The sequence below is a fragment of the Dermacentor silvarum genome, chromosome 6 (assembly GCF_013339745.2).
Source record: "Dermacentor silvarum isolate Dsil-2018 chromosome 6, BIME_Dsil_1.4, whole genome shotgun sequence".
NCBI classification, from domain to species: Eukaryota; Metazoa; Arthropoda; class Arachnida; order Ixodida; family Ixodidae; genus Dermacentor; species Dermacentor silvarum.
In genome coordinates, this window is record NC_051159.1 from 27,347,573 (window position 1) to 27,419,475 (window position 71,903).

A 71,903-nucleotide genomic window follows, 5' to 3' on the forward strand; every position below is an offset into this window, starting at 1 on the left:
CCCCACTATGGCATGCCTCATAATCAGGTCATGTTTATGGCACATAAAAGCCCATAATTTTTTTCCTGATTTGACCACTGAGTGTGACGCCTTTTTTCGTCAAGTGAAGTTCCTGTCCACGACAGGACCAGTCCTTCAGCATTTTGACCCAGCTGCCCCGACACAGATCCACGCCGATGCCAGAGGCATGGGCATCGGTGCAGTCCTCGTTCAACAATGCGACCGGGAAGAGCACTTTATTGCCTGTGCAAGTCACACGTTAAGCAAGCCCGGACATAATTACACCGTCACTGAATAAAAATACCTAGCAGTCATTTTTACTATGCATAGTGTCCGCTCGTATTATTGCGATAGCAATTATATGGACACTTCAACCGGATTTCTGCCGTCGGCGTCGCCGTCGTCGTCGCCGTCGCCGTCAGGTTCCCTATAGATAAAATCTTCACCGCGCGCCGTATGCCCGAGCGGAAGCGTGCGGGGACGCGCGTTATCACGGAGAGCGCACGCACTCATCTCCCACGCGCAAGCAAGGAAGCAGGAAGCCAGCGCCGGAGGGAGCGGGGGGGACTCTGCCAACAACTGCGCTCGTCGCTCGTCCGCACCGTCTCTTATCTCCACACGGCTCTGTACCTTTATGCGCCGTGCATTCGCCGCTCAGTTTCCGTTGAAGCGATAGACCGCACGTACCTTCGCCCGCGGCGGCGTATGCGCTCGCTGCCAGCGTTTTGACAGTCGTTGTCTGCAGTCATTCAGTGTGATCTATTCGTGTTTGTTTGTGCGCGCTCACACCACGCTTGTTCATTCAGTTAGTAATAGTCGGGCCACATTTTCCAACGCACGCTACACATGCAATGCTGCCCGGATCGGCAGTGCAGCGCTACAGGTGTGTCCCTTCGCACGCGCTGCCCACGGGAAGCGCTTCTCATCTACACCACCGTTTCACAAGCGCCTTCTCGTGGTCATCGAGTCTCTCTTCATGTCGGTCTACTTACGGCGCAGCACACCTGCTTACTTAATCAGCTCATGTTTACTACAATTCACATTGCTACCAAAGCCGCTCACCTTACTTCGTATGACATTGCTGTGTTGCTATCGCATTCATTGCTTCGCCCTTAGGGCGAAACTGTGACATTTTTTTGTATCCCCGTTCAATCACAATGGCCGCGGATCATCATTCCTTGCCATCGTGTACAGCATCAGTTTCATACAAGAGTGGACGCCGGCACGCTGATGCAGGCTGCCTTTCGCGAATGCCGCTAAACCCGATGGTTTATGATGGGGATAACTTTAACAAACTTATTGCTTCTTTGGCGCCAGTGTTTCCTGACAAGGCGATCTTCGAGAAGCAGCAGCGAGAGGACCTCAACTTCGAGCCGCTTTTGAACACGGCGCTTGACTCCACAGCACCTGGGCGTATTTGTGTTCGTGATGGGCTCCTCTACAAAAGTAATTTCGCAACGACTGGCGCCCGCTTCCTACTTGCAGTTCCGCATCCATTCTGCAGGTCATGTACGATGATCCAACCTCTAGGCATCCTCTAGGCACTAGAGCCACGCGTACGCTACATCATGCCCAAGAACAGAAGAAACTTTCCCCACAAATCACCCATAGCATAGCTCCAGTTTCCACCGAGGGCAAACTTCTTTCTGGGATTTTACGTGCTAAAACCAGTTCTGATTATGAGGCACGCCGTAGTGGAGGGATCTGGATTAGTTTTGACCACCTGGGGTTCTTTAACGTGCACTACAACGAAAGCACACGGGCGTTTTTGCATTTCGCATCCATCGAAATGCAGCCGCCGCGGCCGGGATTTGACCCCGCGACCTCGTGCTCAGCAGCGCAACGCCTTAACTGACTGAGCCACCCCGGCGGGAGAGGGCAAACTCGGTGTCACGTCTCTAGGACTTAGAAAAACATTGCTGATGACGACGGTACAATGCTTTTGAGCACTCGCTTAGAATGAATATTATGCAAAGTCGGTAATCAACTGGCCAAGCCCTCTATTTCCTAGAAATATGGATTTTGTCAGACGTAGAGCTTTTTTCGGGACATTAACCAAACTTCCTACTCCGTTCTTGAAAAAAAAAAGGTTTTGACGCTCTTAAACGTCTGCATTAGTAATTTTCTACAAAGGCTCTATTTAGCCTACTAACTTTAAACATTAATCGTACGTCACCTACAAACATTACCCCTGTTTCAATCAAATACAAACAAAGCACCTCGTATATTTAGTCACGGAGACCCAGAAAACCTAGTGTCTATCTATACGCACGTCGCATAGTGCACAAAAGTAGGGATATGGTAATAAAACACACACTTCAAACTTCTGACTTCAAACTGCTGCACATCACCCATCACGTGGTCTGCCATCTCTACAAATAGAAAAGAATAAAGGCAGACATCCTTGATGACTAGTTATGTCAAGCGTAGCAATTCGGAAAAGTGTACACGAAGCAAATGTGTGCAAAGAGTGCCGACGATCGTGTAACGATGATGGCGTGACGATGATTACAGGCCGGACAACCTTGGAATAACGACGCCAGAGTGATGACGCTGGTTCGAACGGTGTCACTGGCTCGCACAGCATGACAGCGACGGTTAGAAGACGGCGTGATGACGACGATATGACAAGGCAGCAGCAGAGTAAAAATGGCGGAAAGATGACGGTGACATGACCAAAAAAGAATGATCACAGTGTCATGAAGGCAGTGAAATGACGACGCCTGCATGACAGCGACGGCATCTTGGTGTTGGAGCTCGCTTCTGCGCTCACGTGCATCACGGGCCGCCTTAATTCGCACAATATCCGGTATTGGATTCCTCTATGTCCGGTACCAGCCAGTCGGGCTGCCTTAATTCTCATCGAAACTGTTCGAGGCAACAAGGCAGATATAGTGAGCCTATTCACGCCACAGGCGGTTGAAATTTCTCGCAATCAATGTGCTCCTGTAATAAATAAAGCCTTCGTCACAGTCTTTGCCATCCTACCTACTACTCAGCAACCGTTCTTGCTATAACTAACTACTTGCCGATGGATCCGATTATTGTTAACTGAGATGGATGCCGCAGCTTAATCGAGAAACTGAGCATTTCTTCGCCGTGCAGACGCGACGACATAAGTATAAAGTCCCTAAAAACACTACTGGATATTCTTCTATTATCTTGCAACTTATACCCGCGCAGCCACTTTAAAATTTTTCCCTCCCCACGACTTACTTACAGGTAAAATCATCACTATCCATAAATCTGGAGCAGCACGTGATCCACAGAATTTCCGCCCCATGTCGCTTACTTTACTCACGTAAAATATTAGAATATATCATATTTACCCACCTCATCACGTTTCTTGGTGACAATTTTTTACACCAGCGCAACATGGGTTTCGGAAATTTTATTCCTGTGAGACAGGACTAGTCACCATCGTCGTCGTCGTAGTCGCCGTGAGGTTCGGTATAAAGACCAACGGCAATAAAATCGTCGCCGCGCGCCGTGCGTGCGAGTGTCAGCGTGCGAGGGTGAGCCGGCAACCGCAGCCTTATCTCGCGCACGCGAGAGAGGAAGGCGGCCTGATTCGCGCGCGAGGCATGGGGAGGAGGCGACGGAGAGGTGTGGAGGGAGGGGGGCGTTCTGCTCTTGCGGCTGCTTCTCAGGGAGCTGCCGCGCCGGCGCCTATCTTGAAAGTAGAGTGTACTAGAATATGGCCTAGTACACTCTACTTGAAAGCGATCTGCGATGTGGCCGAAGTGTGCGCCCGCGGGGCCTCATCTTCAAAGTGATCTGCCATGGCACAAAGTGCATTCGCCGAGTGCCGGTAGCTTCGTATGCGCTGCGCTTTAGACGTTTCGTTCGCGTTGAAGCGAGAGCCAGCGCGAAGGTCAATCTGCTCGCTGCCGCTGGCGCGCTTTCTAACTCCACCGTTTTGACGAGCTCCCGCGGTCATCGAGCGAGATGTGTTCATGTTTACCTGTGCACGCGTGACACCGTGCTTGTTTATTTAGTTAGTAAGCGAATATTTAGAACTTTATAAGGCCGATGAAGTTATTGTCCTTATTTTTTCACCAACGACTAATACTTGTCCCTTCACACCAGGTCTGCCATGGACGGATCTTTCTCGACATTGCTAAAGCCTTTGAGAAAGTTAGCCACAGGATATTACTTTACAAACTAAGCTTCCTTAGCATTGATTCACTTGTTTCCTAATTGTATTCGGCCTTTCCTTACTAACCACATGCAATTGCTCTCTGCTAGCGATTATGACTCAGCTGTAGTACCAGTGCTGTCAGCGCCACCATAGGGCTCCGTACTTCGGCCCTTATTGTTTCTGATTTATATGAATGACCTAATAATATTGCATCAAACATATGCTTATTCCCGGACGATTGTGTCATATATCACGTAGTATAAGTAATCATAACGAAGTTTCTGACCTGCAAGAAGACACGCATACAATTTTTAACTTGTTCGACAAAATGCAAGTAGCTCTAAATATATTAAAGTGTAAATGCACGCCCATGCCTCGCAAATTCGTCAACATGGTCTTACTTCACTGTCGATAATACCCCCACTTTCCTCTGTTTCATGAAATAAATACCTGGGTGTTATCATTACCAGTAACGTACGCAACCTGGAGGCATCATAAAAATTATATTACAGCAAACGCTAACCGAAAGTTAGGCTACATGAAACGAAAGTTCTTTTTGTCACCCCTCCCGTTAAAAAAGTGGCTCAATACTACGTATATTCGCCCGCTTATTGAATACACTTCAACAATGTGGGACTGGGTATCATTTTTAAGTAACCAGCTGTTTTCACATTATCCGACTACAACCTCACGTCTAGAGGATCGTTCATGAAGTCAGGACTTCATCTACTCTTACTCGCCATACGCCGGCAGTTATCTCGCCACTGTTTGTTTCACAAAACATTTGACCATAAGCCCTGCCTTCAATCGGTTTTGGTAAAAACACAGTTATACATTTCCTCACGCGTCGACCATGGGCAGAAGGTTGATGAACTAAGATGGACAACCAGAACACATTCTGAACATCTTCTGCCGAAAACATGTATTCATTTGAATCACCTACCTCAAAACAATGTTTTTGTAACTGATCCCTCCCGTTTTCAAAATGACACTAGTTGATTTTAGCTGCGAGAAACGGATGTTCTTGTTCTTGCATCGTACTACTTTTGCTGCTATGTGCAGCTATATCTGTACTTCTTTGTATATTTCTTTCGTTGTTTTCAATTTCGTTCCTTTAGCTTATTTTTGTATTTCTCCCATGTCTGATTCCCTCTGTAACGCTGTCAAGCACTGAGGGCATTAAGTGAATTAAAATGAACTATCCGGTGTTTGCTTTCACTAAGTCCGGTGGCTTTTCGAGCTGCGCAATCTCCGGGATCGGCCCACATTTTTCGGGGAAAAAAAATTGGCGCACCCTTGAGCATGACCTTGCTCTGACCTTGGCTCCGATTAGACAAAAAAATGCTTTGCAGTTAAAATTGCCGCCAGCGTTTATTCTCCCAGAGCAGCGGAGAAACTTTGTAAACGTTTCATATAACACCTCTCTACAGGTCAAAATGATCATTTAGCAATTTTCATATGGCCTGTAATTAACCCACGCGCTTTAAAAATTTGCCCGCACATCAGCTTAACATGCCGCCATTTACCTCCGAGTATAAACTCGGTGGATGATCTAGTTCTCTCAGGACCCCATCAGAACACGATTATAACGTTCTCGAGCGCTGCTGGTCGCACTTAGACCTTCGCTGTAAAACGTATACAAAGATTCGCACGGTGGAAGTGAAAACTAACGCGCTCTATTCAGTTCAATTAAGTTTTCATACGAAAGCATCAAATGGCTCATTGACTGAAAAAGCCAGCGTCTGTAGCAGCGAAACGGCACCTAAATGCCCATTAGCTGCGACGATTCGTCACGCGCGTGCCTCGACGGAGCAGAGCGGGCGAAAGGGCACACTTGCTTCATCCATGGCGCGCCAGGTGTTGCGTGAGGGGAGAGGGCATCGTCGCTACGCCACGTCACGCTCTCTTACGGAAGCCTGTGTTATCCGCGCGTTCAATGTCCTCACAAGCGCTCGCCTGCGCTCCCACTTCGCCTCGATAATCGCTATAAAGATATTAACGTATAAAAGAACAGAATAAATTCAAAAGGAAAAACGTTTGCGGTAGCCAGTTTCGAGTCTACGACCCCACACTCAGAAGCCGAGCGACTTACCCGCTGGGCTAAACCAGCGCCTCCTAGATAGCAGGTTTCTGCACTCTACTTATGACATCGTGCTACTCGGACCGAAATTTCCATTGCCAAGCCCGGCGTCACGAAAGCGGTGACGTCAAAATCGCCGCGGCTTACTCGGGAGCGTCCCCATTAGATTCCATGGCAGTCGGGCTTGGTAGCATGACATCATGGATGGTAGTGCACCGGCCTTGTGCTATCTTGGAGGCGTTGGCCGAGCGTCTCAACGCACTCGCTTGCCCGCGAGAAGTTCATACATCGAAGGACCACCCAACGGTGTTCAACTGGGCATTGACGCTTTCACATTCACAACTCATAAGGGCTTAGGTGTCCTCGGATTTTTTTTCCCCCACATACATAATTTCAAAAGAGGCCGACACCAGCATGATGGGGCCGATGAGCCCCTGATGAGCTATTGGTTACAAGGATTAACAAAAATATTGTGGTGATGAAGTTTCATGTAATAAAATGCGTTTGAAACAGCGGATTGCAATTATTTCCTAGAATAACATTACTACGAAACAATGTGCGACCATGAAGTTTAATAGTTCTGTGTATTGACTGTGCGCATCCCGAAAACATTTGATTATGAGAAAGCATGTAAATATTCGAGTTAGATGAGGAAAGGATAATGAATACACGCAACGTTTTAGAGAATGTGTGAGTACAAATTTAGTGAACACTACCAACCCGAAAATCAATGATGTGAACATATTCATTTGAAAGTTTAAAACATGTTATAGAGGAACATATCTCGAAAGGTGATGTATGATAGAAAGTATAGTATATATCGAAGGTGGTATGTGTTGAAAGGGTCGCAGCCTACAGCAACATATGCTAGCGGTTTATAGAGCGGAACTGTAACATTTATTTGGCGCAAATTGTAGTTATAGGAACGCATGCCATGACCCTCTGATGTGTAGCTTTATTACTATAGCGCTTTAGCGCTGTGAAGCCGAATAAAACGTGTGCGTAACGGCAGTAGCCCGGACGTCGTTGTTATATGACTAAGGGGACGTCGGCGAGAGTATCCCGGTGGGAGAGGCGATGGCAGGGCCTTTTCCTGCGGAGGTCGGCTCCTGGTGGTCGGCGTGCTGTTTCTCGGGGTTAACTATGCTCGGGTCCACGTTGGGGGAACCAGGTTGGTTCCCGAGGTCAATATTCGCGGACCCAATGTCAATGGAAGGACGGCCGATCATGTGGTTGTACACTGGCGACGGCTTCCACTCGCCCTCTGACGGAGACCTTGCCCTGCGCCAGTTCGAGCGACATCGAACCGATTTCGTATGAGTCAAATCGATGATGCTCAGAACAAAAGTCATGCGATTGATAGCTTCGGGAACGCGAAACAGCCCAAGTTTTGAGAAATTTAGTTAGCTAGAACGGCCAAAAACAAAAGATAATTGATGGAAATCTGTGGCGTCATACCACCGTACCATCGCTGGGACACGACAAGAAAAAAGGACGAAAACACATTCACCTGGTTTATTTTCGCTTCCTAGCCTGCCGTGAAAGTAATTAAAATAACGTTTCTTGAGTGACGCGCTATTTTTCGTCACGGCCCCTTTAAGAAATAAGCGCCAAAATTCACCGAAAATGTGTTTCTTGTGCCTCAACGCCCAATATAGTACACCAAGTGGCTTGCTCGAAGTAATTTACAGATGGCGTAAACATGCCCCCTCCCTTCCCGCTCACCTCATCTATGGTTGCGCTAACTCGCTCTGTAAGCTCGGGCAATGTTCGTTCTTTACTGCGTCTTTTTAGATTCCCGCTCACCTCATCTATGGTTGCGCTAACTCGCTCTGTAAGCTCGGGCAATGTTCGTTCTTTACTGCGTCTTTTTAGATTAATGCATTGGGAGTGTCAAAGTGGGGAAAAGCGGTAAGTGTGTGGTAAGCCTGCCACGTGGTAGAGGTTGAGATGAGATGGGCAAGCTTTCAAAAGCGTCTATATATATAGACGCCCCGCTCACCTCATCTATGGTTGCGCTAACGCGCTCTGTAAGCTCGGGCGATGTTCGTTCTTTACTGCGTCTTTTTAGATTAATGCATTGGGAGTGTCAAAGTGGGGAAAAGCGGTAAGTGTGTGGTAAGCCTGCCACGTTGAGATGAGATGGGCAAGCTTTCAAAAGCGTCTATATATATATATATATATATATATATATATATATATATATATATATGCTTTCGACAAATACTGCGATTTCGTTAGTAGGAGAAAGATGAGGCCTTGAAAATTTCGACGATGGCGCATTTCTTGCCTCGGGAACTGCGGCTATCAGTTTTCCTCCTGACCAGCGCTGGAACGGCGAAGCATGGGTGAAATGGCACGGCGGCGAGGAGAAGGAGACCGACGAGAGTTGAAGGCGGCGCGACGAGAATACGAGTCCGATGGATCAAGGATAGAACGATGCGATGGCTCTTGGGGAAGGTAGCCGAGGTTCGGCGCGTCACGACGGAAATAAAGTCCACGGCGGCGACAGAAACGCGCAACATGTCCCGGAATACCGCATGCGTAACAGATAGGGCGGTTGTCCGGAGTACGCCAAGGGTTAAGAGAAGGTCCGGAAGGCGATAAGGGCACGTGAACCGGGCGTACCGGAAGTGGCGACGAGTAGAAACTAGCGGCGGGTCTGGAGGTAGTAGGCATCGGTCGCGGAGGAGGTCGGTTGAGAGCGGCAGCGTAAGTCAGAGGTGCAGCCACAGGCGGCGGTGGAGAGGGAGTTGGGAGCGCCTCAGAAACTTGTGCTTGGATCACACGACGGAGCGACGGTTCTAGTGAGGAAGCAGGCTCAGCAACACACGCCACAAGAGATAGCTGGTGAGCCACTTCTTCCCGAATGTATTGCTGAATCTGCGACAGCAAGCCGAAGTGATCAGCGCTAACGCATCCAGGCTCTAAGGGCGAGAGGTCCGCGGATTGCAAACTGGTGCGACGGGTGGAAAGGCGCTGCTTGCGCAGCTCGTCGAAGCTTTTACAGAGCTCAATTACTTGTGCAACTGTCATAGGGCTCATTGGCCACGAGCATATGGAAGGCATCGTCGTCTATGCCTTTCATAATATGCCTTATCTTATCGGCTTCGGTCATGGACGCATTCACGCGCTTACATAGGTCGATGACGTCCTGAATGTAGCTCGTGAAGGTTTCACCGCTTTGTTGAGCGCGACCACGCAAACAGTGATCAGCACGGAGTCTGCGCACAGCGGGACGGCCGAAGACCGAAGTGAGGGTCTCGGTGAAAGCTGATCAGGTTGTAAACTCGGCTTCGTGGTTTCTAAACCACAGATTTGCCACATCAGTCAGATAAAAGATGGTGTTAGTCAGCTTGTCGCGGTCAGCCCACTTGTTATGCGCGCTAACGCGGTCATACTCTGCAAGCCAGTCCTCCACGTTGTGATCGTCGGTGCCGCTGAAGATGGCAGATGGCACGTACCGTACCAGAACACACGACAGCCGGGGGGGCGGGAGAGGATTGCGAAGGGCCGGCGTCTTCGGTCATTGTGGCCGCAGATGGCAACGTGCGGCTGCGGAGCTCCAGGTCGGGGAAGACGGGTACACCTAGACGGGAAGCACCTAGACCAAATGTCACGGGATGTTTTTGTAAGTCCACAGGGCGTCTGACCGAAGTATGAGAAGACGGAGCAGTCTCAGCTGGACACCGATCGAGAGCGCACTACTAGTTCGTCGACTTCATCTTTCACGCTTCACCGTGCCGGCACCAATAATCTCCAGTACAATATATATATATATATATATATATATATATATATATATATATATATATATAATATATAATGTGTGGGGGGGTGTCCATCAGTGAAGCATTGAATCACAGGATTTGGCACAGAAATCGATCAAAGAACAGAAGCACGTAGGCAAAATAACAGGTCTTTACTAACCGCTCGGCCGAGGTCCGCCCTTCATCAAGAGCCCTGATGAAGAGCCTGGATATATATACAGGGTGTTCATTTTTAAGTTCTTAGGAAGTTTTAGTCATCCTAGAAATTCATTTTAAGTGGATGCGTCTGGCAAACTCACCAGCTACAATTCGTCAATTATAATATGTGTCGTAAAATAATTAACTAAGAAGTTCATTAGTAAATTTTATTGCGATAGCAGTTATATGGGCACTCCAAGCGTGTCCCTGCCTTCGCCGTGAGGTTCCGTATGAAGTCCAACGGCGATAAGCTCGTCGCTACGCAGCGTATGCTACATGTGCGAGTGAAAGCGCGCGAGGGACGCACGCTTTCACGGAGAGCGAACGCACGGCGGAGAGCAAACACGACGTCTCCGGTCGTTGGGGGGGGGGGGGGGGGGGGGGGGGAGGCGACGCTTAGCTGCGGCACTAAAGGCCAAGATATAAGCCGGCGTTTTCGGCGCGCCAGGCCGCGGCAGGTGAAGTCGGATACGCTACGCCAGCCACGCCTAGAGTGACCTAGAATATTCTAGGTCACTCTAGCCACGCCAGCCTGTGCAAAATTTGCCTCCTCTACAGTTCAGCGCGCACAACGCGCGATGCTAGCGCCATCGCTGTGTCTCGGAGCGCTACATCACGGCCGCGTGATCAGCTGTTTCCATGGCGCATGCGCATTCTCGCTTTGTGACAGAATGTGCCCACGCCGTCCGAGTTTGCGCGCGCTTTTTCTCGCTCTGTGCTCTGACTGCATTTACGGCATGACGTTAACTCGCCCTCACAGCCAGAATATCGCACTCATATTGCTAGTGCGTCGGCTACGCAAAAAACGGAAGCGGACCACGTACATACGAGAGCTTTTTGACAAGCGCCCTCCACTCGGCGACTACCACCAGCTAGTGCAGGAACTCCGCCAAGTGGACCCTGAGTACCACTTTAAATTTCAGGTAAGGGATAATACTGTTTGTTTAACACATGTCTCTGCATTATCCGCGATGGGCCTTTCTTTGTGACCTGCAAGTGTGTTGAAAAGTGTCATTGTTATAACACGGGAAACGCTAAAAAAATCGTGTCGGCAGGTTTGCAGATGGCTCCGTTGCGTTCTGCTCCCGGTCGTGGGGGCCGCATTTCGGTGGTGGCGAAATAAAAAAACGCCCACGTGGATTGCGTTTTAATGCATGCGCTGTAATGCATATGCTCGAAATTAATGCGGAAATTATTGCTACTACGGCTACCATTATACCCCGCAGTGGAAGATTGGGGGCGATAAATGTAAACATTGTGACTCACACAAAACACTTGCTTTCGCAGAATGACCAAGGCGAAGTTCGATCACCTGTTGAGCTTTGTGTACGAGAGAATACTGCATGCGCCTAACCACAGGAGACCAATACGCCCTGCGGAGAGGCTGGCAGTGACCTTAAGGTGAGTTCATTGTTCTGACGCCACCTGAGCATAGCAATTCCTATCTGTAATCTTTTTTTATTGCGCACTGTTCCCTTTTATTGAAGTTTTATAAATTTTAATGCATAAGGCGTTGAAGTGATTATTGTAACTAAACATTCGAGAGAGTTTTCATCACATATTTTGTGAACTTATTTTACTATTGGTGATTTTCCAGGTTTCTGGCAACAGGTGCCTCAATGCAAGACATCGCAATGAGCTACTTTATGCACGCTACAACGGTTGCTGGAATTTTAAAAGAAACGCTCCCGGCGATATGGGACTGCCTATCGCCGCTCGTCCTGAAGCCCCCAGCAGCTGCTGATTGGGACAAAATTCGCCGGGCGTATAGCTCAAAGTGGAATTTTCCAAATGTAGTCGGAAGCATAGATGGCAAGCATTTGCAAATTCAGTGCCCTGATAACAGCGGGTCAGATTATTTCAACTATAAAGGTTTCTACTCCATTGTTCTGCTTGCCGTGGCTGATGCAGACTACCGGTTTACTCTTGTCGAAGTCGGGGCCCAAGGAAGGACTTCAGATGGTGCTTTCCTTAATGACGGCTCCATTAGAGAAGTTTTTGAGCATGGAAGTTTGGAGCTCCCTACAGCAGTCAATGGGTGGCCAGTTTTTATGGTAGGTGACGCAGCATTTCCGTTGCGCACATATCTAATGCGTCCGTACCCAGCAAGGCAGTTGGACGACAGGAAAATAATTTTTAATTATCGTCTATCAAGGGCGAGAAGGTGCGTGGAGAACGCATTTGGAATCCTCGTGTCGCGGTGGAGGGCTTTTCTAGGCACTGTCACGGGACAGCCTGAACTGCTCACTGACATGGTGAAGGCAGCAGTGTGCTTGCCCAACTTCTTGATGGTAGATTCGGCGTACTGTCCTGCAGGCTATGGTGACACAGTGTGTGGCGAGGAAATACAGGATGGGTATTGGAGGCATGCCATCACACCGGTTGGAGCGACTGCAGTGTCTAGCAGTAATCGATCTTCTCCTACAGCCATGTCACTCAGAGATGACCTTTCAAATTACTTCTTGTCTGCAGCAGGCTCTGTGCCATGGCAGGTTAAAGTGATTAGGCGGAACTGAGTGACTCCTGGATGTTTTTTGCACCTGTGCTATTGTTGTTTTGCCTCCATTTGGTATAAATCTTGCACGAGGCTGTCAACAGTTGCAATAATAGTATGTGACAACGTTAATTTGTATCTGTATTGTGTGCTTTCGTGATGTTTACTTTTATTGCTTTAGCGCTGCTATATCACTTTTATATTCTGTCCGATCTTGTGTTCTTTTATGTGTTAGTGTATATTGCTGCTGTGTAAAGTAACCCCAGCTGCTTGGTTTACTTGCTCAAACATATACAGTATCTTTAAAATAAATAAACTTCGAAGACTGTAAGCTTCATCTTTATTGATTTTTAAGCGTTACAACAGTGGAATGACTGGTGGTGTGCACAGCACATGACAAGGCTTAGTTTCCACATATAGCATTAACGAAACACTCGTAGCAAGTTTTCAGACAGGTAGGTAATCGTAAAGCAATGGGTGATAAAATAGAAACTGCGAGCGCAAACAATCTAAATTGGGCTCATGCTGAAGAACACTTTTCAAAACAAATCGACAAAATAACCTGACTAGGATAGGCTCCTCATTCCAAGGCCAAAAGAGCAATATACTGCCCTCATCGAAGAAAAAGGTTGGGCGTGCAGACACAGACACAAGAGAAAACGACAGATCAAACGCCGTGTAAAGACATGTACGATGTTCAGTCGTTTTCTCTTCTCTTGTACCTGTGTCTGCCCCGCCTTATCTTTTGCTACGATGAATCTCTGACGACTAGCTCAACTTTTTGTCATTCTAAACATATTGCCCTCCTTTAGATCCAACATGACACTGCACCCTTATACAGGACAATACGAGCAAACTGCACAAGAGAGTATGTAAAAATAATCTTAATCATGTTCGTTCAGTACAAAACATGTAAAAACGAAATGTATCAAAACCCTGACTAGAATAGCTTTGTCACTTGAAAACACAGACACATATATGTATTGCACTCTTTACAACATGCAGCCTTGCATATGAAAATGCAAGCAAAGTACACTTGCGAATATATAAAAGTGATCTGAATCGCGTTAGTTCCGTACAAAGCATGTGTAAAAAGACATTACTAGAATATATTTGTCACTTCAAGGCACAATGATCATTGTACTATTTAAAATTCCGCATGCGGCTGCAGCTAAGTGCAAGAAAAATAGCTACACCTGCACATATGAGCGTCAAAATGTATTGTGAATTACCCTAGCAGGTACACACGAGTAAAAATGTATTTAAAAATTGCTATCACAGATATATCACTTCAAGGCACATAGTACACTCTTTTAAATCCAACATGATGATGCAGCCTTATCGTATAGTAAGAACACAAGCTGCCTGCACACACGAATAAGTAGTGTGATCTCACTCACGCTAGTTCAGAACACAAATTTACAAAGGAAATGTACAAAAGACCTGCCTACAATGGCTCTGGCACTTCCGAGCCAGACAAATATATTCCTTTGAAATGCAACACGCTGTTGCAACCAAGTGTAAGGAAAGTATGGATTGCACTTTGCTTTACTAGCACATGTGAGTATACAAAGGTACTTTCACCCTCTAGATTAAGCTGCACTGTACATGGACAGATACTGCAAGTGAACTTTCAAAACAAAAAAAAAGAAATGCAATCTCATTCAGGCTGCCATCAAAGAAAACAACATATAGATTGATGGGATGAAAGCAGCATGGCTACGTTCCATAAAAAATGGGAAAGTAATCAATTATTCTACTACAAAAAAATTGGTTTTAATGAAATGTGAAGGCACACGAACACTTGCTTAGTTTAGGGTAGAAATGCAAACGTCAATACAGCTGCAACTACGCTCTTGGTAAATAAGATCACTCTCGCGCTTCTTGATAAATGCAACGAGATAAAAATTATGGTACAGTGCTTCTGCAGACTCATTGTATAAGAAAAAGAACTACGTACTGCTGTCCCGTTTTTTAACAGGAGTTAACAGGATCAATGAAGGTAGCTGCTGCATATTTTTAAAAGAGATTAAATGTCAAACTCGGCAATTACCTCCATTAACCGTGCTTTGCACTTAGCTGCTACTTGCTTGGCCAGCCTGTTCAATGTAAAACCGATAGAAAGGCCAAATGCCTCATTTTCTGTCATTTTTTCCTTTAGGTGGCTCAGTAGCTGCTGATCAAAATCATTATTCTTTTTGCGCTTTTTCTGAACACTAGAAGGCACTGTCCCAACACAAGTGCGTCGATCAGCCTGTAGAGAAGCCAGTTCAACGCTGTACTGGTCCGCTTGGCCTGCTTGCTCCTGGTCGAAGCTGTCCTCAGAGGGCAACGGAGACACACTGGCGGTGCCGCACATGGTATTCAGCAACTCCTCCGCCGTGCTGTCCTGGCTGGTCGCTCCTTCTTGTGAAGCATGCACGTTCGATACGGTTCTAAATAAGGAACATTCGGGCCAGAAAGTGAGAAACATTGGCTGTTGATTGTCGTGGTCTGGTCAGCATTTCAACCACTTATTCTGAGCCACAGCGCAGGTTTAGTATCTCCCCCACCCTTCATTTGAGGGCAGGTAAAACTGGCGTGTCACAGACACTTCAAGGGACTGCAATATGATAGTCTTTTGACTCATACAAATGCTTTGTGCTGGTATTGGTGGTTGCATTTAATGGCATGTCAATAGACTATCGTGTCATAGGAGCAGCTCAAAATATTCAGAAAGCTTTAGAAATATTTGCGAGCACTCTTGCCAAGAGTGTGCTTTCACAAAAGCAGACAACTCGAATTCTAATGTTATCGGCACGTAAGCAGCATAAAAAACATCTGAATGTCTAAAAGTCACATATCAATACAGTTCTTACATGACAATTTGATTCTTATAAAGGCGTTATTCTGACACAATAAAATTAAAGCTTACTGTAGCGACACACGACCTCTAGATGAAGCAATGCAACTGTTTAACGGTTGTCAGAATATGACGCGTTCTAGCGCAAGCAATAAAACAAGAATCCTGTCACTGCTCATTATTACCTCAGCCGTGTACTGATTGTATCGAGACACGTAGAGATAGCCGTCGCGTTTCAGTAGTGTTGTTGACGACAAAATCAGCCACCTTCTTCAAAGTTGTAGGCCCGAATTCGCAGATGTAAGTTATATAAATAGGGTTCCCTGTGTTCTGTATCGCAAAAACAGCAACGCGCCTCCCCCCCCCCAAAAAAAAAAACAAAGAAACAAATGTAGAAAAAAAGAAATTGAAGGACGAAATCGAACGTCCCTTTAAAATGCTCTATCATTCACAAGACAAAAAATAAACTACAAAATATCGGGTAATTGGGATAAAATAACAGCCGGTAAGCAAATTTTTGTAAGTGAAAAATAAAAAAAAACATCCGCGTAATTTTCTCAGAAATAAGCACCGAAAACTTCGACCTCTAGCTAAAAGGCTGCGAAAGGGCAATGGGTTCTTGATCGTAAGTAACATTCGCGCACCGACCGAGAAATGTGGCTAAAGTACTCCCAAAGTATTCACTAAAATACTCACGGTCTCATACACCCGCAGTCCTTGTAAAATTCCATTGCGGAGAGGAACTCCCACGTGCGCTTGGCTACATACGCGGACCCGCTCCTCTTCGTCTGCTCGATTAACTTTCTTTCTCGGTTGAAGCGGTCTCGCAGCCTCTTCCATAATTTCAGGCACTGGTCAACTAACGCAGAAAAAAGGGCGACAAGAATTGGACAAGCTACACTGCGACAACTGTCCGCTGCAACTAAAAATGAATGTGAAATGCAGCTTACCTGTGGCGAGACCGCACTGCTTTCGTATAGCTTCCCATGCGTTGTTCTTCCGCTCAGTGTCGCTCCATTCGTTTCACATCATACACACATGGATGGCTGCGAATTCCTTCCAGCAGGCGTTCAATAAGTGCATCCTCACTTGCGCTGTCATCGTCCACGGACGTTGTGAAAACCACAGCCGCGCTTTCACTGCGAGCGCCGCAAGCCGCCATTTTGCCTTTCTGCCCGCTGCCCCTACAGCGCGCAGTGCATTCTGGTCTAGCGGCAGCCGCGTGAAATAGAACATGTTCCATCTCCGCGCCGGCGGCGCCGAGCGCGCCCGGCGCAGCTGGGCACGCCGGCTACGCCGTGACGCCAGACCGTAGATGGTGCACTTTTCAGCGGCGTTGCTTAACCGCGACGCGCGTGGCCGCGCGCGCGCGTTACGCCGGTCTATATCTTGGCCTTAAATGCGTATCTTGCGACCGTGCGCAAGGGGAACTGGCGACTCAATCTCCCACGCGAAAGGAGGAAAGCGGGAAGGCAACGCGGGAGGGAGGGTGCGCGGCTTCTACTCTGCCAGGAACTGCGTACTTGTACTTTGCGCGGCTGAGGGCTGTCGCGCGCACCGTATCTTAAAAGCGATCTCCACACGGATCTGACCTTTGTATGCGCTGTGCTTTCGCCGCTCAGTTTCCGTTGAAGCGATAGGCCACACGAACTTCGGTCACTACTCCAGCCGCGCTTGCTCACGTCAGCGTTTTGACAGTGCTTGTCTGCGGTCATCGAGTGTGATCTATTCATGTTTGCTTGAGCGCCCTGACACCATGCTTGTTAATTCAATTAGTAAGCGAATGTGTCCAAGTTTATGCAGCCGATAAAACTACTATCCTTACTCCGTAAACTCTACTAGTAAATTTGCTATCGCAATTGATGCTTCGCCTTTCGGGCGAAACTGCGACTTTTTTGGTAATTAGTTGAATAAGTCTTGATTTATCGTCGTACTAATGTCCGCTAACCCAGCTCAACGATAATAATTATGCGACCTGCCACAGGCGATTTTTTTAAGTGCGTAAAGCTTTATTTTGAACACCCGGTACATTTCAACTGACGGTGGTCTGCTCCGAACCAGCGTCAGTTCCACTGCGCTCCTCATGCATACGGAACCACAAAGAGATTCGACGTGAGGCTAACGCGTTTCTGTCGCATTTACCGCTAAATCACCCGTGATTTTTTTATGTCGTAGACTTAAAAAAACGTGGGCAGCTTGCACTAGTGGTGCAAGGCTGGAGTAAACAGCGGGGCTGGTGATCGACCTAGCTTCTTCCAGGTTTTGCTAGGCTTGGCGAAGTTTTGCTAGAAAATGGTAAGTGCTGCTAGGCACGGTATTCTGCATCGGCTCGCCGCCGATGTGCAGATTTTCGCTTGGCCACGCGACGCGCTTCAAGATCATCGGCTTCTTCGTCGGGTGTCCGGATCTTCATCGGTCATCCCATGGCTGCATGTACTCGCCATAGAGTCACCGAGAGTTCTGCCGCCGTCGCGGCGGCTCCGAGCTTTATCTCCCCAGTAGCGCCACGGCCAAGCTGCGCCTCCACACTTGCCGGGGCGTAGCTCGTCGAAACCTGCCGAGCCGCCGCCAGAGTTGGCTACTGCAGTCACGGACACCGCCCGCGTTCACCGCGAACGCGGGGAAACGAAGAAACGCGGATGGCGTTGGCAGCAGCTCTGCGCATTGCCTCGTTGGTGCTGCTACAATTTCTTTGTCTCTATCGCTCTCATTTTCTCTTTCTCTCTCCCGAGCATAGCGCACACCGCGCGCATGCTCTCCTTCCCTCTCCTTAACGTCCCATGTCAAGGCAACATGTGCACACCACGGAGAGGAGGCGAAGCACACGCTGCTCCGCGAGGCGGTTGCTAGACAACGTGCGGTGACGTAATCGCTCAGCGAGGTTTTTTGTACATGCTTCACGGACTGACAATCGGCTTAAACAGCTCCGCTGTTCAAATTCATCGACGATTACAATACTTCCTAATGCGAAATTTGAGCGCAGATGTACATGTGTTTTCATTTCGCGATATATTATTGGATATTGGCAGCCCTGACCTGCCTGGAACAGAAACTTAAACCTTTTCTCAAAAACACATGTTTGTTGACATAAGGAACATTTTCTCAGCAGCCACTCGACCCTCGGGAAAAAAAGAACACTTTATGAGTCCTTCCATAATGTATGCCAAACCTAAGTGAAGCTAAAGAAAACAATTAAATGCACTCTGTTCTCGCTCCTCTTTTTTTTTCTAAAGTTAGTCCAAATTAGAATTCCACCAATTTAGCATATTTCTTTTTCTCAAAAGAATAATCACGTCCAAAATTACTGTTCTAGATCTTAAGAAAGCACACTGTATCTCATACTCATTAAAAAAAATTTTGTACCTAATTAAGGTTTCTCAAAAATGTTCCTTAACCGTATAGAAAGCTGTACAGTTCATATTTTAATATTTTGAAGAGATTTTGATCGCTTTGCGCAATATTCGGCATCATAAAAGAACAGTATGTATAAAAGCAGCTTGAAAGAACTTGTCCGCATAAAACAGTTACCCGCAGCATCTCCTGTTGTAGTTATCTAAATGATGTGAAGGCATTTGCTACTAATCACCAGCTGTTTCGTCGTCGTATGCTGCTCTGTTTGGTATAATTGCGAGAAACACCGCGAAAGAATCGTGAAACAGAGAAGCGTAATTGCAACACCGGAAGCTTAAACTGAGATGAGCATGGGGTGATGAAGAGGCGAGTATAGTAACAATGTTCCCTCATATTATGTGACGGTGCGTGTAGATGATACCGCTGGTTCGGGGAAGATGAGCACTGGCCGATGCGTCCTGTAGTACGTCACCTAACTGAACGGTATCACGTTTGGTACCTCGTACGTACACGTGGTTGATGACGCTTCCTCCTCTTGATGCGAGCCATTGTCAACCGCGATCAAGCGTACGCTGGCGGCGGCTGCGTATGGCGCGGCCGCGCGGGCCCTATCTTGAAAGCAATTTGCGATGGGGACAGAGTGCGCCGAGTGCTGACAGCTTCGTGTGCGCTGTGTTCTCGCCGCGTAGTTCGCGTTGAAGCCATATGCACCACGAAGGTGCATTAGCTCACTCCTGCAGGCCCTATCTTGAAAGTGATCGTCTTGTGTCACGAACGTACGTATACGGATGGACGGATCGGTTTCCTCGCAGGGTAGGCACTGAAATGCTTACGCATTTAAAAGCAAGAAGAACTGCGTATGCATATTTTTTTCCTCACCTCGACGACAATATCTCCCTGGTCCCTTTCTTGCCCACGAGGCGGTCTTGTGCCGCCCTGACCTCATTTAGGGCCTCCATCTGCGCCAGCGACTTGCGATAGCCGATCTCCCTCTTGCGGTAGTAGTTGTCGTAGAGACGCGTCAGAGAGATCACCTCGTCGTGCACCTTGGTGGCCACTCGGCTAAGCACGCTAAACACCACCGTCAGCACCACGGAAACGCCGAGGATGACCAAAGCGTTGCCCCGAATGAAGGACACCGTGGCGTCCACGCAGTTGCGCGTGAATACCTGCACCGCGAATACACGTGTGTGAACGCGTGAAAAACATGAAGCCCCAAGTCAAAGTTAGCCTTGCTACAGTCGGCAAAATACAACTCTCTATTTCAAATGCAGTAAAATTTGTGCAGTTGATAGGTGACAGCATTTCTGCTTAATAGAATGGCGAATTGCGCCAGCTGGTTTGCAGTGAGCGTGATGGGAAGTAGCGCGACGCAGCTACACACAAGAACGAAGAAGGGAGACATACAAAGTGGTACACTTTGAGCAGACATTTGCTGGCAAAAGCACGAAGCTAAACGTAACAGGCCAAAACAACCTAAAGAAATAAAAATCAGCGGTGATTTAGCAGGAAATGCGAGAGAAATGCGTGAGCATTACGTCGCACCACTTTCATGCCGCGGATCCATGATTTAAACCACACTGCAAAGTGTTATTCACTCGATACACGTCGTGCCTCTTCGAGAAGCAAAGTGCAATTTTTATACGTATACAACTATCATACACCAAGATTTTAAAATATGGAAATATCACGTACCTGGGCAAAGCCAACGTAATGGTGTTTGCCGTCGCTTGGAGATGCATAATTTTCTGCATTTCGCCTAATTACATAATTAGTCTTAATTAATACACTTCTCAAATGTTATAATTAGATGAAAAGTGTCAAGGAGACAATTGTAGACCAGCATGAAAAACACCCGATACAGCTTTCTATTGCTCAATACGTGTTACATAAGTGCTTTTCCGGGCGGGAAAGAAGCCCGCGAACACACGCCATATTGCCGCGCGACTGGCTGCTCGAGCTCCCACCAGCTGCGCTCTCGAGGCTCGAGCGCGCAGCTGGTGGGAGCTCGGCCGAGCCACCGCCAGAGACGCCTGCTGCCGTCACGGACACCCTGAGCGTCGTCGCTAATGCGGGGAAACGTAGAAGCGCGGATGGCGTCGGTATACTTCTGCGCGTTGCCTCGTTGGTGCTGCTACAATTTGTTTCCTGGTGATAAAGAGGTAACCAAACAAAAATTTAGATCCCATTTTTTGGTTTATTAGACAGCTGCCGACTCCGTAACTAGTGTCATGCCACAATTGCTTGGAGGCGCATAAAGTCACTAAATATATGCTCCATTAAAAGAACCGTTTTAAAATGCGCGCCAAATGGAGCACCGCTTCCTGGGGTATGGTTTGCTTACAGGTTATCTCTAAAATTATGGGGCTTTACGTGCCAAACTACGATCTGATTATGAGGCACGCCGTAGTAGGGGACTCAGGAATAATTTGTACCACCTGGGATTCTTTAACGCCTCCTAAATCTAAGTACCCGGGCGTTTTCGCATTTCGCCCCCATCGAAATGCGGCCGCCGTGGCTGGGATGCGATCCCGCGACCTCGTGCTCAGCAGCCCAACACCATAGCCACTAAGCAACCACGGCGGGTCACGTTATCTCTGTACGTCACGAAATTTAGAGCTATTGTGGTCACAAACTAGTGACACAGGTGCCCGTAAAGGTCGCAAGCAGCACCATGACCATGTCTAGCCGATAGCTGGACGCGCGCCGCATAAACCATTATTTCCGCTTTCTTCCTACGCTTCTCCGCATTCCACACAGGATAATAAGCTGGGTTCCCTGTTGCCCTCAAAACGTTTTGCGCATCCCTAATCTGTCGCTGCAGCGGACATAAATATAGACTGATGATGCTGATGATGATGCTGATAATGATGATTAATCTGTCGCGTCTCTTACAACGCACAGCGCCCTTAGGCCTTTTCACCATCTCTTCTCTATTATCCCGTCGTCTATATAAAGCTTTCGACAAGGCGATCACAGCGAAACTTTAGCTACTACTGCGACCAACGCATCAGCGATACCACGTGACCCCACCACATTTCCTTTTTTTTTTACGCGCACAGTTGACCTGCAAATAAACATTCAAGAAATTTGACGAGCTTTTTGAATTCACTAGAATGAAAGGCGTTATAATTGGTGGTTTGTTGCGCGTTCGAGGAATTGAGTCGGACAGGGATTGCGGAGTGGGCAGCTACATACCAGAACAAAAAACAGCCTCAAAAATATTTTGTGTCAGTGGTCCTTTACAGCTTGCTCTCGACCTAGGTTACACATCAAATGCTCAAAGAAATCTCGGTTATCTTTCTTTTTTTTTTTACTTACTCTTCAAACGCTGCCCTTGCACATCTTGTGAACAGCTGTAGTCAGGAGCTGTCTTAACATTGTCATTGTACTCTGCTGTCTATTGTTAAAGGAAACATGCCAATGTGACATGAATAAAGCAGCGCGAAATACTTAGCACGAAGCGTAGAACAAGAACAACAATTTGTCCAGTTGTTGTTCTCCGCTTAGTATTATGTCTTGCGCTGCCTTCATCACGATTCAAGTTTGTCAACTCGCCCCACTTGCCAGCATACTTTGACATGTCATTGCGTGGTTATCACTCGACTGGCACTCGAGCTGCAAGCGCTGCCAGCGGGTGGTTTCTCGTTTCTCTGAAGAACCAGTGGCAATAACCTCGACAGTGGTTACCTTCTGCCAGGCTTCTTGCTCCGTGCCAGCGAGCACGCCACTTCCGCAGAAGCGGCGCCTCAGTCGCGTCTCCAAGTCCGGGTTCTCGCCCTCTGGTGGTCGACAGCACGAGGCGGGCACCGAGCAGCGCTCCGTGCTCGGGTTCGACTTGGAGCAGTTGAAGTATATGTTGTGGTCCCAGTCGCGGAAGTGCTCGGTCGTCACGCCACAGCACTGGAACGACGCCTGCATTCGTCGAGGTGTGTGAGCGCGCACAGAGTAAGTGGGTGTTTTCAATTCGTACGAGCGAGCCGAGCAGTCTGAGTTGAGGTCCAAGGCTTCTGGAAGACAGTTTTTAGAACGAAGGCAGCTGCCGTACACCGCCCACCAGCTCGGCATCATAAATCTGTCTGGCATTCGGTCCCTTCAAATGAGAAAGCGGACCACTGCTCGTGCTCTAACTACCTTTCCTAATGGACTTGGGAGATTGTTCTTGGGAAAAAATAAATTTCAAAGCAAATGACTACTTCCAGCAGCTATCCCCCGAACCTCTGTTCCATGGTCGCGGCGACGCGAAATGTAATATGGTGGAAGCATGTAGATCATTTTGTCTATCCCAATACTTCGATGAACAAAATATTATAAAACAACTTCAGGCTAGGTCAACGCCTACCATGGCGCTAAGACTGCAAATTCAATGGAATCTTCATTGCGGTGACGCTACTTTTGCGGCGGTAGACACCGACGATATATCTTGCTGCTCGATTGTGTACGCGCTCAAGCGAATCGGTCATGCTGATACACACGCGTACTCGAGAATAGGACGGACGTGGGTCGGCTAGAGCAGCTTTTTCACGCTTATAGGGCTTGCGTGGAAAGTGTGGGGGAAAATGTAAGAGTTCGATTTGCTTATTTAGTAGTTCTGTTGATGCGCTCACGCCATGACAGGTTATCTGTAAAACATACGCCAAGGTACTTGCTTCTTTTACCTGCGGTAAACTGGCATTGTTTATTATGTAGAACTGAGTGAATCTAATTTTTTTCTCGAGAAACGAATATAGTAGTTGAATTTGACTGCGTTTAGAGCTATATGCCAAGTACTACAGAACTCATCAATTTTGTCTTGGTCAGATCGTAGAATTTCTATATCTGCTGCAGTTTTGACTGGGTGGTAAACAACGAAGCCATATAACCAGCATATATAAGCATATAACCGGAAGTTTGAAGCAATTCCTTTTGATAAGTCATTAATGAAAATATCAAACATCGAAGATTCAAGCACGGATCTCTGTGGTACGCCGAACGTAAAGGGAACAAATGATGATATCGAACCATTCACGATAGTAAGCGGTCTATGGCCAAAAAAATTGTTTTCCTCCCGCCTAGGTAAGTACATTTGAAGGAAGACAACAGTGAGTTAATTTGTAGGTTAAGCAACATGACTGACCTTGTGGAAGGCTCTCCTAAAATCAAGTACGTCTATCCCATATTTTCCTATCCTATCTTTTCCTGTACCCTTGTTGTAAATTTACAGTACCGATAACACGAAATTCATGAACGCCCTTCGTGTTGTGCTTTAATTGTATGTTGTGCTGAAACTAAATGTAAATTGATGATGTTAGCCGGAGACTGGGCAACACAACTCCAGTATAGCGCAGAGTGATGGGACGCATTTAAAGCATTGGTTAGAAGAAGGGTCTTCACGAATCGGGTTAATCACTTGGAGCGAAAATGCGACCGTCGTTGTAACGTGTGTGCAAATCAGTGGCGTAGCCAGCATTATTTTTCGAGAAGGGGGAGTGTGGCAGAGGGACGGAGGGAGGCACGCGACCGAAAGGCAGACACAAACACACGAACACAACACACACGCAAATCGGCCTGGTGTGAGAAGAGAAGCTTCTTAATTGAGGCGAGGCACGCTGGCGGAAAACGGTCCTGTATAGCGACGTCGGGACTCTACAGGCACCTCTGAGGGCACACTGAAGCTGGAAGGAGTGACCTTATTTCTTTACAGAGAGTTCCTGACGTTGCCGAGATGCGCCCAGGGTGTCTTGTGTCAATTGTCACTTAGACCCAGGGCTGGCGTCAACGTCAACAGCCAGTTGGGGAGGAACCCCGGCGCGCCTTTCCGGGAAGACGTGAGCAGATGCGTCAAGCGAAAAGTGAATGCACAATGTTTCACCTGTACTTCCGCCACAATCGTCATGATCGCCCCCCCCCCCCCTCCCGTCATTTTTAGATGACACAGCCTCTAGGATCGGAGACCAAATTTTTAGTTCAGGTTTTTAGGCCGATGGCACGAAAAACCGGGCTACACACAACAAGAATGCTTCGCAATAAAATGAGAGGGCACAGGCGCTTTCAAATGAAGTTTGTTCTCTTCAAGCGCACTTATGGGCAATCAAAAATCCCTTTCGCAGTGCTTCCGCTGCTTCAACGCCTTGCACTGCGCAGGCTATGTTGTAGCGGGGCGTTCCCATAACGCTTAAAGTCCCTATATAAGAAAAGTACCGCCATCTACTCTTTCCTCCGCCGCCTCCTTTCCTAAAGCGCTTGCTTTTTTCTTTACTTTTTGCTTGCGAAAGCCAATTCGACGGTGGCGCACCTAGAAAGTCCACGTTGAAGCTTTCAGGCCGGGCGCGCGCCGCCGCCGCCGCCGCCGCCGGCGACTGCGGCTGCGCAGAGGACTTTCAACATGGCTCTGAGGCGGAAAAAAGGAAAATATAAAGAAGTGAAAAGCGCGCGCTATCATCCTCCAATCGGAGATACGGGAGAGAGAGAAGCGGCGTTTATCAAAGGATGGCGGTACTTTTGTTATATAGTGACTTTAATAACGGTACACCTACTGAGCGTCACCGTGGCGCACTGTTCAAATTTGATTTCGTATGTTCACGCAGATGTCACAGATTCTGATTCTGCCGCTTAAGACGCATCAAGAGCGGTAGTTATCAGCGAGCCGCCATGCACTCAGCCAGCCGAATGGTGGCGGTACCCCGCGGCGGTCGCCGTACTTACGCTACGTAGCACACCGCAGCTTCATGCAACTGTGGTGCGCATGTGCAGCGTTTGCTTTGTGTATGACATGGCTTGCGTGCGCCGCTCACTCTCATATGCTCCAGTCTGACCGTGCTACCTGGTGTTTTGCGCTGCATGCCCCCGGATAGCAGTCACATCCAAATTGCGCATTTTGAAGCGCTTTCAATAGCTCAGTAGGAAGCGAAATCTGCCAAGGCGTTTAACCAGGAGCGGTGAGAAGTGAACACGCGCTGGCAAGCGTGTGTGTGGTCTTACCTTAAGTTTCGTGTGGTTCGAGGCTGGTTCTGTGTTAAAAGCAAGCTAGTCAAAATCAGCGAGACCTGACGGCTACGACACCAATAAGCAGGGTGGCCAAAGCTTAATTCTTACGCGGGAGGCCGCGGTCGAGCGTGAGGAGACGGTAGTCGGCTTCTTCCAGAAGGACGTAATTCTTTATCGAAATTCCATAGCAGATTTTTGCTAACTTCAGCCTGTATAATAAACTACGTCAATAAATACGCACAGTAACAGTAGGAAGAAGCGCACTGATCCAAACACCCTTCTTCAATTAGGTCAGCTATTGGCCAATAGCAGCCGCGAATGGGAATCTGGGCCCGAATTCACGAAACCTTCTTACCATAGAATTGTTCGTAAGAAATAATTTCAGCCAATCCGGATGCAAGCATAAAATTACCTAAGGCGTCGGGCTAATGGGAAAGAGCACTTACGAAAGAAAAGCTTTGTGAATGTGGCCCCTGCTATATTACGAAATAAATGAGCCAGAAACGATAGATGAGCAGGCTTCTATTGAAAAGAGAGCGCTTGAGAAAAAAGTGACTTCGCGGTCCGCTTGTGAGCTCCACGCGTCGCACACGACTGCAAATTTTGGCTGAGATGTTAATTCACAGGAGCATATGCTATCCGTTGACTCTGTTTTTTCACCAATAAAGCCCGAGGGTTGGTACAGCTAGGTTCCCTTTACAGCTCGTGCCTGCCCACCTCATTGTGACGTAAACAAAATGAAAGTGGAACTTCTCACCTGGGCAGTATCGACGAGCCGCGCATAGTCTGGGTTATCGCGGTAGCTGACGATCATGTCGATGCTGAACAAGCTCTTGGCGCTCTGCGGAAAAGGTCAGAGGGCAGAAGAACATGTCAGCGGCCCTCTTCTTAAAGTTCGCAATTTCCCCAGAATGGGGCTGTGCGTCGTGTAAAATTCTAAACGCCGACATGTTTCAGTTGGGCAGACAGTGCGAGTTCCCTAGATTAAGCAGCTATAGCTTGTCCCTAAATGCATTGCCGTTGGCTGAATACCGGGCTACGGGAGATGTAAACATGAGCGACCACGTCAGCGCCATAGTAGTGCCAGAAAAGTCACAGACCTACTGTTCCAACTTTCAAGCCTATTCTACTTACCTGCTCGTGTAAAGTTTTTTCAGCGATGTAATCGTGAACATGAAGCCTTTCTAAACTTTTCATTAGACAGAAGCACTCATGTAGCATGAAAGCGTGTCTTTCGAAAGCGTGTCTAGGTGCATAATTGGGAAACTGTTTCGTTCTGCAATATCACTGTACGTTCGATCGGTGGACGTTCGCAACCATCGCAGAAACTTCATTTACCAAAACTAATCACAACAAAGTGTATGGTGAGATTTCGAATGCAGCAGGTTCATAATGAGACACGTCGACTGTAGAAAGGCGTGCATGTAGTACTCGACTTACATAAAGATCAAGGAGTTGCCACAATATAAGGACCACGCGCTTGTTAAATAATTGTGTTCTCATTTCACATGGGCTGAGAACACGAAATTTACAGGGATAATGTGGTCCAACTGCCTTAATTTTCGTGGCGATAAACTAAGGGTATCCATTTTTTTTCTAAGTCCTGGGTTTAAAACCTTACAATCTGAAGGTAAAAGCTAAATTTCAGCTTGTTCATTCGTTCGATGTAATAAAAGCAGTAAATTCGGAGCCCTAGACACCCTGCTGGTAAATTTAAAATTTTTATTATTGCGAGAGCAATTATATGGACATTCCGAGCCAGTGTGTCGGAACGAAACGATAACAAAAACGAAAAACGAAAAAAACAACTGCATTTTTGACCAGAACGAAAACGTAACCGAAACATTATTTATTATCTTGTTTCGGAGTGAAACGGAAATATTTTTTATCGGTTTTCGCTTTCAGGGGAAAGTCGGCAACTTCAAACACCCGACGTCATGCAACGTCAGTATTAGGGCGCACCTCAGCGGTCCGCAGACAGGTATAGTGCGAGCGATAGCCGGTCGAGCGCTCCACTAATCTAAGCCTGCCGTTCGGTGCACTAGCAGATCGGCATCGTAGCAAAACCCAGAGCTTGCACGCTTAAGAGCTTATCGTTTCGTTTTCTACGCTTTGTAACCGAAGTTTTATAATTTGTTTATGTTTGTTGAAGTTCGTTTTATTGGAACAGCGGACCCGCATTTCCGCGAGTACCCTCGATAACATGCTGCTTCCTGGATCATGCTCAGAGCCTAGAGTAAAGGCAACGCCACTTAGACGGCACAAGGCCTGTGCACGCTGCTTTATGACGTCATGCCACTATGCCCAAAATTTCAATTGTAAAGCCTGGCATGACGAAACAGGTGGCGTGAAAACCACCGTTGCTTATTGGGGAGCGTCCCCGTTAGATTCTGTGGCAGTTGGGCCAGCCAGCGTGGCGTCATGGATCGGACTGCACAGGCCTTGTGTTATCAAGGCGGTGCTGGTCAAGGCACTGAGCATGATCTCGGAGGTAATAATTCACTTATTATTATTTCACGTATGTTTTTATCGTTACCTTGCTTCGAAAAATTTCGCATGCGAACCAAAACCGTTATGAAGAGTTAAGGGTCGTTTTCTTTTTTTTTTTCCGGAGCACACCTGGACCACAACTTTTTTCAGTGGAACGAAACTAAATCCAGAACGAAAATCATTTCGTTCCGACACCCTGCTTTAAGCGCATTTTTGCTCTCGGCGTCGGTGTCGCGTCGGTGTCGACGTCGCCATGATGTTCCGCATAAAGTTCAAGGCTGATAACATGATAACACCATTACCGCGCGACGTATCCTGTATGTGCGAGTGAATGCTTTGGTGGGGAGCCGGCGGTCGCGGCTCAATCTCGCGCGCTCAAGGAAGGAAATCGGTAAGAAAGCGCGCCGTATTGCATCGCGCGTTAAGTTCCATGGGGGAGGGAGGAGAGGCGTTGTACTTTAGGCCAACGTTACCAGAACTAGGTTCAGTTGACAAACTCTCCAGCGGCGCCGTGCTTCGTCCGTGTCTCCGTTTTCAGTTTGGCCGACAGGTGGCGGGAGCGTTCCATCGAGATCCAGCCTCGCGGCTGCTTGGCTCGCAAGGCCGTATTCGGGCGCTCAATGTGCGCGCTTATTTACGTTTAACCGTGTGGAAACGTTTAAATGCATCGCTGAAACATATCTTAGCCACTGGCGCTACTTCTGTGTTTGCTTCAAAACATGTGAGCGCGGCATGCTTTGCAGTCCGGAGCTGCCGGCAACGCGTCTGGCGTTACACATCGCGTGCGTCGTTTCGCTACCTTTTGGTAACCTTGTTCGCTACTTTCCTGCATGCCCTGCTTTTTTTGCAATTGCCGTAGGGTTATAACTAGCTTCATTTGAACAAAACATTCTGCATCTGTATTACTATATAAACGATTCATGTGGAAACCCATACGCGCGTCGCAACGAACGACAGTGTCTTCCGTGCTCGCGAGCACCCGCCCATTTCAATGTAAATGCCGCTTCATGCTATCACGGCGGGCAAATCGTGGCCACTGCCCAAACTAGCGATTTCAGCATGGATTAGAAAGTAACAAAGCAATAGGGCTTTCATTCATCAGCTTATTCAGATGCATTCACTTCTGTCTACTACTGCCACAAAATAAAGCATAAATGCGCTGGTTGTTCACCCACTTTTCAGTAATCTCAAGTTCACACTCCACAAATCTCAAGTACTGGCCGGTACTCACTGGAGTAACTTGCGGGTGCCACACTGTCACAACCCACAACAACGCATTCCTCGATTTGCAGTGCCTTATTTTCAAACTTCAATGTGAAAAATGCCGCAAATTTACCGGTGCTGTTCTCCACGGTGATTCTCAGCCATGATGGTGGCAGTTCTACACGTTCCATTTCACTAAACGATGGCGCGCACGGCTCAGGCATATTGTCTTCCACAGCATCAGCAGGAATTGTGCTGCAAGAAGCTTCTTCCGGTTGCGGGTATGCTGTTCCATGGTTAGTGTCCCCATTGCTTTCTCGCTTTCATTTGCGCCTCTTGTCCGCAGGCTTTGTTAGATACGAGGGCAAGTTCGGGAAGATTTTCGGAAGCGCACCGTCGCCGAGACTCCACTTACCCCTCGGGATTTCGACAGTTCTCCACTGATCACGTGCACGTACGTCTTGAGAATGTCCTGGTCGTAAACGTGCGAGGAGCATACTCTGTGCTTCGTTGCGGTCTTTGTCGGAGCGGGGTATATGGCCCTGTTCCACGCTAAGCGTAGTTTCTCGTCGCTAGGAGCGGAGAAGATATGTCGGACCGACGAGCTTGTGTCGTTCCGGTACCCGCTCGTACAGCCGGGTACACAACACGTCGGCATGACTTGGTCGGCTTAGATGCACAAGCAACACATAATCAAATTAGCAGATCAATGTATTCGCACAAACACATCAGCTACGGAGCGCCAGCAAAACGTGGCACCAGACAAAAGAATGCGGGAGGTTAACCGGCACAAGCACAGCTCCTACGAGAGTACACGGAGGACTACTCGAGGTGACTGCGCAGCGCGGGATCCGGGTGCGACTGCAGCGCCAGTGGGAGCAGAATTGGTGGCGGTTCCGCGCAACGCGGCGCAGTTTGTAAACTGAACCTAGTTCTAGCAACGTTGCTTTAGGCGCGCGGTCACGTGGGCTTTGTCATGAGAGCGATCTGCTTTGGGAATCTAGGTGCGCCGACAGCTCGTAGCTTTGCGTGTGCCGTGTTCTCGCCGCTTAGTTTGCGTTGAAGCGATAGACAGCACGAAGGTCACTTCGCTCGCTGCTGCCGCCGCGCTTCCACACGCCAGCGTTCTGAAAGTGAGCGTCCGCGGTCATAGAGTGTGACGTGTTCATGTTTGCCTGTGCGCGTTGACACAATGCTTGTTAACTTAGTAAGCCAATGTTTACAAGTTTATACAACCGACAAAACTACTATCTTTAATTCTGATGACTGTCTACTAATTTGCTATCGCAATCGATCCTTCGCCTTTAGGGCGAAACTGTGACTTTTTTCATTATATGGACATTCCAGGTGCATATCCAACGTCGTCGTTAGCGTTGGCGTCGGCGTCGCCGTCACCGTGATGGTCCGTATGAAGTCTAAGTGCGATAACCGCTCGACTGCGCGCAGTGTCCTGTGGGTGCGAGAGAAATCGTGCAAGGCTAATGCGAAAAGCATGGTGGGTCGACCTCGCGCGCGCGAAGGAGGGAGGCGGGAGGAAGTGCACGTCTTCTAGCACGCGCAAGGCCGCGGAAAGGGGTAGGGTTTACTCCGCCGGTGGCTGCCTATGGCGCGGCTGAGCCCGGCCGCGCGGGTTTTATCTTGAAAACAATCTGCAGTGGATACCTGGATAGAGAGTATAGGCGCGCCGAATGCTGATGACTTCCTGTGCACTGTGTTCTTGCCGCCCAGTTTGCGTTGAAGCGAGAGGCATCGTGAAGGTCAATTCGCTCGCTGCTGCTGCATGCTTCCTCACGCCAGCGTTCTGACACCGAGTGTCTATCCGCGGTGATCGAATCATATGTGGTAATGCTTGCCTGCGAGCGCGTCACACATGCCTGTCAATTTAATTAGTAAGTGAATGCTTACAACAGTTAATGTAGCGGATAAACCGACATAGCGGTCTAATAATTTGCTCTCGTAATCAATATTTTGCCTGTCGGGCGAAGCTGTTACTTTTTCCTCATCTGCACGGACACTAGACAAACGTGAGAAACTTTGGTAAAGGATTTACGCTATGTTAGCTTTTGTTGTAGTCTTGCGAAACGCTTACGTTGTGTAAAACTCACTTAACAGATATAGCGACAGTTTTAGCGACGTTGAGGCAAACTTCAGCGGAAATTTAGCGACTTTTCGTCTTTCAGTTTAGTGACACGCGCCAAAAATTATGGAAAACTCTGCCCCTCCGTTCTTTGCAACTGGGCCCCTCCACTTCATATAGACCGCCCTTCGCTGATTTCCTTATTCTAATACACTCGAAACGTCAAAATATCCTCATGAGACAACTGCTGAAGTGATTGGAAGGAAGTATGTCGTAGGAGAGATATCTGAATTTGAACAAATGTAGCAAGCAATTTTTCATTCGGAGCCTCATAGTTTTACTCAAATCGCCGCAAATGGGTAAAGTAAAAATATACAACAATGTTTACAAAATGTGCACCAAGGAATAGATGTTGCGCTTCTGTCAATGGCATTTCGCAGAGAATCTAAAGGGGACCAAGTTGATGTACGAGTGCACAACTTAAATGAAAATGCTAGAGCATTTACGAAAGTTTCGCAAAAGTTCAATTCACAAGTTAGTGGCATCTTCCAAAGCGGTGTATAAAATAAACGTTGTTCGCTTTAGACGTGTCAATAGGTGCTGTTTACAGAGTTGCGTAATTTTTTATTGCGTACTTAAATATTTATGTTTGAGCTGTTTTTTTGCAATGTTCAACATTTTTGGGGGAATAATTGATCACCCAATAAAGAAATTGTTGGTGGCAATCTATATATATGTTATCTTTCTTTAGGGCCACAAACCTAATCAAGTTGGGTAGAGTGGATGTTAAGCAGAATGATTTCGCCGTTTCTATCTGTTTAGATAGGAGATCCTCAAGTAATTGAAGCTTTGTCTCAAGTGATTAAATTATTCGTGTGGTTAATTTGCAGTCACGTATAATTGACCACCAAGTTCACCAAGTTCACGCGAGGCTCGGCTAGCACACTTTGTCAAGATAAAAAAAAATGCCGAGACACGCAGAACGTTTTAATTAACTGAAAGCACGGCTGTATGTACTTTTATTAAGTACGGCTGTATGTACGGCTGTTAGTACGAAACGAAGCGCTTAGTGTTTAACGCGTCTGCGCCCCTTGCGAGGATATGATCAATCGCGCCTCCGAATCGAGATGTTAAATATTCGCTAAGGTAATGTTAAACTATCCGAACACCATTTCTGACGTATAAAACAACGCCACAACGCAACAGCTTGCTCTCGAAACTCATCCACGATATAGTGACATCTGTTGTGAATGCTTTCCCTCTCCGTTGCGTCAGCAGTGCACGTGAGATACTTATACCTACGTCCACTCAGCCAGAAACCGACGCCAATCCCAGTGAAACATGTAAAGAGCTTCTCTTGCTACACCTGAGCGACTACAAGGCGATAGCATCCCCAGGATTTTCCCCAACATGTAATTGCCTGCAGGAGCGGCCCACGTTTACAACCGCATTGTATTCCTCGCGAAGGCAAATGTCATGCACTGGTGACAGGACCGACCCGTAAATGCACTACATTCTACTGAACCGTCTCCCGGATCAGTCCAGTTTTGATAACGTTATCTACGAGTTTGGCCCAGTTTGCTCGCTGAGACAGCGGACACGCCAACCCTTAGAGAAATAATGCATGATATTCAATTGTATCTCAATAGACATTCTTGTCTGAAGGCAACAGAAAGTGACTTGAAACACAAACGTACCTCTATAGTGAATTTGCTAAGGTAGGCAAAGGAAAATTCGCTAAAGAATAAACGCCGTTGAAGTGTCAGAGTTTCCGTTATCACGAAAATCGGTATGGTCGAAATCGTCCATACCGATAGCAAGGTTTAACGTTCCGCCGAAGCTCTTCGGGGGTTACTGGACAATATCCTGGGGGGGCGGCAAAGTGGCGCGACGTAGCACGCGAGGCAGCTGCTGCTGTGCAGTAGAAACAGCCCTGGTAAGTACCGGGCGTCTCACAACGCTGGACGGGTGAGCAGCGCCGCCAGCGGCGCTGAAGTCGTCGCCCTACGATGGTGCACGAGATGATACCGCGGAGGAAAAGTGTCGGAGGTCGTAGCTGCAAGTTTATTGCGCGTTTTCCTCAGACCACTGAATGCCCCACGATGTTACACACGCGGCTGCCCTGCAGGAACGCCAGTGCTTGAGGACACATGCCAGTAGCGGAAAGCCGCGAACACTACGCTGGCTTCACTGCAGGGCTTTTTGAGCGGAGAGTGGCTTTCTTGGCTTTCTAGATTTTGCGGCTAAACCATGGAGGAAGGACAGAAAATAGGAGAGGCCTTCACGTCACGTTGGACGCCATGTTGGTGTGCCAACTCCCTTTCCGCTGCAATCAGGGGCGCGATCTTGTACGCGTTCCAAAATGGAACGGAGGCGTTCCGTTCCATCGAGCCGCACACGATTGGTCAATTTGAACGTCGCAGTTGAAATTGACCAATCGTGTGCGGCTCGATGGAACGGAACGCCTCCGTTCCATTTTGGAACGCGTACAAGATCGCGCCCCAGCTCGCTGGAACAGATAAGCGCGAGTTTTGAACTTGCCTTGTTACGAGCCGCCGGAAGTGTGTGCTGCCAACGCGCGTCACTAGAAAGCCTGTAGCAATTTTAGTGAAGCAGACACGCTCCTGTGTGTTTTTTTTTTTTTTCGTGGCACGTTGAAGAAGACGACGAATACCTACGTCGTGATTGCTTGAGTGTATCTGTTGCTGGCTGACGCTCACACTCGCAGATCGAAACTACAACGTTCAAGCTTACGCACCACACTCCTAAGTCAGCTTTTCTCGCGAACAAAATGTGCTGCGAAAAAGACACGGGCGGAAGAAATCTTCTCTCACTTTTCAGAGGCCGAGAGCAGCAGCGAAAGCTTCAGGAGCGCCGTTGCTAGGGCAACGTTGACGTTTGGGGTACCAGTTCCAGTGCTCCTTCGCGAAATACACGTGACTTCCGTCACACCTTCTGCAACACGTCCGTGCTGGCCGGGGCCTCTCCTACGCTTTCCTTCCTCCATGGGCTAAACGCACTGCGCGTCTCTCGCGTCTCTTTCTAACCTTCCATGCGAGGCCGTGATAGCACCCCGACGGCGTAGACGGCGCAGCGTAGTGTCTGCATAATGACTGCCGCCATAAAAGAAGCGCGCACTCACGCTGGTGCTGACGTATGGTAGGGCGAGGCTTGCTAGGCCGAGGATAAAGCACGCATAGTCGAGCAATGTGATGCCCCTCAGGTACCAGCGCAGGAAGCAGACGTTCTCGCGCAGCGCCCCGACGAAGCCCAGGAAGCTGACGACGACCAGAATGCTCGATATGATGAACGCCGTCACCTCCAAGTTGACCATGAAGCTGACCAGCAGTGACCGGTTGCGAAAAGAGATCTCGTCGGAGCGCTCCACCATGCTCACGACCTGCGAGCCACGCCAGTGTGATGAGCTGTCGCTAACGAAGTCGAAAGTAAACGCCGACATTTCGATTATAGAGGAAGTGTTAGCTTGGCGCTAACTCCGATTTTCCTATACAAATATACAGTCAGACCTAAATATAAAGAACAAGGATGTGAAAAACAATGGGATATAACAAAGTACATCTGAAATGCTTCTCACGGATGTTAGCGTGTAACAAATTTACGCATATATGCAGATAACGAATATCGGATATAACATAGCTCTCTTCGTGTCAGATATGTCTTCGTTATAACGAAGTTTTAGTTACACGAGAAAAGCAGAAATGCTCTCACCAGATAACTCACCAGATAAGTAGCTGGGTCGACTCCGGCTATGCCTGGCGCATTGTACTAAAGCGGGGAGCAAATTTTGAAAAGCTACTTTGCTTAGAAATTGCTGCACGTTAAGCAATCCTGGGGTCGTCACAATTAATCCACTACGGCGCGCCTTAATTGAATCGTTGTTTTGTAACGTAAAACTCAAGAATTTAGTTACATTTAAGTTAGATTGCCATTTATCTCATTTAAGAGAGAAAGCTAAGTATTACCGACTGTTTTTATTTTTTCTTTATTTGGAAGGCCCTGAAGGTCAGAGGCATTGCAGAGGAGAGGGGTTATGAACAATTACAAAACGGTTACAATAAACTAGTAGGCTACATTATAGAAAACAATAATTGCTGCTAATTATAAAATGCTAGCTAAGGCACTAACTACAGTGAAGCAGAACTTAAACTTACGACTCCGTCCTTTTCATGAGAACTACCAAAAACAGATAAGTAATAAAAAAAATAGAAGCACCAGGTCCGTAACTCTGCACCAAAACGCCATTCTGTAAGCTGCATTTTCTAGGCTATTTGACGCGGATAGAGGTGTTATATGAACTTACACGTTACGGGAAAATGTTACAAGGGTTACGGTAGCTTTGGAAAAGTGATACGGACAAATATATTATTTATACTTCGGCGGTGTATAATACATCACATGTGTACGCTTTAGATGTGTTATTAGGTACAGTTTGGAGAATCGTGGTACTTTTCGTTGCTGAGTTACCCAGTTATAAGCTTGAGTCTACAGCTTGCTTTTTTTTCCAATTTGAGATTTTGAACTATTGTTGTTAAAAAGTTCGTGTATTTAGTAAAAATCTGCTACCCGCAGGACGGAGATCTTAACCTTTTCATTTAAATGCAGGCAACCGAATTGAGTAGGCGGAGTGCAAATCCAGGCCCCAGCGAAAACTCCGCAGTAACAGAAACCAATCTCGAAGACTAAGCTTCGGCAAAGTGCACGCACCGGAAGTGATGTATGTATATGATGGGTCGATCCCTCCTGCGCTTTCCTCGAGAAACGAAGCTCGTGCTGAGAGATTAGACCTTCAAACAACGGACGGCCCAAACTGCTAGTGTCTAATAAACGCCTTTACAATATTATATATATATATATATATATATATATATATATATATATATATATATATATATATATATAATGTATGAGGTGTTCGGCAACTTAGCAGCAGCACCCATCAGGCACGCTCAAAAAAATCGCGGGGGTGGGTTTGCAAAGCAGCCTCCGCTTTCAAAATTCCAGCAGCACCCCCATGCAAGATAACCATCATATTCAGCGACTATTTTCCGGTTACATAGCTGCGTTCATCAAGCGAAAAGAATGCGGACGACGCTCGCCCTCATCCCCGATAACATCTCATCACCTTTCTCTTCCTCCAATGTGCGTGACATCATCGGCATCGCAAACAAATCCGGCGCGTTCCTATCTCCTTCTCATCTGCGCATTTACTTTTCTCCCCTCTGTTTTTAATTTCTTCCTTGCTCACTCTAGATACCCTCTACGGTGTTCGATCGCCTTCCACCAACAACCAACAGCAGGGGAAATACCTAAACAAATAGCAAAAGTCCCCAAAGGACTTCTTGGTCAAACTGTTGCGGTCTGCGAAACATTATTTTGGGGCACAAAAGGATACATACGAGAGAAGGATAAGCCTTCTCGTTCTTATTTTGCATGTCTTCTTTTTCTATGTCTCCTTTCTTCGTTATGTCTGCTTTTGCTTCCTCAAAAATTATTAGTATAGCTCAAGCAAGATGTTCCTTTAAAAAGGGGTATAAGGATTGCAATGACGGGTTCGTCGTACTGTTTAGAGAGAGCCAGCTGATCACTCACACAGACGAAGGCGACCATGAAAGTAAGTGCGAAGATCAGCATGTTGAAGAACACGAGGGGGACCCTGTGCAGAGGGTTGACGTCGATGATGAGCGTGGACTCATCGCCCTTGGGCGTCGGGATCTTCAGCATGGCTCGATTCTCGCTAACACTGATGGCTGCCTGCCTGTTCAAAGGTCATGAGGCTCTTCTTGATGTCAATGTTGATGACCTTGCTTGCGTGCGTGCTTCCTATACCATGGCGCATACCCAATACGGTATTGGGCGCATACCCAATACATACCCAATACGGTATTGGCCAAGAAGCCGGCGGTTAAACGGGTGGGGCGGGGGGAGAAAACTTTAGGGAAGAAGTATTGTGAGGGAACAGTTGAAATTGTCCAATGAAAAAAACTGATGTTAGAGCCGTTTTTTTATATTATAGGGAATCGTGTGCTTTTTGAAAGGAGAGCAAGCTAGAAGGTAACAAATTTCAATCAGTATAATTGGAATTTTCTAAATTAATAAATATGAAATCAGTAAATTACCGTAAATTGGAATTTTGTAAAATAACGAACAATAAATCAGTAAACTAACTAGGTATTCTCCTTGTGTCACCAAGGAACACACATACGGCCCTGCATACGTTCGTGTGGCTAAAACCCAGTGTATATGCCCCAAAGGATAGAATATTTTCAGTGTTTATAGCGATGCCTAATTTTCGAAACAGAATTTCGAAGTATTTCTTTCTCTGGATTGCGAATCGGCGGCAGGTTAATAAAAAATGATCAATGGTTTGAGGTGCTTTACAGAAATGACTTAGAGGGGACATCGCCAGACCAGACCTGTGTAGATAAAAATTTAGGGGTGGAATACGGGATCGTAATTTTGTAAGGGAGGTTTCCAATCTACGTGTGGGACACCATTGATTGTCCCAAGGGTAAAGCAAATGCTGTAAGTCTGTGACTTGGAATGTCTGTTTTGCAGAGTAATTTAACAGAGATCGTTTCATAAACCTAGCCGCGGTGATATAAGCAGAAATCGGCGGAACATGCATGCCTAGGGATGTACGGGCGAGTGCGTCGCAAACAAACCATGGTGACCTGGCACCCATATTAAGCGCACCAGACGTAAGGTCGAAGGGATCATTTTTTCTAGTTCATTCTAAACTGTATTGTCTGAGGATGAGGTGAGTGCTGTGCACACTGACAACGAATCGGTTACTATTACAGCTGTCGAAGAATTTCCAGGAAGTTTTCGAAGAGCTTATGTAATTGCTAATAATTCTGCCCGAAATATAGGTGTAAAATCAGGCAGTCGCATTGCATAGGACCAGGATAGCGCCTCAGAAAAAATGCCTACACCCGCTTTCTCGTCACACACTGATGCATCCGTCGCTATTACAGTATTGATTTTCATTTGCGCTAAATGATCTTGCAGTAATCCGCTTAGATATTTAGTTGGCAGGAGTTTAGCATTAGAAGGAAATATGTCATCAAATTCAATTCTAATAGCATTTACGGGTTTTTTGAGGGGAATGATCTCGCGTATCTGAACCTTTAATGGTTCTAGTTGTGCTTGCACAAAAAGAACCTGAGGATTGTATCATGTTTCTTCAAAGAACGTAGATTTTTCCTTAATAAATACATACTGCGATCGTCTCAATGAAGGCGTGTAAATGTTTAAGTATGTTTTTACTGTAAGGATGCGGAATCTGATAACGAGTGTGGGTAATCGCGCTTCTTGATATAATAAATTTATGGCAACACATTTTGGCAATCCAAGACAAATCCGGAGGGTCTCTCGCTCTAGAAGAACGAGGGGGTTATTCTTGTATGCTGGCTCACCAGAGAATAAAACGCACCCAAATTCGACGATGGGTCGAACATACATACGATAAATCATAATGAGAGTGTCTCTGCGTAGCCCAGAGCGGCGGTGACCGAGTTTTCGAATCATGCCAACAGCGCGTGCTGCCTTAGACGTAACATGTTCGATGTGGTTGCGCCAACTAAGTTTGTGATCGTATATAACGCCTAGATACTTTAATAAAGTCACGCTGAGGGATTATTTCTTGACGGTATTGGAGGGAGACGTTAACCGGTATATTTAAGGAAAATACAAGCAATGCACTCTTGCTAACATTTAATGTCCATACGAAGACCATCAAGCCAATTTTCAAGTATTACTAGATATTGTAATATTTTTTGCAGAGAGCGAATATCACTCGCTGACGCAAAGAATGCAACGTCATCTGCGTAAACATACACTTGTACATCGTCACACAGTGGAATTGAGCTCATTAGAATATTAAACAAAATGAAGAAAGAACGGAACCCTGTGGAACTCCCCTGGACTGATTATATTTTGACGTCGAAACACCTGCCTTGGGAGCAATAGAATTTTCTGCCTCTTAGGAGTTTTCAAATCAACCGGCTGCACAACTTAAGACTCCTCTCTACGCCTTTGCATCCCAGCTGGACTCTGCCGTCGAGAAGCTATCCTACTTTTTCGAATATGGCTAGGAGTGGACTTTACTAAGTCGTTTGCATTTCGAATCGGATGGGCCGACGACGCCTCGTGTGATGACTGTGGTAGCGAGGAGACTCTTCAGCACCTTCTCTGTGACTGCCCTCGCTACAATTTACAGAGACGATCGCTCGTACGCGCGATAGCGCGTTTTGACTAAAGACCTTGAACAGAGGAACTTCTTTTAGAATGCCGACATCCCAAGCCATCGCAGCGGAGGGCGACGAGGGCACTGTTGCAGTTTTTAAGGGCAACAGACTTGGACATGTAGCCTGGACAGATGTTTATAGTGCTGCAAGTGCTACTGTGCTGTGCCACCTGTGACCGATTGTGATTGTGTCTGTGCTTCTTTCTTTACCTATACTTTCCTGTCACTTTACCTACCCCCCTCTCCCCAGCGTAGGGTAGCAAACCGGATCTTCCCATCTGGTTAACCTTCCTGCCTTTCCCCTTTCTTCTTTCTCTCTCTCTCTCTCTCTCTCTACCTTTTAGGAATTCATAAATCCAATTTGTTATATATGGTGGAAAATTCTTGCTCTTTAGTATATTCAGGAGAATGACATGCTCTACACTGTCGTATCCGCCAGTTTGCAGCCACTAGCGCTGGAAACTGTGGCCTGCGTTGAGCAAGCTTAATACGTCCCTCCAAATCAACGTGCGTGCACCAAATCAAGCATCACGGTCTAAATCCGATCTGACATGACCTCAGTAATGTGTTAGTAGTTAAAAACCTCATTACACGGATGTATAACATTATTTCTATTAGTTTAATAATGTTAAGATGTTCATGTAATGGGCCTTATGTTGTTCATATGCAATCTCGCTCCTTGTTTCTTAAGTAGAGGGAGAATCTTAGCAAGCCTCCAATCTGGAGGAATCCAACTGTTCTTTAGGGATGATATTGTTACGGGGAGAATATATATACAATGGATATATTTATAGGGTAAGGCGCACAACGCTGCCGCAATCGTTCAGGAGAGCGCGTGCACACCAGAAAACCACCCGTCGTCGTCGTCATCGTCCAAGCACCGACCACAGGATCGCCGCTCGTGACATTACCCGCCGGCGGCAGAAGCACCGTCCCGGTGAAATTAGGGCCCGGGTCGAGAGTGGTACGGTTTAAGGCGCGAGACATGGACTATGTCACTCGCGATTGTTGCAGAGGCCGACGTAGGATTTAGCGGAGCGATTTCATAGGTCACATTAGTGACTTTGCGTACGACGCGGTAAGGGCCAGCATAACGGGAGAGGAGTTTTTCGCATAGGCCAACACGACGTGACGGGAACCACAGCAAGACGAGCGATCCTGGAGGGAAGTTCACCTCCCGGTGTCGGCGGTCATAGAGACATTTTTGATTGACCTGTGAAGCCGACAAGCGATCGCGGGCAAGCTGACGGGCGATGTCAGCACGGGCAAGAGCATCACGAGCATAGGCAGAGGATGTGTCTGCGTGAGCATGAAGTATGGTGTCCATAGGCAATGGTGGGTCGTAGCCAAACAGTAGATAAAAAAGTGAATAGCGCGTTCCGACGGACAATAATAAAGTTTTACCATACCATACCATAGCCACCTGTGTCGGGACGAGAAGAGTTGTAGGCGAAGGTCACAAAAGGCAAGTTAATGTCCCAGTCTCGGTGGTCCTCAGACACGTACATAGCAAGCATATCTGTGAGAGTACGGTTGAGGCGTTCAGTAAGGCCGTTTGTCTGTGGATGGTACGCAGTGGTGAACTTGTGATTGGTCTTGCAAGAACGAAGAATGTCGTCGACTACTTTAGACAGGAAGCAGCGGCCGCGGTCCGTGATTAACTGACGAGGAGCACCGTGGCGCAGGATGACGTCGTGAAGAAGGAAATCGGCTACATCAGTAGCACAGCTGGTGGGAAGTGCTCGTGTAACAGCGTACCGCGTTGCGTAGTCAGTAGCGACTGCAACCCATCAATTGCCAGTGGTTGACATGGGAAAAGGCCCTAGAAGATCGAATCCCACCCGGAAAAATGGTTCATCAGGGATGTCGAGGGGCTGAAGGCTGCCAGCAGGCAGTAGGGCAGGAGTCTTGCGTCGCTGGCAGAGGTCACAAGCCGCAACGTACTGTCGCACAGAACGGTAGAGACCAGGCCAAAAGAAGCGCCTACGGATGCGATCATACGTGTGTGACACGCCTAGGTGTCCGGCCGTCGGTGCATCGTGAAGCTGGCGCAAAACAGTAGAGCGAAGATGCGCGGGAACAACAAGCAAGAGCTCAGCGCCGTCAGGCCGGGCGTTGTAGCGGTGTAAGGTGTCATTGTGGAGCACAAACATCCGTAGGGAAGGGTCAGGGTGTGGTGAGTTGACACTGTCTATAACAGGCCGCAAAGATGAGTCGCGGCGCTGTTCGTCAGCTATGTGGACGAAGTCTGTAATGGCCAGAACAAAGGTGTCAGGTTCATCTTCCAGTGTATCAGGGGGATCGACCGGGTATCGTTACAAGCAGTCAGCGTCTTGGTGAAGCCGTCCAGATTTGTAGAAAACAGAAAATGAGTACTCTTGCAAGCGGAGTGCCCAACGGCCAAGGCGACCAGTAGGATCCTTGAGCGAGGAAAGCCAGCAAAGCGCATGGTGGTCTGTAACAGGGGCGTAGCCAGAAATTTTGTTCGGGGGGGGGGGGGGGGGGGTTCACCGGCCCGACCAGGGGGGGGGGGGGGGGGGCAAGCGTCTGCTTCCCTCTACGTGGCGTGATCGATAATAAATATCGGTAGTTTAAGCAGACTCTATACATGTATATCAAAGACATGGGACCCCCCTCGCGTGTGCGTGTGCTTGTGAAGAATTCAGTAAAAAGTAAAGCAAGCTCAGTAAAATACAGTAAGCACGACAGGTACAGTGGGCGTTCGTAGCAACGGTCTCTCATCGCGCCACTGAATGGACCAGCCTTCGAAAACGCATCATTGAGACGACCCGCCCGATCGGAGAAGCCATCATTAATTGTTAATCTTCGTTAAGCGTAGGTGGCGTCGTCCTCGTCGGGCGAAGTGCGTTTCACAAGTCAAGGTCGGCTATACACGTGAAAATGCACGCGTGACCAGGCTATACATACTCCCATAGCAATAACTTATTCGCTGCGTCTTTGCGCTAGAAAACTTAAGTACGCGCAAAAACGGGGAAGGCTTTTTTTTTTTTTTTTTCGAAGCTTTCGTCACCCTGCTCCTTCATACGAGAAGGTTGCATTTCCTGCGGCAAGTGCATGGGCCGCTGTGTCTTCCGCTGTGTGCGAGTGTGCAGCGGTCATTTGCCATTACGTCAACAGATTCAGAATTGTACAGAATATTTCACCGCACAGCATAGATATGGCATGTGTACGCATTTTAAGTAGTGCGTGCAACTCATTTCTGCTTCACTTACGCCGGTGCAAACAGGAAGCGGCCTTGTACCTCACAGGATCTCGACTGATTGGTGTACTAGTGATTAGAGCACTGCACGGGCTCGGGCTTACCCGAAAGCCCGGGCCTCGGCCCGGCCCGTGGGCTGGGCCGGGCTGGGTAGAACAGTTTTTTCACGGGCTCGGGCCGGGCTCGGGCACGGCGTGTGCTTTTTGACGCGGGTCCGGGCCGGGCTCGGGCTTTCTGGTGGTGTGCATGTAACGTGCGGCGAGTTATTCTCGGGCGTCTCAATTCTGAAAAACATTATTTTTCGGTCTCGGGCCGGGTTCGGGCCGGTTTCGAGTCGGACTCAGGCCGGGCTCAGGCCTAAGGTAAAGGGGTGGCGGGCCGGGGCGGGCGGGTAACGTAGATTATTTCCGGGCCCGGGCCGGGCCCGGGCTGAAAAGAATCGGCCCGTGCAGTGCTCTACTAGTGATGCAGGAATGAACTCCGGTCTTGTTCAGTGCATAGTGCACATAATCAATTTCTCAGGACGCGTGAACTCCGACTAGAACTGTCAGCGCCTGCAAGAAGAGTTTACTTACGCTGTACTGCGCACAGCAGTAATCCATGCTTGTCCGCTGCCTGTTTCGTTCATTCTGTTGCGAGTCGGTGGAATTTCACTGCTGGCATCAACCCCTTCGTGTGTACATTGCTGGTTTGGGATTCCACAACACAACAGCAACTACCAGCCTTGCGCAATTGCTGGTTTGGGATTCAACAACACAACAGTAACAACCAGCCTTCCGTAGGGGCGCAATCGCATACAAGAGACGTTTCGCGCGCAGACTGGCTACGTTCACACTTGGGAAGCGGCAAGCGGGCGGAAAGGCCAAAGCGGCCGGAAAATCTTTTCCGCGCATGTCCAAGTTGTTCACATTTGTTTTGCTACTGCCGCTTTCGTCCACATCCATCTAGTCTGCGTACGTTTGTCGGCGTGGTGGCGCTCATTATCGCATTATTTCGAGCGGTATGTTCATTCATTGACCCACCCGTCATCAAAAGTGATCATTTTGTGCAACTTCGCGTGTCATTTGCGACCTTCGGTAAGTTCCTAGTTGGCGTTCCGTGATTCTCCTCACACGGGCGCGGTAGCGCTGAGTCACAGGTTGGTGCCTAGGCGTGATTATATTTCTTTAATAGCTTTTATTTACAAGTTGTAATAACATTTCATCATTTCGTATTATTGTCGGCGCCTCCAGGACACCAAAGCGGCAACGGGAACACCAAAGCTAAAACCCGGGCTGGCCCTTGTGTTGGGGCTCGCCAAAGCCTGCGCGTCCTACGTGAGACCTACGCTCCCAATCTATCGTCACGACGAGAAAAGCACCCCGCGACTTCTGCAACATACCGTGCACGCGCACGAATTATGGAGCGCCAACGAGGAATCTGCCCAACTATTGTCTGTCATGGAAGTGGAAGAAGAAATGGCTTTTATACTTCTACCTACTTGTTTTCTAGAAATGGACAATGAATAAACGGAAGACGCGGACACCTTGGAAACGGTGGTGGTGGGTTCGCCTGGCTTTGCAAAAGCGTGAGAAGTTGGGTCACGCCAAGGCTTCGTTGCCGCACCTCCGGTCGCGCGACATACTATCGCGAGTATTGCTGACAGTACGTTTTAGTACCACTCTTGTCGTAGAGCAAGGGGTGGTTCTTGACCGCGTCGATCAGCATTGCAGCCTACACTTTTGGTGCCATGTTCAATTTTACGACCGGTTGTTTACATGCTAGTGTAGCTTCCGGTCGAGCAGAAGGACTTTCCGCCGCGTTTCCGTTTCGCCATAGCGAAAAAAATAGGTCCGAGACCGATTTGGCTCACCGCTTGTTTTTCTGCCTGTTTTGCCGCCTATAGCGGGTGGAGTTTTGCAAGATTTTGCCCCTTCCGACAGCTCCGAGACCAAGTGTGAACGTAGCCTAAGATCCTGCGCGAGCGCGGCCTAACCGGCACCTGAAGGGAAGCGGCGGGAATGTATACGGAAATTTCGACCACCTGGGGTCTTTAACGTGCACCTAAATTTAAGTAAACGGGCCTGGAGCATTTTCGCCTTCATCTAAAATGCGGCTGCCGCATTTGTTGCTTCAGAATGCGGCCGCCACATTCTCGCCCAAATCCTCAGAGAGCGTCAAAGCATTGACAAACACCGCGACAGCTTTTTTCCATATGCAGACATGATTCGCTGTAAATTACCAACCCAAACGGAAGCGCCCAGGAATGAAATTGTGATATAGTAGCACCGGTTCCTTGAATTATGTCAGCGCGAAGCGACGTGAACAAAGGGTGGGTAAGTGGGGCGGGGGGGGGGGGGGGGGGTTGCGGAAAAAATTCGGGGGGGGGGGGTTTGAACCCCCCAACCCCCCCCCCCCCCCCCTGGCTACGCCCCTGGTCTGTAATAACTGAAAAGTGCCTGCCATACAGGTACGGATGGAATTTTGCGATGGCCCAGACGAGTGCTAAGCACTCGCGTTCTGTGATAGACTAATTTTGCTCCGATGGCGACAGAAGGCGGCTTGCATAGGCGACCACGCGGTGGAGGCCGTGCTGCTGTTGTGCAAGGACGGCGCCTATACCGTGGCCACTGGCGTCGGTACGAACGTCCGTGCTGGCTGACGGGTCGAAATGTGCTAGAACAGGTGGGTTCGTTAGGATGGCAACGAGCGATGAAAAGGTGTCCGCTTGGTCACGACCCCAAGTGAAAACGACGTCCTTCTTGAGTAGGCCAGTTAGAGGGCGGGCCACTTCCGCGAAGTTCTGGACAAAACGACGGAAGTACGAGCACAGGCCAAGAAAACTGCGGACATCCTTGGCCGACCGTGGAGTAGGGAACTGACTAACCGCGCGGACTTTGTCAGGGTCTGGCTGCACGCCTGCATCGTCAACAAGGTGGCCGAGTACGCAGATTTGACGGTGCCCAAAGCGACATTTTGACGAGTTAAGCTGAAGACGAGCACGGCGAAAAACATCAAGTACGGTGGACAGGCGAGTGAGATGGTTTTCAAACGTAGTCGAAAAAACGATAACATCGTCCAGGTAGCAAAGGCATATGGACCACTTGATGCCTCGAAGAAGAGAGTCCATCATGCGCTCGAAAGTAGCAGGGGCGTTACATAGGCCAAAAGGCATCACTTTAAATTGATAGAGGCCATCAGGAGTCACGAAGGCGGTGTTCTCGCGGTCGTCCACAGCGATTTGCCAGTATCCTGAGCGCAGGTCGATGGAAGAGAAATATCTGGCGCCGTGCAAGCAGTCCAGTGCGTCATCAATACGCGGGAGAGGATACACATCCTTCTTGGTAATCTGGTCGAGGTGGCGGTAGTCTACACAGAATCTCCAGCTATTGTCCTTCTTTTTCACAAGTACGACGGGAGAGGCCCAAGGACTGCATGAGGGTTCAATTATGCCTTTGCCCAGCATTTTCTCCACTTCCTGTTGGATGACAGCACGCTCCGGAGCTGACACACGGTAAGGCCGTCGGTGAATAGGACTCGCATCGCCGGTATGAATGCGATGGGTGACGACGGAAGTCTGGCCCAAAGGACGGTCGCCAAAGTCAAAGATATCCTGGTAGGAAACCAGCACACGGCGAAGGGCAGCGGACTGTGCCGGAGCGAGGTCCCCTGATATCATACGGGCGAAGTGGTCGCAGGACGAACCTGACTGCGATGACGGCGGTGAAAAATCCGGTGGAGGTTCTGTGGTCAGGGCAGAAACCGTGTGGCCGGCCAATGGGGTCAGATGAGCGAGTGATATGCCGCGAAGAAGAACTTGCGTCGAGTAGCCAAACTTGAGGATGGGAAAGGCGGTGCCGTTGTTTGTAACTGTCACCACCGTATAGGGGAGCGCGACGTTGCGTGTCATGGTGACCTCAGTTATAGGGCAGGCAACGTAGTCGCCGTCGGGTAAGGGCGGAAAGGCTGAAAGCTGGACGTATATTGGGGCTGCGGAGGCAGTCGAAGAAACTCGAAGGAGCGTAGGCGGGGTGGGCCGGCATCGACGTTGTCGGGGCACGAAGGAAGTTCTAGCCGGAGAAGGCCCGCGGAGCAGTCGATGAGGGCAGCGTGTGTGGACAGAAAGTCGATTCCCAAGATGAGGTCATGGGGGCACTGTTCTAGAACAGCAAAAAGAACAGATGTGTAGCGACCAGAAATGCAGTGCACATTCCAAGTACGGCAGGTGTACTCCCGTCGGCTACTCGGGCGGTAGGTGAAGTCGCGGGCGTCAGGACTTTCTGAAGGCGGCGCCGGAGGCTCGAGCTCATTACAGAAACTTGTGCGCCGGTATCAACAAGAGCGGTAACTGCCACACCATCAACCAGAACTTCAAGAAGGTTGCATCGGGTATAAGGGACAATCAGAGGATTTTCAGGCCGGGTCGTAAATGCAGCGTCACCTCCGGGGGCTGCACTGGCTAGTTTTCCGAGAGGCGGCCAAAGGGAGACTGAGAGCGGCGAGATTGGGTCGAGCGGGACTGACGGCGCTGGGGCGATGGTGAGCGGCTGATCCGGTTTTCCCTAGGAGGCGGACGTTCAGCACTTGAGGCCTCAGGACGGAACGACGGGGCATATGGTGCACGGTCCGTGCGATTGTAAGTGTTTGGTCGATAGGACGTGGGCCAGCGGCTGTGGCAATGGCGGGAGATGTGTCCAATCCTAGAGCACGTGAAGCAGATGGGCCGGTCATCAGGTGTGCGCCAATCGGCTGGATTTCGATAACGTGGCCTGAAGGTCGTGTTCGGTCTTGCAGCAGCGACGACAGGGGCGACCGGGTTGGTAGCAGCATGACCGTTATCAAAGGTGGGTAAAATGCCCATATTCGCGACCTCTTGGCGAACAACGGCCTGAATTAGCGAAATCGGAGCCAGGTTGTTGCTTTGCATACCGTCATGAGGGGTAACGGGTGCCATGGCCTCGAGTTCTCGACGGACGATCCTGGTGACGTTTTCTGGAGCTTGCGCTTGCCGAAGCGTGGCTAAACCTTCGCAGGAGGACGTGGCAGCCGTATTGGGAAGTCGGTCGAAGCGGTGAGTGATACGTTGACTTTTGGCCAGCTCAAAACGACGACATTCAGCGATGACCGACTCCACCATTGAGCAGTTCTTACACAGTAGCAGATTGAATGCGTCATCGGCTATGCCTTTCAGTACGTGGCCCACTTTGTCCACTTCAGGCATGTCCTTGTCGACCTTGTTGCACAGAGACAACACATCCTGAATATACGAGATGTACGGCTCCGTGGACGTCTGAGCACGAATTGCGAGCTCCTGCTTGGCCGCTAGTTGTCGTGCGGTAGGTCTCCCAAATAGATCGCGTAATTTCTGCTTACAGACGTCCCAACTCGTCAGATCTGCCTCACGCGTCTCGAGCCAGAGTAGCGCAGTGCCCCGCAAATAGAAGATGAGATTCGCCAGCATTATGGTCGGGTCCCACTTGTTAGTGCGGCTGACGCGCTCATACATTGCCAGCCATGCATCGACGTCCACGCCGCTTGTGAGAATGTCCCGGGATCACGAGGGTGCAAGAGAATGACCGGTGGCGGGTCTTGCTCACACTGGGTCGCTTGGTCGGTCATTGTGGTGGCAGCAACGCGCCGTCCGCTGCGAAGATCCAGTTCCCGGTGTTGTAGCGAGCGTACCCCGCACCTCCACCAAAGATGTTACGGGGAGAATATATATATATATATATATACAATGGATATATTTACAGGGTAAGGCGCACAACGCTGCCGCAATCATTCAGGAGAGCGCGTGCACACCAGAAAACCACCCGTCGTCGTCTTCATCGTCCAAGCACCGACCACAGGATCGCCGCTCGTGAAAATATTAGGTAGGTCCTGTGGACTCAAGTCAAATAATATTTTTAGCACGCTCGTTGTTATGCCATCGGGACCTGGAGCTGAGGCAGGTAGCAGTCTCACAACGTGCGAAAGCTCTTCAATCGTACAATTATAAAACTGTCCTCGGATGCAATCCTGACAAAGTTTAATTGTAGCTGAGCTGTAAAATGTATTTCTAATCCTCTAGCAATTTTTCCATTGATTCTGATAAGTTTTTAGGGGATAGGATTACTGAATCAATATTTACAGGCGTTGGTATAGCCTTGCGAAAACGAAGAAACCTAGAAAAAGCTTTTTTATTGCCACTCTTCGACAGAAAATTATTACGTTTTTCATCATAATTACTTTTTGTTAATGAAACTGTTAATTAAACATAGCTGCAGCATACGTATAGTTATTCTAATTTGTAGGGCATTGGTTAAGAAGAACTTTCTTCCATGCAGCCTTTCGGCGTGTATAATCTCATGTCCAGTCAGGGTTCCTACAGGGACAGCCAGAACTACCTTTTGCTTTCGATACTGCAAATTCAGATGTCTTTAGGGTACCCTTCAAAACCGCGCAAAGGCGCGTAGCTTTAGTGTCTCTCTCCATATCTATCAAAGATGATAACGTGGACTGGTAATGTCCATGATTTTTATTACCTTAAGTTCTACCTACCTACCTTTCTGCGGGCGTTCGATGCATCCACGCTCAGAATGCCCACCACGTGCGTCGCTCAGCAATCACTGTCTAAAGAAAGGACATTTCGCTGTGGTAAGTCGTTCCCGCAAAGCAAAGCCGACCAAGCTTGCTACTACCTGCCTGGATATTGTCGTGGTACCTGAGAACGCCAAGCACGTGGACGTCACGGTAGACAATTATAGTGCCTCTTTCAAAGTCGACTCTGGTAAGGAAGTGTCGGCAGTTCCGGACTCTACAATGCTTCCGCAGCTCGACAAAATGGACAATCTGTTGACAGGTCCAGGAGGTTAACCGCTTCGAGTGCTTGGATCGTACGTCGCCCAGCTCCTCTGGCAAGGGAAAAAAAGTGCCCAGCGACTGTATGTGGTGCAGTCTCGCTCTACTCCACTGCTAGGTTTCCCATCCCTTTGAACACTCGACGTCGTCAGATACCTAGGAGGCGTAGCGATCCCTCCGCCGCAGCACCATGCGGAATTGTTCAAAGGCCTCGGCATGCTGAAAGATGAGTACCAGATCAGACTCAAGCCTGGCGCCGTAATCAGCGCTCCTAGACGGATCCCCATCCCATTGCAAGGTATTGTTCGACAGCAACCGGACAGGATGGAAGCCGAAGGAGGCATTCGTCGGATTGATAAACCAGCTTCTTGGTGTGCGGGACTCGTAGTAGTTCCAAAGTCCTCAAGTGGTTACCGACTTTCCGTCGACCTGACTGGTTTGAACGAAGCTGTGCTCCGGGAGCGACACATATTGCCAACCGTTGAGCAAGTTCTCGCTTTTCTAGGTGACTCAAAAGTTTTCTCGAAGCTGGATGCTACAGCCGGCTTTCACCAGGTCAAGCTCGCTACAGAGTCTAAGGAGCTAGCGACTTTCGTCACGCCTTTTGGCCGATACTGCTTTTGTCGCCTGCCATTTGGTATCGCATCAGCTCCACGCAGCAGCTCCACGCAGCAGCTCCAGAATATATTCAAAAACAAATGGCACGGATACTCGATGATCAAGAAGGTGTAGCAAATATGATAGACGACATCTTTGTCTTTGGTCGTGACAGGAAAGAGCACGATGTCTGCTTGGAGCAAGTCCTCTCTCGCCTTTCCAAAGCCGGTGTAACTCTCAACCAAAACAAGTGCCGCTTTGATGTGTCCGAAGTGTCTTTCTTGGGTGTGGTCGTCTCAGCTGACGGCATCAAACCGGATCCAGCCAAGTTGGAGGCTATCAAGACTCTTGACGATCCCAAGGACACTGCCGAACTTCGCCGACTTCTCCGTATGGCGAACCATCTAGCCAGGTTCCTTCCCAACATCTCCGAGATTACAGCTCCTCTGCGGGCTCTCCTGAGCAAGAAAACGACCTGGTCGTGGCTACCTGAGCAAGAGTCAGCCTTCAACAAAATAAAAGCAACTGCTCGTATCAGACAGGTGTATGGCAAAGTACTACCCTTCCTACGCCACAACAATTTCGGCGGACACCAGTTCTTTTGTACTAGGAGCTGTCTTACTTCAAACGCAGCCCTCAGGAGAACGTCTACCAGTAGCGTTTGCTTCTCGCTCCATGACAGCCACCGAACAACGGTACAGTCAGACAGAGAAGGAAGCTCTGGCGGCGACCTGGGCAATACGGAGATTCGACGAGTTCGTATGTGGTATTAATTTCGTTGTCGAAACGGACCATCAACCACTAGTCACGCTGATGAGCAAAATGGAGCTCGATATGCTCCATCCTCGTATCCAAAGACTGCGCCTCAAACTGATGCACTATCAGTTCACCATGCAGTATGTTCCAGGAAAACTACTAGCAACTGTGGATGCTCTCTCGAGGATACCGCCCAAGGTTGCGCTTCCTCTCACGGTGGAATTATTTGCAACGGAAGTTGTTAACAACGCATCCTCAACTTTGCCGTTGACTCCGCAAGACATCGAAAGAGCCCAAAACATGGATGGTGAGTGAACAGGCTGTTTCACACTTAGGGGAAATCTGGGAGCGCGTGGCATCGTGATGCGGCCAGTGCTGCAACCACGCGCCGTCAGCAGCTCGCGCGTGCGCAGATGATTCAGGGGTGTAGTTTTGAACCGCGTTCTCTGCTACGGCGGCTCTTGCTTGCCGCATTGCTGGCCAGCGCGCGGATATCATTGTTAGTGCCGGAACTGGGCCGATAATCTGCACTAAACGTTGTGCGACGCCAACCTCTCAGCCTTTATTTGTGATAATGGGGTGCTACAAGCAGAATTTGACAGCATACCTTGTTTGCTCTCTCGAAACGCCGTGGTGCTGTGTGCGTTCATGATTATTTCTTCACTGCGTGGGCATCACAGTACGCTGGGACGAGGAAGACACGACAATTAGCACGCAATGTGCGTTGTCTTTATTTGACTTTAAATAAAAAAAGCACTCAACAGTAAGAGTCGTGCTACTGCGCTGGCTTAACACGATAAAACAAATGGGAAGAAATTCAGGAATGTTTTAGGTGAAGACAAAGCCTGAACGTGTCTCTTTACGACGACATTTCATTACCTCAAGACTCGCTAGCCGGCTCCGAAATGCGCCGGCGACGCATCCACCTTAGTACCTTGTCATGTCACCAGCGGCAGTGATGACGGCGCTCATTCTGGACGGCAGTGAGGCGTACAGTCACTCGATGAGCGATGTATTCACTCGCAGGGCGTCCCACTCGCTGACAATGGCGGACCACCACCGATCCTCAACAGCCCGTGTAGAGGATGGCGCGCCAGCGACATTTTCATAAAGCCCCAGACATTTTCGATTATATTCAGGTCCGGGGATTGGGGTGGCCATTCCATGACAGTGACACCGCGGTCTTCAAGAAGTTCTCTCACTACACGAGCAGTGTGAATTGGTGACCTGTCGTGTTGGAAGGTGCAGTCGCCTTCCGGGAACGGGCCGTCAAGAACGTACGGAATGAGTACGTCGTCTATAATCGCCCCGTACCTCTCAGCGGTGAACTGGCCTTGTAGGCGGATGAGTGGGCTCAGACCATCTTTTCTAATGCATGCGCACACACTCACACCAGTGCGCCCGCTGGCGGTGACTCGCTGCAAACCATACAGACCAACGACACATGTATGCCGCATCTGCCACCAAGTAGGCCACCGGACAGATGTGTGCCCAACGCCAGAAGTCAACGTGTGCCCCCAGTGTGGTGCACGAAACCCCACTCAGGACCAACCCTGCCAGCCCCGGTGCGCCCTATGTCAGGGGTCCCATCCTACGGCTTCCAAGGAGTGCCCTGATCGACTAAAGAAGATACCGCTAGCATCACAAAGGACCAGCCACCATGACCATTCACGATCGAGGTCTCGGTCACGCCCAGGCCAGCGACGGAAGCGTTCCAGCTCCAGGTCTTGCTCCTGCTCGCGGAACCAACAGGGAGTGACCCGGAACCCCAGCGGACCTGCTGCGCCGGGACCACAAATGGTGAGCTGGTCAGCACGGCTCTTCCCCTCTCACACAGCCCCGCAAAACAACACCCTCTCACCACATCTACACCCAGCACCCTCCCCACACATTTCTTTCCCCAAACACAATACTGATATTCAACAGCAAATTCTAGCTGAGCTAAAGGCTATCAGAGAGGAGAACAAACGCCTCCACGAAGAAAACAACAAACTTCGCACGCACATTGCAGAATTATACGCCAGTCGTACAACCAGTCAGGAGTCCGCACCAATAAGCGCACCCTCATCACTATCATCTTCGGAGAGTTCTGAACCCATGCTTCTCGCGGAATCAGCAAAACCGACAGACATCGCGCAAGTCGAAGAGAAAGTCGTTGCACTGCAACAGCAGATGCTAGCCATGCAGCAAAGTATTCAGCAACTTGCAAATGCAATCGAAGAAACGCGGCTCGCGAAAGATCAGCGACGTAAGAAGGTGAAAACAATGGCCCAACAGGAAGTAGAGCAGGGACACCCTGCCGATCCACCCGTAAACCAGGATGAATAGCAAAACCAACCACAGCAACGAAAACCCACTCTTAATCTGGCAATGGAATTGTCGTAGCTACAAACGCAAGCACGGATCATTGAGACAGTACATAAGTAACGCCAACACGGCACCGAGCGTAATCGCACTGCAGGAAACAGGCACACACCCAACTCAAACCGGCTACAACACACATACTACCACGCCTGAAAGCCGCGTGGCCACACTTACAGCTAAAACGCTCACTACAATACAACACACAGTAGAGGGCAGTGACGTCGACCACAACCTAATTGAGATCCTACCCCTCCAAAGAGGCCGAAAGAGCCTTTTCATATTGAACATCTACAGCCCACCCAAGCAGAAGCAGGCCAAGTTCGACTACTTGATCACGAAATCGATTACCCTAGCCAAAAACAACAGCCTACTTATAGTAGGCGACTTCAACACGCCTCACCAGGCATGGGGCTACACGACAGCCACATCAAAAGGTACTGCACTCCAGTATATGATATCATACAGCAGCACTGTCTCACCATCCTCACTGACCCCGCATACCCCACACGTCTAGGAAACAGCGTCTCCAGAGATACGTGCCCTGACCTGACCCTCACTAAAGGGATACAACAAGCCACCTGGCACAACACGGAGGAAACCCTCGGCAGTGATCACTGCATCCTTGCCACCACATTGTACGTTACACATGCACGCCGCCCGATAAAAAAGATAACGCTCACAGATTGGACAGCTTTTCGCAAAGAGCGAGCGGATGACTCCTCGAGGGCTATTGCGGATCTCGAACAGTGGGTACGAGAGCTCCAGCAAGATGTAGACAGACATTCAAAACAGATCACACTCACCACAGACATTACGGCAATAGACCCGCACCTTCTTCACTTGTGGGAGGCCCGTCGATGCCTTGTTAGGAGATGGAAGCGGCAAAAACATAACCGGAAACTGAGACTACGTATAGCGAAACTCACGGCAACCGCGGAATTTTATGCTGGGGAGCTCACCCGTTATAATTGGCGACAACTATGCAATAAGTTGCAGGGCACTCTTAGCACGGCCAAAACATGGTCGCTACTACGCCATCTTCTTGACCCCACGCAAAGCAAAGCAGTCAGCCAGCAAACAATTCAACGTCTCCTCCACAACCATCCGGGTTCTGATGACGACATCTTGGAAGAGTTGAGGGTGCGGTACATAGGAGATTTCAAACCCACACAGGGACAACCTCCCACGTACAGCGGAGGCGACAACCACGACCTGGACAAGCCGATCACCATCTCTGAGGTGCAACAAGCAATCCATGCACTCACACGAAACACCACCCCAGGCAGAGACAAAATAAATAACAAGCTCCTGCGCAATCTGGATGACGGCACCATTCAATCTCTTACTGACCTATTTAATCATCATTGGGAGGCGGGTACGCTACCAGCGGATTGGAAGCACGCTGACATCATCCTCATTCCAAAGCCAGGCAAACCCTCCAGCTTAGAAAATCTTAGACCAATCTCACTAACTTCATGCCTAGGTAAGCTTCTGGAGCACGTCATTCTGAACCGACTTCAACCTTACCTAGAATCCAACGACTTGCTGCCCGAAACGATGTTCGGATTCCGGCCCCACCTTTCTACCCACGACATTCTCCTTCAGCTGAAGGAACAAGTCCTTGAACACATTTCACCACACAACACCGGAGCGATCTTAGCACTAGACCTTAAAGGCGCTTTCGACAATGTGGCTCACAATACCATCCTTACAAACCTAAGTCTTACCAACTGTGGTCGTAATACTTACAACTACGTACGCGCCTTTCTAACCAACCGCACGGCCACAGTAGGCATTGGCTCACTCAGAACCCCGACGTTACCTACTCTCAACAAAGGAACCCCACAAGGTGCCGTTCTATCACCCACCCTTTTCAACATTGCTATGATGAAGCTACCTGATAAACTCAACGCAATACCAGGAATCAGGCACGCAGTATACGCCGATGACATCACTATCTGGACCACCACTGGTTCTGAAGGAGAAAAGCAAGACGCACTCCAACAAGCGACCGACGTCGTCCAGCACTATGCAAGCAGCGGTCTCCGATGCTCCCCCGAGAAGTCGGAACTATTACTCGTTCGACAGAAATCCCGTAGAAAACTCAATGAAATACCCCCCATTACACTCACCCTCGACGGCAAAGAAATACCCACAGTAAATCGCGTCCGCATCCTCGGCCTCCATATACAACAGGACGGCGGAGGCGCATACACCATCCAACGTCTCAAGCACACAACTTTCCAAGTCATGCGAATGGTCAGCCGCATCACCACCAAACAACACGGCCTGAAAGAAGACGACGTGACCCAGCTCGTCCAGGCCCTGATAATCAGCCGCATCGCCTACGCTGCCCCGTACCTTCCCCTCACTCCCAAAGAGAAAGATCAGCTAGACATACTTCTGCGGAAAGCATACAAGCAAGCGCTCGGCCTAACACCGGGAACAGCCACACTCAAGCTCGAAGCCCTAGGAGTCCATACACAGTAAGAGAAATCATAGACGCCCACCTCACAAGCCAACGAGAACGCCTAGCCCTCACACCAACAGGCAAGAAGCTCCTAGCGCGCCTAGGCTACCCAACACAAGGCCGAGGCCACGAAAAATCAATCTATCTGGCCCCCAACATCCGGGAGCATATCAAGGTCGCCGCCATCCCCAGAGGCATGCACCCGGAACATCATGCCGGTCGTCGCAAAGCTCGCGCAAAGACACTTCAAACAAGATACGGTAACCTCCCCACCATACTATACACAGATGCCGCGCAGTACACCCGAAAAGCAGCCATGGCAGTCAGCGTTGTCGACCATAACCTTCAAGAGGTGGTCTCGATGACGGTCCGCACTGCCAACGCCCTCGAAGCGGAGGAGACAGCCATCGCCTTAGCCATCACCTCTAGTCAAACCAAAGAACACGTTACAATTATTACCGACTCCCAATCAGCTTGCCGTAGCTATGCCAGAGGCAGAATATCTTCCATCGCCGCCCGACTCCTCAAACAAGCCTCTCTATTACCCGACGTTGAAATAGTATGGACTCCAGGACACGAGTCCCTCCGTGGAAATCAGCGTGCGCACGCTGTAGCCCGAGCTCATGCCACCCGGGCGCCACAGGAGAGGGATACGATCGCATCTATGGAGCCTGTACCTTTACAATACCACGCCATATTAGAACACCACAGATTGAACAGACGACAATACCCACCCCCGCACAAGACCCTCTCACGCGAAGACGCAGTAGCATGGCGACAATTACAAACCAACACATACCCCCATTTAAGCAGATTACACGCAATACACCCTGCACTGTACTCGTACAAATGCCCCCTTTGCAACGACTACGCTGCCCTATATCACACCACATGGGCATGCCCCAAAATACAGGTAGTCCCGCATATACCCAACCCCACACCCGAGCAGTGGGAAGCCGTGCTGACTAGCGCGGACCCTCGTGACCAGCAACAACTGGTGCGGCGGGCCCGGGAGACAGCAAGAGCCGCAGGAGCCCTGGACTGAGGGCACCTCCCAACACAAGCAGGAAGACGCCTGCTTGTTTTTTTTTTTTTTTAATAAATGTTTTTCCTCCTCCTCGCTGCACGTACCGTGGCATGTAGCTGGGACAAAGAAACAAGCATATACTGAGTTTCGATATTTTACATTAGGTAATTATATTTTCTAAAAAAACACCAGGCCTGCGCGAAACTCAGCACAGTCAGCGAAAGCTGGAGGAGTGCCCTTTCTAGACCCTATTACAAACTCTCTTTGAACAGCTACCAATACAGTTGCTACGTGCCCACTACGTCAAAAATCATAACTTTTCGAAGTGAAGATGTACCCGCTATGATATTGTCACTACGCGTCTGGAAGGCAACATGTGCGCTTTGCTGATGCTGCGGCTTACGAAGAAGAATTATGGCTGAGCTTTTTCAATGCTTGGGAAGCTTTAAACCACGCTCCAAACTTAAACTCCAATATTGACCGGAATAAATTCTCTCATCTTGGTGCAGTGACTGAATTTATTAAGCAAATAGGTTAGCCTAATATAGTAGCATTGTGGTGAAAGACGACGACGATGGCAGCTACATATGCGACACGACGCGGCAAATAAGAGAGCACGAGGTTTGGTGGCAGAAAAAAAAGGAAGAAGACAGGAGCGAACGGGCACCGGCTACAACAACAACAACAACAACAACCGGCTGCCACGAGGGCCGATCGAACGAGGGCCGAGGAAGCTTCGTGGAAGCAGTCCCGAGAGGACTACCCGGGTGTATCGCTGGGCAGCCTCGTGACGGGTCGCAAGCCACCGAACCGAGGTCCTGCCCGTGTTCCGTGCCTGGCCGGTTCCTGAGATCTGGCAGTTCCTGTGCTCTCGGGAGTCTGGTGCGTTCGCAGTTCCGGCGTCAGAATCCTGAGCCACCAACCAAGCGGCGGTCGCCGCGTCACCGCCACTGCCTACCCAAGCCGCCTCCGACGCATTCGGCGTGTCAAGAAAGGTTACGACCACACGTGAGCGACCACTGGGGGGCCGTATACCGCGACGCTCGGACTTTGCGCGTTAGTGGGCTAGGGACTGAAACTTTGTATTCTGCCGCGTAGGCCTTCATATGCTAGCAGATAATAAGTCTCAGAGAATCTTACCTGTGTCTGTGTAAAATAATAGTGTGAATTATATGTGTGTCTATGCAACCCATCCCAATATCGCCTTCGAGTCTTTCCTCACCGCACCGCACGTCAACAAACGTGACGGTCCACGTTATTCCTTTACATTATCTGGCGTCCACGAAAGGACTACACTCTCTTAACACATTTGAGAGTCTCACTATGTTCGCGTGCGATGGTTGAGGATGGATGCCGAGAAACTGATAGGTCTCGGTAAAGAGTTGGGACTCACAGGCAAGGCACTCCAGCAGTGGATGGATGAGGAGCGTAGCAGAGAAAGAGAACGCCGTTCACAAGAGCGTGAAGCTGCCAAAGAGGACCATGCACGAGAGTTGGAGCGGCAAGCTGGAGAACGCCAGTTGTTGGAACTACAGCTGCGCGTGCAAGAATTGCAACAGCCAAATCAAGCAGTCACAGCCGACTCAAGTGATCGGGAAGCGAGTAATCAAGGTTTCCGAAGCCCGCACAAATTGATTCCAGCGTTCAATGAAGCTCGGAATGAGCTTGACGCATACATTCAGAGGTTCGAGCGAGTGGCCAGAGACCAAGGGTGGCCTAGGGACAAGTGGGCCCTATCTTTGAGTTTGTGTTTAACGGGGGAGGCACTCACTGTCGTCGGGCGCATGTCCGCTGAAGACGTGACTGATTTTGCTAAGCTTAAGGCAACATTGCTCCAGAGGTTTCGATTCACGGAAGAGGGCTATCGAATCAAGTTTCGAGAGGCCAAGCCGTACAATGGCGAAACAGGTCGCCAATTTGCAGGCAGGTTGCTTTGATATTTTGATCACTGGCAAGTTGGCCAAAACTGAAAAGACGTATGACGCCTTGAGAAACAAGGTTGTCTCCGAACAGTTCTTGCGACGATGTGATCAGAAGCTTGCCATCTTTTTGAAGGAGCGAGGTAGCAAAGGTCTGGACAGTTTAGCAGAAACAGCGGATCACTATCTCGAAGCGCAAGGCCTGACAAATCTGGCTAGAGGTCGAGAAGAAAAGGTGTATGTGAAGAGTGGAACGCAAGCTAATGAGCCATCAAGCGGTCAAGCGAAGCCCCATTCCTTCATATGCAACAAGCGAGGACACAAGCCGTCGGACTGCTGGTCTAGGACTAGCGGATCTAAAGCTGCGACGGGTTGGAAAGGGAAGAAGCCTGGCCATGGTTCGGAAGGCTTTACCAAAAACCCCAAGGACCGCAACGAGGCTTCGTGTTCTCTTTCTGAACGCCACCAACCAACCGAAGAAGATGGGCGGCAAGAACAGAGCACACATGCTGTAAACACTGAAGACCGCAGTTCTGAGAAGATTGGTTCAGGTGCGCAAAGCACCGTTGGGCTGAAACTACGAACAGAAGGAATGCCGACAGCAAAAGGGCGTCTACAAGGCCAACCCGTAACTGTTTTGAGAGATACCGGTTGCGACACCGTCGTAGTAACGCGCTCTCTTGTGCCAGCAAACAAGTTTACTGGGGAAACGCGCACTGTCTATTAGATAGTTCTGCACGATACCTTCCCGAAGCTGAAGTCCAAGTTGACTGTCCTTTCTTTAGAGGCACTGTGCGTGCCATATGCATGGAGCGTCCATTGTATGATGTTGTTGTGGACAATGTTAACGGTGCTTGCCCCTCTCTCGAGTTACCTGGAGGCACAGATGCGAAGATGGAGCCTACCGCACTGCATTGCCAAGAAAGTACTGAGGGTGGGCCACACGACAACGAGAAAACCTACCCAGTTCAAGATACTACTACAATTGCTGCGTCACATTCCCTTGCAACAAGGCTGCCAGTAGCCCTTGTAAACCCGCTAGATGTCACTCCCGATGCTTTGGCACAGTTACAGAAGGAAGATCGAAGTCTCAGTGGTTGCTTCGCGGACGTAGGCAAGACCAAAACCACGCGATCGGCCACTGTTACATTTATACTACTGAATGATATTCTCTTCCGGCGTTATAAATCTGCGACAAAAAGGGAAATCGAACAGCTTGTTGTTCCGAGAGATCTTCGGGGTTCCGTCCTGAAGCTAGCGCATAAAGGGATCCTCTCTGGTCATCAAGGGACAAAGAGAACGGCCGAAAGGGTCTCAGAAGAATTCTACTGGCCTGGCGTCCAAGCAGATGTCACCCGGTTCGTGAAATCATGCGACATTTGTCAGAGGACCGTCCCAAAACACCTGGTAGGACGTGTACCTCTTGGAAACATGCCGATAATCAATACTCCTTTCCAGCGAGTCGCTATTGATAGTATGGGACCCCTTTCCCCTACTTCCGCTAATGGTAACCGATTTGTTCTTACCATGGTGTACTTCGCAACGCGTTACCCAGATGCAGTTGCTTTACCAAGCATTGACACGGAAAGAATTGCCGAGGCATTGCTTGAGATGTTTTCCCGCGTTGGAATCCCACGGGAAATAGTTACCGACAGAGGTGCACAATTCACCTCACAACTCATGAAAGAGCTAAGTCGCCTGCTTTCCTTTAAACGGCTACCCACTACTCCATATCATCCAATGGCAAACGGCTTAGTGGAACGTTTTCACGGTACGTTGAAGCAGATGATTCGGCGAATGTGTCAAGAAAGGCCCAAAAATTGGGATCGATACTTGGCACCACTGCTTTTCGCGTACAGAGAAGTCCCGCAGACAAGCTTGGGTTTCTCACCGTTTGATCTCCTTTATGGCCGTTTCCCTAAGGCACAAAAACTTAGGCTGAACCCGCGTGTGAGGTAAGCCAATCTAAATATTAGGAACTAATATCTTAATTGTATGGATGAACAACCTGCAACTGATTCTGCAGAATAATTTACCGTCCTCCTGCAGGGCACCAAACTCGTTCTCGCTGGTCGCCAGTGGTAGTGAAGGTGTACTCATCGCTGAATACAGCGTTCTTGCATTGCTCCACCGTCCAGATTTCGTGTAGTTGCGCGAAATCGAGCCGCTTTGCTTTGTTTGTGGCGCTAAGCAAAGGTTTTTGGGCAATGAAGCCGGCCTTAGGCCGGCTTCATTGAGTCGCCGCCTCACAGTAGACCTTGAAGTCCTCAGCTGCAGGCTTTGTCTAAGTTCTTGAAGCGACGCGCGGGGGGCATCCACAGCAGCCGCAACAATCGACAAATCTTCATCATCCGTTGTGGCTCTTGGCGGACGTCCGCGAGGCGCATCCTTGACTCGACCTTCTTTCTTGTAAGCCTGTAGAATCCTGTTGACCGCTTTGACGGACCTTCCTGTCATCTCTGCTACGCTTTTTTGAGTGTAGTTTTTACAACACTGTTCAATAATCTTAAGTCGCGCCTTTTCTGGTATGCGGGACATGGTAAACCAGGCAAACAACACAGTACTGTTCTTTTCAGACAAGAAAAAATTGAAAAACGTACGGCAGACGAGCCCTAGTTTTATTCAGCTAAATCTGGATCTTGTGATGCCACGCCCCCATCGTCAACGAATGGTACATGCTGCGGCAGAACACATCGCTGACACCATGCATTCACTGCCGTCTAGAATGAGCGCTATCATCGCTACCGCTGGGGACATGAACTTGGAAGCGTCACGAGTGCATTTCGGCGTCGTGAGCGAGTACTTTCTGTTGTAATGAAATATCGTCGAGAATAAGCACGTACAAAAAAAATTAAATTATAGGGTTTTACGTGCCAAAACCAGTTCTGATTATGAGGCACGCCGTAGTGGGGGGACTCCGGAAATTTGGACCGCCTGGGGTTCTTTAACGTGCGCCTAAATCTAGGTACACGGGTGTTTTCGCATTTCGCCCCCATCGAAATGCGGCCGCCGTGGCCGGGATTCGATCCCGCGACCTCGTGCTCAGCAGCCCAACACCATAGCCACTGAGCAACCACGGCGGGTATAAGCACGTACAGGCGGTTGTTCTAGCCTAAATCATTCCTGAATTCATTCCCATTTGTTTTGTTGTGTTAAACCCGCTCAGCTTCTCGGCAGTCACCACTGAGTGCTTTGTTTTATTTAAAGTCAAATAAAGACCACGCACGGTGCATGCTCATTATCGTGTCTTCCTCATCCAAGCTTACTGCGGCGCGCACACACTGAAGAAACATTCGTGAACGCACACAGTACCACGATGTTTCGATAGAGCAAACAAGGTATGCTGTCAAATACTGTTTCTAGTGCCCCATTATCACGAATAAAGGCTGAGAGGTTGGCGTTGCACAACGTTTAGTGCAAACAAGCGTTGAAAGTTGGGCAAGTTGGTACGGGAACATCTGAAAAAAGTTGTCGCAGTTTCACCTGAAAGGTGAAGCATCAATTGCGATAGCAAATTTGTAGAGAGATATACGGAGTAATGATATTAGCTTTATCAGCTGTATAAACTTGGACATGCAGCAGCACCGGCAACGCGCCGAACTGTTGTCGACGCCGTCGGCATTTTGCCCGCGTTCGCTCAAAATGCGTGCGGCGTTGGTGACTGTTGCCGGAGCCTCTGATATAAATAGGCACTTGGTGCCGCAGCTAAACGTCACCTCCCTTCCCTCCCCCTTCCCCCCCTCCCCCACGGCCTCTCGCGCATCGGAAGAAGGCGCGTTTGCTCTACATATATGGTGATTGTAAAGGAGGAAAGAGACGCCTACTTCTGCAGCCCTTAAGGAAGCACGGCGCAGAACGCGCGTTTGTTCTCCGCCGTGCGTTCACTCCCCGTGAAAGAGCGCGTCCCTCGCGCCCTTTCACTCGCACATACAGCGTTCGGCGGCGCGCGGCCACGATTTCATCTCCATTGACGTCATACGGAACCTCACGGCGACGGCGACGGCGACGGCGACGCCGACGGCGACGGCGACGCCGACGGCAGAAATCTGCTTTTGAGTGTCCATATAATTGCTATCGCAATAAAAACTGCGCAGCAAGACGGGACACGAAGAAAGAAAGCACGCGCGAGTTTGTCGTTCCTTATTTCTTCGTGTCCCATCTTGCGGCGCAGATTTTTCTGAAAATGATTAGTGCAGAGTATCGGTCCAATTCCCGCATTAACAATGATATCTGTGCGCTTGCCGACAATGCGGCACGCGCGCTGCCGTAGCAGACGACGCGGTTCAACTCTACACCCTTGAAGCGTCTGCGCACGCGCGAGCTGCTGCCGGCGCGCGATTGCAGCGCTAGTCGCATCGCGATGCCAGGCGCTCCGAGATTTCCCCTAAGTATGAAACAGCCTGTACGTCACTAATATCATGCGACTGACATGCTTGGCCTCGAAGAAGAAACTACCATTGCACTTAACGAAGTATGGTGCCGTAGTTAACGAAATCACAGTCTGTGATGGTCTTCTGCTCAAAGGCCCATGCATAGTGGTTCCCACTTCCTTGAGACCTACAGTCCTGAATTTACTGCACGATGGTCATCAAGGTGTAAACCGGTGTAAAGCGAAAGCTAGACAATCGGTGTGGTGGCCGGGAATTTCAGGAGACATACAGTCCATTGTAGCCAGATGCGAGCAGTGTGCATATACTCGTATAAATCCAGCAGAGCCACTTATTTCCACAGTTTTACCGGGTCGCCCATGGGAAGTTCTTGGTATGGACCTCTTTCAGAGCAAAGGACAAACATTTTTGCTTGTTCTGCATTACTACTCTCGCTTCCCCGAAGTTATTACCCTTCGACCGTGAACAGCCTCTACGGTCGTCGAGGTACTAAAGAGCATATTTGCTCGGCACGGTATCCCGAAAGTCGTGAGGTCCAATAATGGTCCATCATTTTCCTCTCATGAACTAAAAACTTTGCCAAGACCTATGGTTTTGCCCTCGTGACCAGCAGCCCACACTTTCCTCAGTCGAACGGAGAGGCTGAAAGGATGGTCCGCACAGTAAAGGAGCTACTTGGCAAATAGAGGGACCCACATCTGGCTTTACTCAGCTATAGGGACACACCGAATGTAAATGGCTTCAGCCCCGCGCAACTCCTAATGAGCAGACAACTCAGGACTCGCATTCCGAAGACGAAACTGTTACTGCAACCGGCTTGGCCTGCTAGAGACATCACAGCAACAAGAGATGCAACTTACTAGAAGAAAAGTGAGTGCAACTTTAACCAGCATTATCGGGTTAGGCCACTCCCAGCACTAGAAACGAGAGAACGAGTCTGGGTTCGACCTGAAGGAGTTCGAGCAACTGTGTTGAGTGAGGGCCAACGACCTCGCTATTACATCGTGGAGACGGATCAAGGAACAGTTCTGCAGCATAACCGGCGTCACCTATCGGGGTTCTCACAGGAGAATCGCCCTGAAGCGTCTACAGACACAACGCAGGTTACTTCATCTGCAGATTCGACAGCGAACATTCCAGGCGCTGCATCGACCAGAGTACCAGAGGCCGTTGGTTGCCCTCATGACGGCAGTGTTGTGAGGACACGAACTGGCCGCCGCGTAGTTCCGTCCGTGCGTTTTAATTTGCAAGTGGTGCAACGAAATCTACATATTCATAAAGGAAGGAGGTGTTGTGGTCGCTATTTATATTCTATGAGCTATCTGATGGCGCCGCCTGTGTCGGGGCAGGGATTGCGAAGCGGCAATGAAGACACTTGATGTTGCGACGCTCAAGCGAGTAAACGTGTCTCTTCTTCGCACGCGGCGTCCGAGCCGCCTCAGCACTCGACGGTCGACTAGCCTTTTGCATCGGTAGACAGATACCACACCTGCCGGAGAAAAAATGTCTAAGATTTCTGTTGGACTTAAACTTACATCTACACCGCGGACTAGGCCTTTGCAGCAAGCTAAGTGAGGTGGGATGAAACAGCTCACCGGGTGCATAGCGAAATTAGCGCATTTTAGCAGACCTTGCGCACAAGCCTGGTCCGGTGACGAGCAGAGGATCCCCCCTCGTCGAAATTTCCGAACCTCTGTGATTTTCTGGAAGTGAGTGGAGACTGTCCGAAGTTCTGTTTGAGTGGCCTTTAGGATTCTTCATACGGATCATTCCCCATTTGTGGGTACCAAAGCCGCAGGAAAGTTCCTGGTTCCGCTTCGAAGAAACAACTCCACCTGTATACGCTGAGGAGGAATGGAAGCAGACCAGAGGGAGGCCCTCTGGCCTGGAGATGAGACAGACATCAATTCAAAATTAACCACGACTTTCAATCAAATATGTGAAATAAAACAATAAATGTAGGAGAAAAACTGTCAGCCCTTCCACTAGGGTGGAGGTGGAAGACCAGCGAAGCTGTAGTATGGTGGGAATTATGTATTTCCGATTATGACTATTAAGATGTGATGGTGTAATTGGTTATTTGAACTATTAAAGAATGAGAAATATATATGACCCGGGGGTTTTCATTTATTTAGTTACCACAGGGTCGCTAGGGTACACCGCCATAGGGTGTACGGCAAAGTTTGGAACGTTTTTCATATACACGTCACCAGCGCCGCGGGCGTTCGCTGCGAACGCGGGCACAACGCCGCCACCGTCAACAACAGTTGTGCACGTTGTTTGTGTGACCGCACACAACGGCTGTCAAAACGCTGGCTGCATGACGGCCGGCTAGGCTACGTGACGCAGAGGCCGGCAAGGCTAAGCGCATGCGCCGCAGTGTGAGACGAGGCACGCACATGCAGAGTCTAGGGTGACTCGACGCCCTCCTCGCCTACCGCTCCCATTCGACTGTGAAGTCGCGTTTGCTCTCTTCCGTGGGCTCGCTCTCTGTGAAAGCGCGCGTCCCTCGCCCTCGCGTGCTTTCACTCGCACATAAGTAACGTTTGCTCTCCTCTGTGCGTTCGCTCCCCGTGAAAGCGCGCGTCCCTCGCCCTCACGCGCTTTCACTCGCACATACAGCATACGGCCAATGAGAGTTTTTACTGCGATAGCAATTACATGGACACTTAAACGGGATTTCTGCCGTCGCCGTGAAGTTCCGTATAAAGTCCAAGTGCGATAAAATCGTCGCCGCGCGCCGTATTCCCCCGCGCGCTATCACGGAGAGCGAACGCACGGCGGAAAGCAAACGCGACCATCGCGCAAAAGGCCGTAGGGGTATGGGAGGGAGCGAGGCGAGGCGACGCTGTGCTCCGGCACGAAAGGCGTATCTTGCAACCGGGCGCAAGGGGAACTGGCCACTCAATCTCCCACGCGAAAGGAAGAAAGCGGAAAAGCAGCGCGGGAGGGAGGGGGGGGGGGGGGGCAGATTTTACTCTGCCAACAACTGCGTTTGTAATTTGCCCGGCTGTGGCGGTCGCCCGCACCGTCTCTTATCTCCACACGGCTCTGACATTTGTATGCACTGTGCCTCAGTTTCCGTTGAAGCGATAGACCGTGCTAACCTCCGCCAGCTGCGGCAGCTGCGCTTGCTGCCAGCGTTTTGACATTCGTTGTCGGAGGTCATTCAGTGTGATCTATTCATGTTTCCTTGTGCGCGCTGACACCACGCTTGTTAATTCAGTTAGTAAGCGAATGTGTCCAAGTTTATGCAGCCGATGAAACTACTATCCCTACTCCGAATAGCTCTCTACTAATTTGCTATCGTAATTGATGCTTCGCCTTTCGGGCGAAACTGCGACATTTTTTTTTCTATTCCCGGAAGCGACCATGGAAGAGTGAGCCCTTCAGTAACAACCGCCGGCTACTTGACAGCAAACCCGAAAGTAGACTGGGTGAGGGCTATAGGCGCTCTCGGGCAAGCACACTCTGGAGCGGCAGAAACGGCAGCCACGTCCGAACAAAACGCAGCTCGTTCCCAGCAGCTGTTCCAACGTGGACGCGCGGCCTCTTTCTCCCCCAGATATCGCTCATACCAGCTGTGGGGTGGCACGAGGAACGTAAATTTAAAGTGTGTTTAATTAAAACCCTTTTTTAATTAAAATTCTTTTTTCAGCTAGTGAATGACCACTACCGTATTGATACCTCGCACATCTTAACACCTGTAACTGGTTATGCTACCCGTCATAAACATTCCCAAGCAGTAGAGCGAAATTAACGACGCATAACTGCTTCAAATACTCTTATTTTCCAAGATCAATAGTTGATTGGAATAAACTTCCTGACGAAGTCGTTACATTAAATTATTTATCCCTTTTTCAGGCCCGCCTGCATTCTTGACTCTGTCGCACATAATTTATTTGCTTCTTTTTGCTTGCATTCTGTCCTTTTGTCATGTTGAATACAAGCGTCGGCAAGATTGCTCGTAATGTATGTTAGTATGAGCGTACTTGTATGTTCCCACCCTGCTAAGATCTTGTAAAAGATTGCAGTATCTATAAATAAAAAAATTAATAAAAACACACCGCATATCCACGGGGTGAATGATGATGAGTGGGCGAAGCTCCGGAGGGAATCATCGGTAAACCGTGAATCTTCCGTGTAATTCGCCCAGTCTCGCCGCACTAAATCGAACGATTGACTTCCATCAATGACACCCGCCATATGTGACGTCATTCCTATTTTATAACAGCGCCCTTCATTATAATTGCACCATCTCCCGCTTAAGGGGACGCTAGCACAAACGCGTTAGAAACGTGCAGTACTCTCTAGTAAGGGGGAGAGGCCACAGCGTCTTACGCAGCCGTTTACACATGCCGGAACGTGCACCGCGCTTGCCGACGCCATCAGCGTTTATGAATACGGGGGTAAGGCGGAGAGGCCACAGCGTCTTGCACCAGCTTCTTACACGGGCCGTAACGCGCTAGCACAAACGCGTTAGAAACGCGGTCTTTCGTTAATGTTGGGTATTTATTGTCATCGTAGTGCGTGTGTGCATGTGCGCTTCGTGGCGTAGTGGTTAGCGCCGCGCGTTCGCAAGAGGGGTCCCTGGTTCGATTCCGCGCTACGGACACAACTTTCGGAATTTTTTAGGGGCGGAGCTCCTTAGGGTGTGGGTCTGTCCCTCCTCTGTAGTATGTAGTAGTAGTCGTCATCGTAGTAGTCGTCGTCGTCGTAGTAGGTAGCCACGTCTACTTTTATGAAAAAAAATCCGAAAGTTGTGTCCGTAACGCGGAATCGAACCAGGGACCCCTCTTGCGAACGCACGGCGCTAACCACTACGCCACGAAGCGCACATGGACACACGCACCACGATGACAATAAATACCCAACATTAACGAAAGACTGCGCGTTTCTAACGCGTTTGTGCTAGCGCGTTACGGCCCGTGTAAGAAGCTGGTGTAAGACGCTGTGGCCTCTCCGCCTTACCCCCGTATTCATAAACGCTGATGGCGTCGGCAAACGCGGTGCACATTCCGGCATGTGTAAACGGCTGCGTAAGACGCTGTGGCCTCTCCCCCTTACTAGAGAGTACCGCACGTTTCTAACGCGTTTGTGCTAGCGTCCCCTTAAGCGGGAGATGGTGCGTTCTGCGTGTTACCGGTGCTGCTGCATGTCCAAGTTTCTACAGCTGATAAAGCTGCTATCATTACTCCGTATAGCTCTCTTCAAGTTTGCTATCGCAATTGATGCTTCACCTTTCAGGTGAAACTGCGACAACTTTTCTAACGCGTTTGTGCTAGCGTCCCCTTAAGCGGGAGATGGTGCAGTTATAATGAAGGGCGCTGTTATAAAATAGGAATGACGTCACATATGGCGCGTGTCATTGGTGGAAGTCAATCGTTCGATTTAGTGCGGCGAGACTGGGCGAATTACACGGAAGATTCACGGTTTACCGATGATTCCCTCCGGAGCTTCGCCCACTCATCATCATTCACCCCGTGGATATGCGGTGTTTTATTGCGATAGCAATTATATGGACACTCAAAAGCAGATTTCTGCCGTCGGCGTCGCCGTCGCCGTTGCCGTCGCCGTCGCCGTGAGGTTCCGTATGACGTCAATGAAGATGAAATCGTCGCCGCGCGCCGAACGCTGTATGTGCGAGTGAAAAGGCGCGAGGGGCGCGCGTTTTCACGGGGAGTGAACGCACGGCGGAGAACAAACGCGCGTTCTGCGCCGTGCTTCCTTAAGGGCTGCAGAAGTAGGCGTCTCTTTCCTCCTTTACAATCACCATATATGTAGAGCAAACGCGCCTTCTTCCGATGCGCGAGAGGCCGTGGGGGAGGGGGGGAAGGGGGAGGGAAGGGAGGTGACGTTTAGCTGCGGCACCAAGTGCCTATTTATATCAGAGGCTCCGGCAACAGTCACCAACGCCGCACGCATTTTGAGCGAACGCGGGCAAAACGCCGACGGCGTCGACAACAGTTGTGCGTGTTGCCGGTGCTGCTGCATGTCCAAGTTTATACACCTGATAAAGCTACTATCATTACTCCGTATAGCTCTCTACAAATTTGCTATCGCAATTGATGCTTCGCCTTTCAGGTGAAACTGCGACAACTTTTTTTAGGGGCGAAGCTCCTTAAAGCGGCACCCGTTCGTCCCTCGTCGTAGTAGTAGTGTGTAACCAGTCTGAGAAAAATGAGAAAAAAAATTCCGAAGTTGTGTCCGTAGCGCGGAATCGAACCGAGGGACCCCTCGCTTCTGAGCGCGCGGCGTTAGCCCACTACGCCACGAAGCACACATAGACACAAGCACCACGATGGCAATAAATACCCAACATTAACGAAAGGCCGCGTTTCTAGCGCGTTTCTAACGCGTTTGTGCTAGCGCGTTACGGCCCGTGTAAGAAGCTGGTGTAAGATGCTGTGGCCTCTCCGCCTTACCTTCAACGCGTTTCGAACGCGCTGCCCAAGGCGGTGGCAAGTCAAGTTCAAGTCGAGGCGCGTTTATGAATACGGGGGGTATACTCTCTCAGCAGTCATGTGATGGCGTCGGCAAACGCGGTGCACGTTCCGGCATGTGTAAATGGCTGCGTAAGACGCTGTGGCCGCTCCCCCTTACTAGAGAGTACTGCACGTCTCTAACACGTTTGTGCTAGCGTCCCTTTAAGCGGGAGATCCGATGATTCCCTCCGGAGCTTCGCCCACTCATCATCATTCACCCCGTGGATATGCTGTGATTTTTTTTTTCATTTTTTTTCATAAAAGTAGACGTGGCTACCTACTACGACGACTACTACTACTACTACTACATACTACAGAGGAGGGACAGACCCACACCCTAAGGAGCTTCGCCCCTAAAAAAGGAGGTAAGTCATAAAGTATATAGGTTGTCGCACCATCACTCGAAATAAGGCTTGAGTCGTACAACGTGCACGATCTCCGAGTGGTGCCTTCGACGCTGGGGCGATATGCCACTATCCGGGAGTACCTCGTAGTTCACGTCACTAACGCGACGCAGCACTTCGTATTGTCCAAAATAGTGACTTAGCAGTTTCTCTGACAACCCCTAGCGGCGCACCGGCGTCCACACCTAAACTTGATCGCCCGGGTGGTATTCCACTTGGCGATGGCGAAGATTGTAGCGGCGTGCATATACACTCTGCTGTTGCGTGATGTGTAGGCGTACTGTGTAAATTTCACAGCGTCAGGGGTGAGCAACGCGTCGTAATCGTGTGGAAGCATCGCATCTAGCATGGTCTGAACCTCACGTCCATAGACAAGACGTTGTCTCCTGGATGGCAGAATTGTGTTGTACATCGGCATACATGGACAACATGTCGGCGATGGTTTTGTTCAATCGCTCCGTCAACCCGTTGGTCTGCGGATGATGTGCAGTGGTCTTGCGATGTCTCGTGCAGATTAGCTTGAATACGTCGGCAATCAGCTGGGCCGTGAAAGCTGTGCCTCTGTCAGTGATCACGTACGACGGGGATTCATGTCGAAGAACGATCTGGGGTGCTATGCAGGATGCACCGAGTTTCTCGTTCGCACGAGTTTTACCCGAGTTTGCTCGATGACTGTCATTGAACTGAGATAGCAAGGAACGTGCAAAAACAGCAGGCAAAAAGAAATGTCGAGATGAAGCCGCGTATGACAACATGAGCGCACCCTGCCCGGCACAGTGCTTCCGCGCTTGAAGCACAGAAGACTGCGCAACAGAACGCGCAAGCGCCGCGTATTGTTATCAACGTATTATCGCAATTTAGCAATACCGTCACTGTCCTGCTATCTATCTGCACACTTGCCGTGAGCCGTTTGCCACGCCTTTCTCGGGCTCGTCAAGGGCGTGCCTCCTCTTTCGAGCATTATCTGTCTATCCTCCTTCGAATGCGAACGGGGCACATGCGCTGCATTCTTGCACCTACACGGTCCCTGAATCGGATACCTCAAAATACAACAAATAACACAACATTCGTTTTGAATGCTATAAATTTGTGATGACAAATGGAGATCGAGCGACTTATTAAATTTTGCACTTTTTTGCCGCGAGTGGCGACAGTGAGGTGAAAGCTTACTAGCGGATACATTATATAGAGGGTCGCACGCACGAGGGAGTTCATACGGTAAGCAGTCGCCAGGGGCGCTGCAGCGCTATGTTCAATTAAGTCAGTCATGACAATGATCTGTCCATTCCCTGTCTATTAGGGGAATGGCAACGCAGCGCTGCGGCATGACTGTTCACCGCAGGTGCTTCACTGAGGCGGCTGTTAAGGCCGCCGCTTCACTAAATGAAACGACACTCTAGCCATAGAAACGAGAGCAACGGCTTGTCGCTTCAAAATGGCTGTGCGGTATTCTAGGGTCCGTAGTGACGCAGCACAGTGAAAATGCGCCAGTTTATTTGCGTGCGCGAAGCCTCCGCAATGCATTGCGATGAAGAGAGTGCTGCCCAGCGACAAAATACATTTCTTGTTATCGCCT

At 49.3% G+C, this 71,903-nt stretch overlaps 2 protein-coding genes across 3 annotated transcripts; both read right to left on the minus strand.

Annotated features, from left to right (window-relative positions):
- Positions 1 to 7,038: 7,038 nt before the first annotated feature.
- LOC125946213 (uncharacterized) lies at positions 7,039 to 20,789 on the minus strand. Of its 2 annotated transcripts, XR_007467462.1 has the most exons (3): positions 20,572 to 20,789; positions 19,756 to 20,045; positions 7,039 to 7,502 (listed from the first exon to the last, which is right to left on the minus strand). XR_007467462.1 is itself a non-coding variant. In XM_049668711.1 (2 exons), exons 1-2 carry the CDS (start codon positions 20,628 to 20,630, stop codon positions 7,259 to 7,261), a joined length of 303 nt encoding a protein of 100 aa, XP_049524668.1. In that variant the 5' UTR covers positions 20,631 to 20,789; the 3' UTR covers positions 7,039 to 7,258. The 2 variants fall into 2 exon arrangements, 1 of the variants encoding a protein (XP_049524668.1); XM_049668711.1 differs by lacking the exon at positions 19,756 to 20,045.
- A 1,636-nt stretch (positions 20,790 to 22,425) lies between these two features.
- On the minus strand, positions 22,426 to 37,354 carry LOC119456589 (tetraspanin-33-like). The gene is made up of 4 exons (XM_037718419.2): positions 37,223 to 37,354; positions 34,755 to 35,012; positions 26,600 to 26,683; positions 22,426 to 22,791 (listed from the first exon to the last, which is right to left on the minus strand). Exons 1-4 carry the CDS (start codon positions 37,352 to 37,354, stop codon positions 22,426 to 22,428), a joined length of 840 nt encoding a protein of 279 aa, XP_037574347.2.
- Positions 37,355 to 71,903: the final 34,549 nt, after the last annotated feature.

What these genes read in the sequence shown, in the direction of transcription:
- LOC119456589 (XM_037718419.2), bottom strand. Translation starts at nt 37,354, where the DNA reads ATGCTGAAGATCCCGACGCCCAAGGGCGATGAGTCCACGCTCATCATC. An exon ending in TCATGGTCGCCTTCGTCTGT is followed by an intron (nt 35,013 to 37,222) that starts GTGAGTGATCAG and finishes CGTGGCTCGCAG; the next exon opens with GTCGTGAGCATGGTGGAGCG. An exon ending in TACCATACGTCAGCACCAGC is followed by an intron (nt 26,684 to 34,754) that starts GTGAGTGCGCGC and finishes CCTTTTCCGCAG; the next exon opens with AGCGCCAAGAGCTTGTTCAG.
- LOC125946213 (XM_049668711.1), bottom strand. Translation starts at nt 20,630, where the DNA reads ATGCAGAAAATTATGCATCTCCAAGCGACGGCAAACACCATTACGTTG. An exon ending in ATTACGTTGGCTTTGCCCAG is followed by an intron (nt 7,503 to 20,571) that starts GTACGTGATATT and finishes GAACTGGCGCAG; the next exon opens with GGCAAGGTCTCCGTCAGAGG.